This window comes from Elephas maximus, chromosome 27, assembly GCF_024166365.1.
Source record: "Elephas maximus indicus isolate mEleMax1 chromosome 27, mEleMax1 primary haplotype, whole genome shotgun sequence".
Classification (NCBI taxonomy): domain Eukaryota; kingdom Metazoa; phylum Chordata; class Mammalia; order Proboscidea; family Elephantidae; genus Elephas; species Elephas maximus.
Genome location: NC_064845.1, coordinates 31,022,067 through 31,094,155, shown reverse-complemented (window position 1 = coordinate 31,094,155; position 72,089 = coordinate 31,022,067). Strand labels below are relative to the sequence as shown.

Genomic DNA, 72,089 nt, shown 5'->3' with positions numbered 1-72,089 from the left:
GAATAGCTGTTGCTCTGTCGACGTCCTGTGTTGGAGCAGGAGCCGGATCGATGTCAGCTCGTGGTCCAGGATCCGGTTCTGGAGGTGGCTCACGATGGGAATCCACCTCTCCATCGGACTCTCCATCTGATGCTGCTGATGGACCTGGGGGAAGACCTAGGCTACGTTAAGCTCCAGTGTTGAAACAGGAGCAGAAGCAGGATTGACATCAGCCAGTGGTCTGGGAACTGGTTCTGGAGGTGGCCTAGTATACGAATCTGAGCCTCCATCTGGCTCTTCATCAGGTTCCACTGCAGGAGCTGGTGATGGAAGCAGTGGTGCTCTGTGGAGCTCTGGTTTTGGTGCAGGAGCAGGATCAACCTCACCAGCTGGTACAGGGGCCGGTTCAGGAGGTGGCCCAGGATAAGAATCCCACCCTTCCGGCAGCTCTGGGTCTGGTGGCAGCAATGGAGCTGGCGATGGAATAGCTGGTGCTGTCTGCAGCTCTGGTGTTGGAGCAGCAGAAGGAGCAGGATTAACATCAGCTTGTGGTCCGGGAGCCATATCTGGAGGTGGCCCAGGAGAGGGGTCCGCCCCTCCTGCCAGCTCTCCATCTGGTGCCAGTGCTGCAGCCGATGACATAATAGGTGGTGCACTATGGCAATTTGGTGCTGCTACAGGAACCGAATGTACCCCAGGAGATTGTCCAGGCACCGGTTCTTGGGGCGAAGATAGCTCTCGAGCTCCTTTTACCATTGGCGCTGGCCCCGGCTCTGGAGCTGCAAAAGGAGACAGGTTCACCAACATGACTGCCTCTCCTCATGCCTTGCCAATGATGGAAAACACCCACTGCCACAAAGAGAAGCCCATTCCCAAGATTTTCCACCCCGGAAAGTCTTCCCAGACTGTGGTCCACCAGAGGAGGGTCTGAAGTTACTCTGAGCTCTGGCTCAACCCCAACCCCTGGGGTTCTTCTGTCGTGCCCCTCCCAAGCTCACATGCAGTCATGCCCAGTCGTCCTCACTCTCTGGCTGTGCCTCAGTGACCTCCATTTGATCCAGCTGTGCCAAGAGAAGTTGGGCACAGCGCTCCAGATGTGAGCCTGGCATGTTCACCTGCACATACTCCAGCACAAGCTTTAGGCAGGGGAAGTCTGGGGGCTGATTGAAATCCTCCGAGTATTCCTTCAGCCATGTGCCCAGGATAAAAGAGATGGCGCTAGGGATGGGTGGTGAAGAGCAGGGTCAGAGGCCTTCCAAAGGTCAGGGCCACCCTGTATTACACACTCTGGTTATCCTGGCAGTGGCAGCCTGGTTACTGCCAGGGGGCTAGCACAGAGCCCTATCCGAGGGAGCTCCCCATCCATGGTCTGACCAACTCTCCCTCCTTGGGGAGCCTGAATTACATACATTTCTGTCCCCTGGCCCTCTCCTCACTGGACAGTAACCCTCTAAGGGCACAGAAATATGTGTCTGGATGTTTATCTCACAACCCGGCACACAGTAGTGCTTCAGGATTATCTGATGCTGGGTGACACACAGGGTCCGTCCCCTGACTCAGGTGTCCAGGCCATGATGCCCCTCCTCTGGAGCGTGTGCACCAGCATGCTCCCTGGTTGTCTGCACGTGTGTGAGGGTCCCTTGTCCCATGGACACTGTTCTCCCCTCAGACAGGGGCCCCACATGCAGCTGAGCACCCATGACTGGGGACGGGGATTTGGGAGCAATTTTCTCCACTCCCCACCCCCCCCTTCCTGTTTTGGGCCCAAAATTCAGAAGGGGGCAACCTGTGATGTGAAGGAATTTTGGGAGGATGAATTGTCTCAGGAGCCTCTCTGAGCCCCCAGCCTCCCCTCTGCTCCCCAGGACACCCAGGTTCCACTCCCATCTCTCTATGATTGCTTACATCCTGCAGGGGCCGCCCCTAAACTCATCCCTCTAGTGGAATCTAGATGAATGTGGCCCAGGGTCTGCCAACCCCAATCCAGACACAGGTCCCCTGAAACCTCCGCCCTTCTGTAGAGATAGAGCCCCTCCTTCTCCACACAAAGTCCACTCACCCTTTCAGCTGTTCCTGGGGTTCAGCTGCTCCTGGGGTGCCGCAGAATAGGGGTGGTTACATCCATACCTAGAGGTGGTGTGAGGGTGTCACATCTAATGCACTGTGGACACTACTTGCTTAAGATGTCTAGTGTTCCTGTCTGACTCTCGGACTGGAACGGAGGCCCAGGAGGGCAGGGATTCCTATCTGCTTTGTTCACTGAACAATGCTAAATACCCAGAACATTGTCTGCAACAGTAGGGGTTTCACGGATCATTGGTGAATGAGTGAACCCACCCAGTACCTTCCCGGGTATCTTAGAGTCCTGTAGCCTCTCTTCCAGCCTCCAGGGATCTCTTTTCTGGCTATACCAAGGACAAGCCAAAACCAAAAACCAAATCCAGTGCCGTTGATACCAAGGACAAGGACACAGTAAATGGAATCTCAACATCCCCTTTACAAATGGGAGGTAGGTTTGCTGAAGGGCACGTAGTCAGTGAGGAGGGAGGCATACAGCTTCTTCGTGATGGAGAACATGTGAAGATCCCAGCCCCTCCAGCACCCTTTACCATAGAGCTGGGCTCCGGGTATACACTTTCTGTGGCTTATCCCATGTGGTCCTGACAGTAATTCTAGCTGATTGGACCTTTATCAGCCCACTTCTCAGGGGAGAAAACTGAGGCTCTGAGTGGTGAAGTGGCATTCTCCAGATTCACAGCTGGTAGGGAGTAGAGGCCCCATTGGGCTTTGGAGGGCAGGGCAGTCACCTTTGGAGCAGCTGGTGTAGGACTTGCTGGGTGGTGGCGTAGGTTCTATAGGTTCGCAGAAAGATGTCGATGTAGGAGAAGTCACCCTTTAGGAAAGCGGGCACCAGGAGCTCCACCAGCTTCTCCAGTGAGCCTGCCTTGAAGGTTTTCATCACCCAGGCCTCATCCAGGTCCTCGTTTGAACCACAGACACACTGAGGTGGGACAGAGGAGGAACATATTGTCAGAGGCAACCCCATAAACCACCAGGAGCGTTGGGGGCCCAGAGCTTAGACCAGGCACTCCCTGTCCCTCAGTGACCTGTGGCAGGAGGTGGGACATGAGTGCCTTCAGCAGCAAACAGGACTTGGATTTCCAAGCAGAATTGGAGGTGGGGGCTGATTACAAAGATTAGGAACCTGAAGGATTTCGTTAACTAAGTAACCATTGTTATCTCCCTGAAGGAAGAGCAGTATCCCAGTGAGTCTTCACAAAACACCCCATTGAGAAAACAGAGGCTTGGTGATATCCAGTGTCTTCCCGAGTTCACCTGGTCAGAGCCCAGAACTGTCTGACATTAGTGTTCCATGATGTTCCCTCTGTGCAACATGAAGCCTGCTCTGCTCCTGACTCGGAGGGGAAGGTCTGGTGCAAGCTCACTCCCTCCCAGGTGGAGACAGTGCACACAGCAGACACACCCATGAGATAGGCAAGGCATGGATTTTTCTTTCTGTGCATTAAAGGGGGTTTTGAGAACATGAAGCTATGGAGCACCCAGATGCATACAAGGTTGAAAACCTAGAGACCCTGGGGTGGGAGAAAGACCCCCGCAAAACTGAGGATCTGAACAGGTGGCCCAGGGAGTGCAAATGTGAATGATAGGTAAAAGACTGAGAGGCGGTTCAGCTTCTTAGGGCCAACAGGTGCCTCGGAGCCACCCTGCAGTTCTGTTGGCCACCCTGACAGCAGACTGGCAAAACAGAAAGGAACCATAATACCTGGAACAGGCTCAATGCAGAGATGTGGCCAGCATCACAAACTGCTGGGCCACAGCACTGTGACCGCTGTTTTCGGAAGGAGTCTGGCTCTAGTGATCCTAACTTGAAATGTGTACATCCTCCCCCCAAGCATGCCACTCCTGGGAGTCTGTCCTGGGTGGGTGAGTGTGTGAGGACACACGTAAGCATTCCTGCAGCCCTGCAGAAGGCATCAGTCCAGGACCAGCAGCAGAGAGAGGCTCAGTCACTGTGGGGACAGGCCTCCCTTCTGGAACATTCTGCAGCGAGTCAGGCTAGAGTCCCTGACCTGAAGGGGTCACGTGATGTGTTCCGTGAGATTACAGGTTGTAGAAAAAGATGTGTCATAGCCTAAGCCCTCGTTTTAGGATAAAAGAAGCCTGCCAAGTGTGATGATGTGTGAAGCTGGGAGAAGTTGTGCGAGGACCCAGCCGACTGCTGCCTGAGACCCTGGTGTTGAAAGTTAAACACAAACAGCAGCAACAGGCAAAATATGCATGGGCTTATGTGAAAAGAAGAAAAAAAAATTTTTTTTTTTTTTTTGTGAAGTGAAGACAGTATAAAAACCTCATTTCTGATATTCCTACAAATATGGGAAGAGTGACTTTTTAGCTGGCCAGGGCAGGGAGAACAGTGCGGAGGGGGGGAGATCATTTTCTTGCGAGGGGACTGGGGACCCTCGAGAGGGAAAGCCCTGGGAGTGACCTGAGGTCCACAGGGTGGTGTCTTGGTCACCTTGGGTCCCTGGGTAGGGACGTCACTCCCCTCCCCCTGCACTCACCCAGAACCTGCGGCAGCCCTTCATCGCCCGTTTCTTGGGGTAAACCGAGGAGACGATGCCATTCTCCTTTTCCTTGGGGATCTCCCGCGGGGAGTTCTGCAGAGACAGTGCCAGCAGCAGCCAGGGAGGCGTCAAGAGCCCCTCTGAGCTGCCTCCTTCTCTTTCTGCCCCTCAAGCCCTTGTGCCTCCGAGGAGCTCCCAGTTGTCCCATGCTGGATGGGTCGGCCTGTGGGCTGTACCATCTAGCCCTGACCATGTCCCCAGATAGAGGAATCAACCTCTAATTACTGCAGCAGGATCTGGCAGAAGCTGGGCTGGCACAGGGTCAGCAGTGGCCCAGGCAATGCCAGCAGCCAGAGCTGCACATTGACTGCCACACTCAGGGTGAGCTGGATCTCAGAGAATGTCCAGGTGAGAGTGCTGACTTAGCCTGTGACCCCGACAGTCCCTCCTTAAGGCCTCGTCTGAACTGAAACCCCTGGGTAGACTTACATCCCTGCGTTTTGTGTGATCAGTGGGGTCAGGGCAGGGAAGTGAAAGAGGCCTCCCCATTTGCCACCCCAGCCCCCAGCCTCCCCAAGGCACCCAACCTGATGGACTAGGCCCAGCCACGGTCAGACTCAGCCCCATGAACCCAGTGTGGTGAGAGGCTGTGGGGATGGAGCTTGGGGTTGCCCTCAATGTGTGCTATTCCTGAAGCAGCAGCCCAATTTTCATTATCCTCATTATTACTCCTCACCTCCCAGATCTCCCCAGGTCACATGGCTCCTCCTTCCCTGACCCCCACCACCTCTCTCCCAAATGGACCCTGCCTCATCCAACAACTTTCTGCCTCATCAGTTCTGTCCACATTTCCTCCCAGCCCCCATTACCAGGGACCCCATGAGGACAAGGGCTGGCATGGCCTGGGGGGTGGTATGACCTTGGGGAGGGGTGTGGGGCCACCCAAGTGGGGTCACCATGGTGGCTCTCTTTTATCCTCTCTCTCTGTTTCTCTCTCAGTCATCCCGTGTCTGTCATTTATTTTTCTCTCTCCCTCCAGGCAGCAGCTGTGATGTATGACCTGCCCATGGAGAGACTCATGTGACAAAGACCTGAGGGAGGGTCCTGATCAACAGACAGACAGGAGTGAGGCCCCCCAGTCCAAAAGCTCATGGAGTCCTCCTGATAACACGGAAGTGAGTAGGGAACAGATCGTCCCCAGTCAAGACTCAGTTGAGACCACAACCAGAGGCTCCTGAGAACTTGGAGAAGTCACCAGGTAAGCCATGCCTGGGTTCCTGGCCCAGAGAGACTGTGTGCTGTTGTGTGTTGTGAGTCATTAGTTTTGGGGGTGTTGTTATCACAGAGCAAGAAAGAACTCCACCAGCCCACCAGGTCATGGGTCCTGGACCTGTTCTCCTCCTCCCTGCCTCCTCTCCTCCTCAGCTCCCTCTAGCTCTACTGGCTGCATTTCAACCACTTCTCTGGACAAACTCACGTCTGTGTCCCAGTCTCCACAACAGCTCTATCTTCTCCCTGGCACGCTGTCCCCAGACTCGCGCAGGGCTGGTGCCTCCTGTCTTTCTGGTCAGACATAAATGTCACCTTAGTGAGACCTCCTGGACCACACCCCAACTTTATCTCACAGCACCCTGCTTTATTTTCTCTGTAAAATATGCTTTTTTCTTTGCATGTGTTTGTTTTCATGCTTTTATCCATCTTCATGTCTCCCCTACAGATTGTGAGTTCCAGCGGACAGGGACCACATGGGTCATTTTCAGAACCAGCTCCTGGACAACCTGCTGATGTTGATCCTGCTCCTGCACTAACACTGGAGCTCCATAGTGCACCAACTCTTCCGTCACCACCTCCATCACCAGCGTCAGATGGACAGTCAGCTGGAGGCGTAGAGTTCAATCGTAGCCACCTCCTGAATGGCTTCCAGACCACCTGCTGATGTTGATCCGGCTCCTGCTCAACATAAGAGCTCTATAGAACACCAGGTCCTCCATCTCCAGCTCTGCCTCGGTCTCCAGAGGTTGAGCCATTTGCTGCAAGTCCTCCACAGCCACCCCTCGTTCACAGCTAGGGAACATTAGCTCCAGAAACACACCCTTTCTTCAACTCACCTGAGCGGGAATTTCTTTGGTTTTGTGGTAATATTTTTCCAGATCACTTTATACTTCATAGTTTATTCTATTTTAACTGGTAGATTTCTCATAAAATTTGTTTTAATAATTTTTAAGTGTGTAGTATACTGGCTTTATGTACTTTTACAATCTTATTCAACCATCATCAGTACCTACTTCAGAACATTTTCATCACCACTGTGATGGTTAATGTTATGTGTCAGTTTGGTTAGGTGATGATTCCCAGGGTTTGGCAGACGTTATGTAATTAGCCTCCATTTTATGATCTGATGTGAGCAGCCAATCCGTTGGAAGAGGAGTTTCCTTGGAGGAGTGAACTGCAAATTAACACATCTCCTGGTACCTGGTATGCAGCCGTTGATCTGGCCAATGCCTTTTTCTTCATCCTTCTTTTGAAGGACAGGCCCTTCTTGGTGAATCACTACGCAGATCTGCAGGATTTTGGAGCAAAGCCCTGCCATCCTCTGCAGATAACTACTTTCCTTTTTTTTAAAAAATAATTTTTATGGTGCTTTAAGTGAAAGTTTACAAATCAAGTCAGTCTGTCACATATAAGCTTATATACACCTTACTCCATACTCCCACTAACTCTCCCCCAGTGAGTCAGCCCGCGCCCTCCTTCCAGTCTCTCCTTTCGTGACAATTTTGCCAGTTTCTAACCCTCTCTATCCTCCCATCTCCCCTCCAGACAGGAGACGCCAACACAGTCTCAAGTGTCTACCTGATACAAGTAGCTCACTCTTCATCAGCATCTCTCTCCTTCCCATTGTTCAGTCCCTTCCATGTCTGATGAGTTGTCTTCGGGAATGGTTCCTGCCCTGGGCCAACAGAAGGTTTGGGGACCATGACCGCTGAGATTCTTCTAGTCTCAGTCAGACCATTAAGTCTGGTCTTTTTATGAGAATTTGGGGTCTGCATCCCATTGATCTCCTGTTCCCTCAGAGGTTCTCTGTTGTGCTCCCTGTCAGGGCAGTCATGGGTTGTGGCCGGGCACCAACTAGTTCTTCTGGTCTCAGGATGATGTAAGTCTCTGGTTCATGTGGCCCTTTCTGTCTCTTGGGCTCATAGTTATTGTGTGACCTTGGTGTTCTTCATTCACCTTTCATCGAGATGGGTTGAGAACGACTGATGCATCTTAGATGGCCGTTTGTTAGCATTTAAGACCCCAGACGCCACGCTTCAAAGTGGGATGCAGAATGTTTTCATAATAGAATTATTTTGCCAGTGGACTTAGAAGTCCCCTTAAGCCATAGTCCCCAAACCCCCACCCTTGCTCCGCTGACCTTCAAAGCATTCAGTTTATCCCGGAAACTTCTTTGCTTTTGGTCCAGTCCAGTTGAACTGACCTTCCCTGTATTGAGTATTGTCCTTCCCTTCACCTAAAGTAGTTCTTATCTACTAACTAATCAGCAAATAACCCTCTCCTACCCTCCCTCCCTCCCCCCTCTCGTAACCACAAAAGTATGTGTTCTTCTCAGTTTGTACTATTTCTCAAGATCTTACAATAGTGGTCTTATACAATATTTGTCCTTTTACCTCTGACTAATTTCACTCAGTATAATGCCTTCCAGGTTCCTCCATGTTATGAAATGTTTCACGGATTCGTCGCTGTTCTTTATTGATGCGTAGTATTCCATTTTGTGAATATACCGTAATTTATTTAACTATTCATCCGTTGATGGACACCTTGGTTGCTTCCAGCTTTTGGCTGTTGTAAACAGTGCTGGAATAAACATGGGTGTGCATATATCTGTTCGTGTAAAGGCTCTTATTTCTCTAGGTTATATTCTGAGGAGTGGGATTTCTGGGTTGTATGGTAGTTCTATTTCTAACCTTTTAAGAAAACGCCAGATAGATTTCCAAAGTGATTGTACCATTTTACATTCCCAGCAGTAGTGTATAAGAGTTCCAATCTCTCCGCAGCCTCTCCAAGATTTATTATTTTGTGTTTTTTGGATGAATGCCAGCCTTGTTGGAGTGACATGGAACCTCATCGTAGTTCTACTTTGCATTCTCTAGTGGCTAATGATCGAGAGCATTTTTCTCATGTATCTGTTAGCTGCCTGAATATCTTCTTTTGTGAAGAGCGTGTTCATATCCTTTGCCCACTTTTTGATTGGGTTGTTTGTCTTTTTGTGGTTGAGTTTTAACAGAATCATATAGATTTTAGAGATCAGGTGCTGGTCGGAGATGTCACAGCTGAAAATTTCTTCCCAATCCGTAGGTGGTCTTTTTACTCTTTTGGTGAAGTCTTTAGATGAGCATAGGTGTTTGATTTTTAGGAGCTCCCAGTTACCTGGTTTCTCTTTGTCATTTTTAGTAATGTTTTGTATTCCATTTATGCCTTTAATTAGGGCTCCTAACATTGTCCCTATTTTTTCTTCCATGATCTTTATCGTTTTAGTCTTTATGTTTAGGTGTTTGATCCACTTGGATTCAGTTTTTGTGCATGGTGTGAGGTATGGGTCCTGTTTCATTTTTTTGCAAATGGATATCCAGTTATGCCAGCACCATTTGTTAAAAAGACTCTCTTTTCCCCAGTTAACTGACACTGGGCCTTTGTCAAATATCAGCTGCTCATATGTGGATGGATTTATATCTGGGTTCTCAATTCTGTTCCATTGGTCTATGTGCCTGTTCTTGTACCAGTACCAGACTGTTTTGACTACTGTGGCTTTATTATATATTCTGAAATCATGTAGAGTGAGGCCTCCCACTTTCTTCTTCTTTTTCAGTAATGCTTTACTTATCCGGGGCTTCTTTCCCTTCCAAATGAAGCTGGTGATTTGTTTCTCCATCACGTTAAAAAAGGTCATTGGAATTCGGATCGGAAGTGCGTTGTATGTATAGATGGCTTTTGGTAGAACAGGCATTTTTACTATGTTAAGTCTTCCTATCCAGGAGCAAGGTATGTTTTTCCACTTATGTAGGTGCCTTTTTGTTTCTTGCACTAGTACTTTGTAGTTTTGTTTGTATAGGTCTTTTACATCTTTGGTAAGATTTATTCCTAAGTATTTTATCTTCTTGGGGGCTACTGTGAATGGTATTGATTTGGTGATTTCCTCTTCGTTGTTCTTTTTGTTGGTGTAGAGGAATCCAAGTGATTTTTGTATGATTATCTCATAACCTGAGACTCTGCCAAACTCTTCTATTAGTTTCAGTAGTTTTCTGGAGGATTCCTAAGGGTTTTCTGTGTATAAGATCATGTCATCTGCAAATAGAGATAATTTTACTTCTTCCTTGCCTATCTGGAAGCCCATTATTTCTTTGTCTAGCCTAATTGCTCTAGCTCGGACCTCTAGCACAATGTTGAATAAGGGCGGTGATAAACGGCATCCTTGTCTGCTTCCCGTTCTCAAGGGAAATGCTTTCAGGCTCTCTCCATTTAGAGTGATATTCGCTGTTGGCTTTGTATTAAAAAAAAAAAAAAATTTTTTTTTTTTTTTTTTTTTTTTTTGTATAGGTGCCCTTTGTTATGTTGAGGAATTTTCCTTCAATTCCTATTTTGCTGAAAGTTTTTATCATGAATGGGTGTGGGACTTTGTCAAATGCCTTTTCTGCATCAATTGATAAGATCATGTGGTTTTTGTTTTTTGTTTTATTTATATGGTGGATTACATTAATGGTTTTTCAAATATTAAACCAACCTTGCATACCTGGTATAAATCCCACTTGGTTATGGTGGATTATTTTTTTGATACGTTGTTGAATTCTCTTGGCTAGAATTTTGTTGAGGATTTTTGCGTCTATGTTCATGAGGGATATAGGTCTGTAATTTTCTTTTTTTGTGGTGTCTTTACCTGGTTTTGGTATCAGGGATATGGTGGCTTCATAGAATGAGTTAGGTAGTATTCCATCATTTTCTATGCTTTGAAATACCTTTAGTAGTAGTGGTGTTAAGTCTTCTCTGAATGTTTGGTAGAACTCTTCAGGGAAGCCGTGCGGGCCAGGGCTTTTTTTGTTGGGAGTTCTTTGATTACCTTTTCAATCTCTGTTTTTGTTATGGGTCTATTTAGTTGTTCTACTTCTGATTGTGTTAGTTTAGGTAGGTAGTGTTTTTCTAGGAATTCATCCATTTCTTCTAGGTTTGCAAATTTGTTAGGGTACAATTTTTGGTAATAATCTCATATGACTCTTTTAATTTCAGTTGGGTCTGTTGTGATATGGCCCATCTTGTTTCTTATTTGGCTTATTTGTTTCCTTTCCTGTATTTCTTTAGTCCGTCTGGCTAATGGTTTATCAATTTTGTTAATTTTTTCAAAGAATGAGCTTTTGACTTTGTTAATCCTTTCAATTGTTCTTCTGTTCTCTATTTCATTTAGTTCAGCTCTAGTTTTTATTATTTGTTTTCTTCTGGTGCCTGATGGGTTCTTTTGTTGCTCGCTTTCTATTTGTTCAAGTTGTAGGGACAGTTCTCTGATTTTGGCTGTTTTTTCTTTATGTATGTGTGCATTTATCGATATAAACTGACCTCTGAGCCCTGCTTTTGCTGTGTCCCAGAGGTTTTGATAGGAAGTGTTTTCATTCTCATTGCATTCTATGAATTTCTTTCTTCCCTGCTTAATGTCTTCTATAAGCCAGTCTTTGTTGAGCAGGGTATTGTTCATTTTCCAAGTATTTGATTTCTTTTCCCTGATTTTTCTGTTATTGATTTCCACTTTTATGGCCTTGTGGTCTGAGAAGATGCTTTGTAATATTTCGATGTTTTGGATTCTGCAAAGGTTTGTTTTATGAGCTAATATGTGATCTATTCTAGAGAAAGTTCCATGTGCCCTAGAAAAAAAAGTATACTTTGCAGCTAGCTGGGTGGCGTGTTCTGTATAAGTCTATGAGGTCAAGTTGGTTGATTGTAGCGATTAGGTTTTCCGTGTCTCTATTGAGCTTCTTACTGGAAGTCCTGTCTTTCTCCGAAAGTGGTGTGTTGAAGTCTCCTACTATAATTGTGGATGTGTCCATCTCACTTTTCAGTCCTGTTAATGTTTGTTTTATGTATCTTGCAGCCCTGTCATTGGGTGCATAAATATTTAACATGGTTATATCTTCCTGGTCAATTGTCCCTTTAATCATTATGTAGTGTCCTTCTTTATCCTTTGTGGCGGATTTAACTTTAAAGTCTATTTTGTCAGAAATTAATATTGCTACTCCTGCTCTTTTTTGCTTGTTGTTTGTTTGATTTATTTTTTTCCATCCCTTGAGTTTTAGTTTGTTTGTGTCTCTAAGTATAAAGTGTGTCTTTTGTAGGCAGCATTTACACGGATTGTGTTTCTTTATCCAGTCTGAGACTCTGTCTTTATTGCTGCATTTAGTCCACTTACATTCAGTGTAATTATAGATTAGTGCTGTCCTTTTGATGCCTTTTTGTGTGTGTTGTTGACAATTTCACTTTTCCACTTACTTTTTTGTGCTGAGACGTTTTTCATTGTAAATTGTGTGTTCCTCATTTTCATAGTAGTTGAATTTATGTTGGTTGAGTTGTTATGTTTTTCTTGGTTTTTATTTTGAGTTATGGAATTGTTATACCTCTTTGTGGTTACCTTAATATCCACTCCTATTTTTCTAAGTAAAAACCTAACTTGTATTGTCCTATATCGCCTTGTTTTCCTCTCCATATGGCAGTTCTATGCCTCCTGTATTTAGTCCCTCTTTTTGATTATTGTGATCTTTTACATAATGACTTCAATGATTCCCTGTTTTGAGCATTTTTTTCTTTTTAAAATTAATCTTCATTTGTGTTTGTGATTTCCCTATTTGACCTGATATCAGGATGTTCTGTTCTGTGACCTTGTGTTGTGTTGGTATCTGATATTACTGATTTTGTGACCAATTTCCTTTAATATTTCTTCTAGCTGTGGTTTGGATTTTGCAAATTCTCTAAGCTTGTGTTTATCTGTAAATGTCTTAATTTCGCCTTCATATTTGAGAGAGAGTTTTGCTGAATATATGATCCTTGGCTGGCAGTTTTTCTCCTTCAGTGCTCTATATATGTCATCCCATTGCCTTCTTGCCTGTATGGTTTCTGCTGAGTAGTCTGAACTTATTCTTATTGATTCTCCTTTGTAGGAGACCTTTCTTTTATCCCTGGCTGCTTTTAAAATTTTCTCTTTATCTTTGGTTTTGGCAAGTTTGATGATGATATGTCTTGGTGATTTTCTTTTTGGATCAATCTTAAATGGGGTTCAATGAGCATCTTGGATAGCTATTCTTTCATCTTTCTTGATGTTAGAGAAGTTTTCTGCCAACAGATCTTCAACTATTCTCTCTGTGTTTTCTGTTATTCCTCCCTGTTCTGGAACTCCAGTCACACGCAAGTTTTTCTTCCTGGTGGAGTCCCACATGATTCTTAGAGATTCTTCATTTTTTTTTAATTCTTTTTCTGATTTTTTTTCAGGTATATTGGTGTCAATTCCCTGGTCCTCCAGATCTCCCACTCTGCATTCCAATTGCTCGAGTCTGCTCCTTTGACTTCCTGTTTCGTTGTCTAAATCTGTAATTTTATTGTTAATCTTTTGGATTTCTGAATGCTGTCTCTCTATGGATTCTTGCAGCTTGTTAATGTTTCCACTATGTTCTTGAATAACCTTTTTGATTTCTTCAACTGTTTTATCAGTGTCTTCCTTGGCTTTTTCTGTGGATTGCCTTATTTCATTTATGACGTCACCCCTGATGTCTTGAAGCATTCTGTAAATTAGTTTTTTATATTCTGCATCTGGCAATTCCAGGATTGTATCTGCATTTGGGAAAGATTTTGATTCTTTAGTTTGGGGAGTTGTAGAAGCAATCATGGTCTGCTTCTTAATGTGGTTTGATGTCGACTGCTGTCTCTGAGCCATCTATAAGAAATTGTAATGATTTATTTTATATTTGCTCACTGAGTCTTGTTTTGTTTTCTTTCAATATACGTAGATGGGTTACTAGATTGCGCTGTCGTGATTATTGTAGCCCTTGAATCACTTATGTCCTATTACCAGCTGGTTTGGGCTCTTACCAGATATAGAAGCCTAAGAGTCCATTCACTATTCTTGAGTAGAATCTGATTTTGGGTCACCAAATGTGTGGTGCAGACTGTCACCTATCCACCTAGAGGAGTAGTAGTGGTCATCACTTGTTGCCTGTGAACATGGGCTCGGCTGTAGTCATAAGTCCTCTGGTTGGGATCATTCTATGTGAAGAGGGGCTGAAAGAGTAAGTGTGTCTGTGTGTGTGCTGAGCTAAAAGAGAGAAGAAGGAGGGGAGAAAGATAATGTGGAAAAGAAAACTAAAGCAGTATTTGAGGCAGATGAAGGGACAGAGACTAAGGAATTTTCTTTCTTGGCTTAACTGAAACATGAAACAGAGCTGAGCTTTCAGCACCCAAAGGCCACTGTGTAAGGGAACCTCAGAGGAATAACTCAATGGTGATCAGGAAGCTAGAGCAACCCAGCCAGGGGATAGGGCAGAGTCCAGGAGGCTCCTGTGTTGGCCACTTTTTTCATCTCTAGGTTAGACCTGATGACTAGCATCTAACGTTTCGTGTTCCCTGACAAGCTGGAGATAGCCTGTTGTTTTTTAGTCTTTAAATATTGTCATCTGTACCCAAATCTTCTGCAAAAGACCTCTTTAAAGCATTAAAAAGTAAAGGTATCACTTTGAGGACTAAGGTGTACCTAACCCACACCATGATATTTTTAGTAGCCTCATATGCATGCCAAAGGTGGACAGTGAAGAAGGAAAATAGAAGGAATATCTCGACATGCCCCACACCACAGGACCCCTAGAAACTTCACTGAGGTGGAAGGTGCCTGAATTTTTGTGGGATAATTTCCCACCCTCTAGCATGCAGCTGTTTTACCAATAAGTCCAGAGTCACTGACACTTCTTCCTTACTAGGTCCAATCAGTTATGGACCCATGTGATGTCTTGTGGAAGGGGAAGGTGATAAAGTTCCCAGCAGTGTAAATTACGACCTATGGCTGGAGAGTTGATGTAGCCATGAGATAGGCAACTGAAAGTGTATTGCTCATGAAGCTGGAGAGACAGGAATGTCCCAAGTCCATGGGTCAGGAAAGAGGCTTCTGATTCACATAGCCACAGGAGCTATAAACTCAAGATCGGCAGGCCGGAGACCAGGGCTGTTGCTCACAGTCTGTGAAAATGGGCAAATCCCAAGATTGGCAGGAAGACCACAGCTAAGCTGCTAGATCAAGTCCCAAGAAGTAGAGGTCAGAAAAACAGAAGCCAGCTGCAGGACCCCGAATGAGTGAAAACCCCCGAGCCCTGCCCGAATGTCTGCCCACACTCAATGCAGGCTACATGCCCAAGGAAGCTCCCTTCAACTGCTTGGCTACTCACAGCAGATCCCATCATGGGGTGATCCTGTATCAAATCTCAACAGGGAAGTGATCACAACATTACAGGACTGCCAAAACGCTGAGAATCATGGCCCAGCCAAGTTAACACACAATCTTAACCATCACAGATCTTGATCTTCTTGCCCTTCCACGAGACCTCACACTGGTCTATTACATTCATGACATCATGCTGATTGAACTTAGTAAGAAAGAAGTATCAATGACTCTAGACTTATTGGTAAGACATTTGTATGCTAGATGGTGGGAAATTATTCCAACCATAATTCAGTTTCCCTGCACCTCAGTGAAATTTCTAGGGCTCCAGTGGTATGGGACATGTCAAGATATTCCTTGTAAAGTGAAGGAAAAGTCAATTTATCTGGCCCCTCCCACAACTAAAAAGGAGGCACAACACCTGTTGGGCCATTTTGGATTGTGGAGGTAACTTATCCCTCATTTTGGTGTGCTACTGTGCCTATTTATCAAGTGACTCAGAAAGCTGCTAGTTTTGAGTGGGGCCCAGAACAAGAGAAGGCCTTGCAGCAGGTGCAGGCTGATGGTGCAGGCTGCTCTGCCGCTTGGGTCATGTGATCTGGCAGATCCGATGCTTCTGGAAGTGTCCATGGCAGATAGAGATGCTGTGTGGAGTCTCCTATTAGTGAATCACAGTGCAGATCCTTAGGATTTTGAAAGAAAGCCCTGCCATCCCATAGCTAGGATTCATGGGTCCAGGAATCAAGGGATGGAAATGGAAGTGGCACCATTCACTATTACACCTAGAGATTCACTTGCAAAATTTTTGCTTCCTATCCTCAAGACTTTATGCTCTGCAGGCCTAGAGGCTTAGTTTCAAAGTGAGGGATGATCTAAGCAGGAGACAAAACACTGATTGAACTGGAAGTTAAGAATGCCACTAGCCGGGGGCCAAGATGGCGGACTAGATGGACGCTACCGCGGATCCCTCTTGCAACAAAGACTCGGAAAAACAAGTGAATCGATCACATACATAACAATCTACGAACTCTGAACAACAAGCACAGACTTAGAGATGGAAAACAAACAAATACGGGCAGACAGCGACTGTTTTCAGAACTAGGAGCCAGCGTACCAGGCAGGTGACCTTCGGAGCCCGATCTGGGGCAGAGCCCGGGGCGCAGACAGCACAAAGGGCCCAGCCGTACCCCCCCGAACCCATCCCGGGAGGGAGTCTAGCTGGTTGGCGCGGGCGGCGTAGCGGCACAGCCGGAGGGAGAAGCACCCGGGAGGCAGTGACTAATCTTGGAGCGGGGAGAGCAGCGTCCCAGCCGCGGAGCCGTCCCGCCAGGAGTTTGGCGGGAAGCGGGCGGGGCGCGAGCGGGGGGGGGTTCAGCTATATTTCCCTAAAGCGACCCCGGGGCGTGGCCCGCACGTTCGTGTGGGGGGACGCCCACCCAGTTTGCGCTAGCAGTGCCGAGCACCGGAGGGAGAAGTCCCCTGGAGAAAGTGACTGGTCTCGGAGCGGGGAAAGCAGCGTCCCAGCCGGGGACCTGTCCCGCCCGGATTTTGGCAGACGGGGGCGGAGCGTGAACACGGTGTTCAGCTCTATATTCTGTGGTGCTACACTCCTAGCTCTCTGATCCCTCCCCCACCCTCCCCAGGCAGTTCCATTAACATCCGAATACCCGGAGCCAGAGGGAGAATTCAGATAGGGATCTGACTGCATTTTTTTTTAGCTGATTACCTGGAAAATCTAGTTTCCCAGTGATGGCTCAGAGACAGCAGTCTATATCAAACCACATAAAGAAACAGACCATGACAGCTTCTCCAACCCCCCAAACAAAAGAATCAAAATCTTTCCCAAACGAAGATACAATCCTGGAATTATCAGATACAGAATATAAAAAACTAATTTACAGAATGCTTAAAGATATCACAAATGAAATGAGGATAACTGCAGAAAAAGCCAAGGAACACACTGATAAAACTGTTGAAGAACTCAAAAAGATTATTCAAGAACATAGTGGAAAAATTAATAAGTTGCAAGAATCCATAGATAGACAGCATGTAGAAATCCAAAAGATTAACAATAAAATTACAGAATTTGACAACACAATAGAAAGTCAGAGGAGCAGACTCGAGCAATTAGAATGTAGACTGGGACTTCTGGAGGACCAGGGAATCAACACCAACATAGCTGAAAAAAAATCAGATAAAAGAATTAAAAAAAATGAAGAAACCCTAAGAATCATGTGGGACTCTATCAAGAAGGATAACTTGCGAGTGATTGGAGTCCCAGAACAGGGAAGGGGGACAGAAAACACAGAGAAAATAGTTGAAGAACTCCTGACACAGAACTTCCCTGACATCATGAAAGACAAAAGGATATCTATCCAAGATGCTCATCGAACCCCATTTAAGATTGATCCAAAAAGAAAAACACCAAGACATATTATCATCAAACTTGCCAAAACCAAAGACAAACAGAAAATTTTAAAAGCAGCCAGGGAGAAAAGAAAGGTTTCCTTCAAGGGAGAATCAATAAGAATAAGTTCAGACTACTCGGAAGAAACCATGCAAGCAAGAAGGGAATGGGATGACGTATACAGAGCACTGAAGGAGAAAAAGTGCCAACTAAGGATCGTATATCCAGCAAAACTCTCTCTGAAATATGAAGGAGAAATTAAGATGTTTACAGATAAACACAAGTTTAGAGAATTTGCAAAAACTAAACCAAGACTGCAAGAAATGCTAAAGGAGATTGGCCTGATGACCAATAATATCAGGTACCAACACAATACAAGGTCACAAAACAGAATGTCCTAATATCAATGCAACTCAAATAGGGAAAGCACAAAAACAAACAAATTAAGACTAATTCTAAAAAATAAATAAATAAACAAAATAATACACATAACAGGAAATCATGGAAATCAATAAACGATCACAATAATCAAAAAGAGGGACTAAATATAGGAGGCATTGAACTGCCAGATGGAGAGTGATACAAGGCGATATAGAAGGATACAAGTTAGGTTTTTACTTAGAAAAATGGGGGTAAATAAGAAGGTAACCACAAAAAGGAATATCAATCCCATAACTCAAGAAAAAAGCCAAGAAAAAAGGTAACGACTCAACAAACACAAAGTTAAACATTATGAAAATGAGGATCTCACAAGCTACTAAGAAAAACGTCTCAGCACAAAAAAGCATGTGGAAAAATGAAATGGCCAACAACACACATGAAAAGGCATCAAAATGACAGCACTAAAAACTTATTTATCTATAATTACGCTGAATGTAAATGTACTAAATGCACCAATAAAGAGACAGAGAGTCATGCACTGGATAAAGAAACACGATCCATCTATATGCTGCCTACAAGAGACACACTTTAGACTTAGAGACACAAACAAACTAAAACTCAAAGGATGGAAAAAATATATCAAGCAAACAATAAGCAAAAAAGAAGAGGAGTAGCAATATTAATTTCTGACAAAATAGACTTTAGACTTAAATCTGCCACAAAGGATAAAGAAGGACACTATATAATGATAAAAGGGACAATTGATCAGGAAGACATAACCATATTAAATATTTACGCACCCAATGACAGGGCTGCAAGATACATAAATCAAATTTTAACAGAATTGAAAAGTGAGATAGACACCTCCACATTTATAGTAGGAGACTTCAACACACCACTTTCGGAGAAGGACAGGACATCCAGTAAGAAGCTCAATAGAGACACGGAAGACCTACTTAAAACAATGAACCAACTTGACCTCATTGACTTATACAGAACTCTCCACCCAACTGCTGCAAAATATACTTTTTTTTCTAGTGCACATGGAACATTCTCTAGAATAGACCACATATTAGGTCATAAAACAAATCTTTGCAGAATCCAAAACATCGAAATATTACAAAGCATCTTCTCAGACCACAAGGCAATGAAGCTAGAAATCAATAACAGAAAAACTAGGGAAAAGAAATCAAATACTTGGAAAATGAACAATACCCTCCTGAAAAAAGACTGGGTTATAGAAGATATCAAGGAGGGAATAAGGAAATTCTTAGAAAGCAACGAGAATGAAAATACTTCCTATCAAAACCTCTGGGACACAGCAAAAGCAGGGCTCAGAGGCCAATTTATATCAATAAATGCGCACATACAAAAAGAAAAAAGAGACAAAATCAGAGAACTGTCCCGACAACTTGAACAAATAGAAAGTGAGCAACAAAAGAACCCATCAGGCACCAGAAGAAAACAAATAATAAAAATGAGAGCTGAACTAAATGAAATAGAGAACAGAAAAACAATTGAAAGAATTGACAAAGCCAAAAGTTGGTTCTTTGAAAAAATTAACAAAATTGATAAACCATTGGCTAGAATGACTAAAGAAAAACAGGAAAGGAAACAAATAACCCGAATAAGAAACGAGAAGGACCACATCACAACAGAGCCAAATGAAATTAAAAGAATCATTTCAGATTACTACGTAAAATTGTACTCTAACAAATTTGAAAACCTAGAAGAAATAGATAAATTCTTGAAACAATACTACCTACCTAAACTTACACATTCAGAAGTAGAGCAACTAAATAGACCCATAACAAAAAAAGAGATTGAAACGGTAATCAAAAAACTTCCAACAAAAAAAAGCCCTGGCCCAGACGGCTTCACTGCAGAGTTCTACCAAACCTTCAGAGAAGACTTAACACCATTACTATTGAAGCTATTTCAAAGCATAGGAAGAGACGGAATACTACCCAACTCATTCTATGAAGCTACCATCTCCCTGATACCAAAACCAGGTAAAGACATTACAAAGAAAGAAAATTTTAGACCTATATCCCTCATGAACATAGATGCAAAAATCCTCAACAAAATTCTAGCCAATAGAATCCAACAACACATCAAAAAAATAATTCACCCTGATCAAGTGGGATTTATACCAGATATGCAAGGCTGGTTTAATATCAGAAAAACCATTAATGTAATCCATCACATAAATAAAACAAAAGATAAGAACCACATGATCTTATCAATAGATGCAGAAAAGGCATTTGACAAAGTTCCACACCCATTTATGATAAAAACTCTTACCAAAATAGGAATTGAAGGAAAATTCGTCAACATAATGAAGGGCATCTATGCAAAGCCAAGAGCCAATATCACTGTAAACAGAGAGAACCTGAAAGCATTTCCCTTGAGAACGGGAACCAGACAAGGATGCCCTTTATCACCGCTCTTATTCAACATCGTACTTGAAGTCCTAGCCAGGGCAATTAGGCTAGACAAAGAAATAAAGGGTATTTAGATTGGTAAGGAGAAAGTAAAGCTATCACTATTTGCAGATGACATGATCGTATACATGGAAAACCCTAAGGAATCCTCCAGAAAACTACTGAAACTAATAGAAGAGTTTGGAAGAGTCTCAAGTTATAAAATAAACATACAAGAATCACTTGGATTCCTCTACATCAACAAAAAGAACACCGAAGAGGAAATCACCAAATCAATACCATTCACAGTAGCCCCCAAGAAGATAAAATACTTAGGAATAAATCTTACCAAGGATATAAAAGACCTATACAAAGAAAACTATAAAACTCTGCTACAAGAAATTCAAAAGGACATACTTAAGTGGAAAAACATACCCTGCTCATGGATAGGAAGACTTAACATAGTAAAAATGTCTGTTCTACCAAAAGCCATCTATACGTATAACTCACTTCCAATCCAAATACCAATGTCATATTTTAAGGGCATAGAGAAACAAATCACTAATTTCATATGGAAGGGAAAGAACCCCCGGATAAGCAAAGCATTACTGAAAAAGAAGAGGAAAGTGGGAGGCCTCACTCTACCTGATTTCAGAACCTATTATACAGCTACAGTAGTCAGAACAGCCTGGTACTGGTACAACAACAGGCACATAGACCAATGGAACAGAATTGAGAACCCAGATATAAATCCATCCACGTATGAGCAGCTGATATTTGACAAAGGACCAGTGTCAGTCAATTGGGGAAATGATAGTCTTTTTAACAAATGGTGCTGGCATAACTGGATATCCATTTGCAAAAGAATGAAACAGGACCCATACCTCACACCATGCACAAAAACTAACTCCAAGTGGATCAAAGACCTAAACATAAAGACTAAAACAATAAAGATCATGGAAGAAAAAATAGGATCAACCCTAGGAGCCCTAATACAGGGCATAAACAGAATACAAAACATTACCAAAAATGATGAAGAGAAACCAGATAACTGGGAGCTCCTAAAAATCAAACACCTATGCTCATCTAAAGACTTCACCAAAAGAGTAAAAAGACCACCTACAGACTGGGAAAGAATATTCAGCTATGACATCTCAGACCAGCGCCTGATCTCTAAAATCTACATGATTCTGTCAAAACTCAACCACAAAAAGACAAACAACCCAATCAAGAAGTGGGCAAAGGATATGAACACACATTTCACTAAAGAAGATACTCAGGCAGCCAACAGATACATGAGAAAATGCTCCCCATCATTAGCCATTAGAGAAATGCAAATTAAAACTATGATGAGATTCCATCTCACACCAACTAGACTGGCATTAATCCAAAAAACACAAAATAATAAATGTTGGAGAGGCTGCAGAGAGATTGGAACTCTCATACACTGCTGGTGGGATTGTAAAATGGTACAACCACTTTGGAAATCCATCTGGCGTTATCTTAAACAGTTAGAAATAGAACTACCATACAACCCAGAAATCCCACTCCTCGGAATATACCCTAGAGATACAAGAGCCTTCACACAAACAGATATATGCACACCCATGTTTATTGCAGCTCTGTTTACAATAGCAAAAAGCTGGAAGCAACCAAGATGTCCGTCAACGGATGAATGGGTAAATAAATTGTGGTATATTCACACAATGAAATACTACGCGTCGATAAAGAACAGTGACGAATCTCTGAAACATTTCATAACGTGGAGGAATCTGGAAGGCATTATGCTGAGCGAAATGAGTCAGTTGCAAAAGGACAAATATTGTATAAGACCACTATTATAAGATCTTGAGAAATAGAAAAAACGGACAAGAACACATACTTTTGTGGTTACAAAGGGGGGAGGGAGGGAGGGAGGGAGAGGGCTTTTTATTGATCAATCTGCTTTGGGTGAAGGGAAAGACAACACTCAATATAAGGAAGGTCAGCCTAATTGGACTGGACTAAAAGCAAAGAGGTTTCCAGGATAAAATGAAAGCTTCAAAGGTCAGCGGAGCAGGGGCTGGGGTCTGGGGAACTTGGTTTGAGGGGACTTCTAAGTCAATTGGCAAAATAATTCTATTATGAAAACATTCTGCATCCCACTTTGAATTGTGGCGCCTGGGGTCCTAAATACCAACAAGCGGCCATCTAAGATACATCAATTGGTCTCAACCCACCTGGAGCAAAGGCAAAGGAAGAACACCAAGGTCACACGACAACTAAGAACCCAAGAGACAGAAAGGGCCACATGAGCCAGAGACCTACATTATCCTGAGACCAGAAGAACTAGTTGGTGCCCGGCCACAATCGATGTCTGCCCTGTCAGGGAGCACAACAAACAACTCCTGAGGGAGCAGGAGACCAATGGGATACAGGCCCCAAATTCTCATGAAAAGACCATACCTAATGGTATGACTGCGACTAGAGGAATCCCAGAGACAATGCTCCCCAGAACTTCTGATGGCACAGGACAGGAACCATCCCCGAAGACAAATCATCAGGCATGAAAAGGACTGGTCAGTGGGGGGGGAGAGAGATGCTGATGAAGAGTGAGCTAATTAAATCAGGTGGACACTGGAGAGTGTGTTGGTAACTCTTGACTGGAGGGGGGATGGGAAGATAGAGAGAGAGGGAAGATGGCAAAATTGGCACGAAACGAGAGACTGAAAGGGCTGACTCAATAGGGGGAGAGCAAGTGGGAGAAGGGAGTAAGATGTATGTAAACCTACATGTGACAGACTGATTGGAATGGTAAATGTTCACTTGAAGCTTAATAAAAATTAATTAAAAAAAAGAATGCCACTAGCCACTTTGGGCTCCTCGTGCCTCTGGATCAACAGGCAAAGAAAGGGGTTACCATATTGGCTCATGTGATTGATCCTGATTACCAAGGGGGAATCAGAGTGATATTGCGTGATAAAAGTAAAGAAGAGGATTTCTGGGACACAGAAGATCCCTGAGGACGTCTCGTAGTACTACCATGCCCTGTGATTAAAGGCAATGGAAAACTACAGGAACTCAATTCTGACATGATTGCTAATGGCCCAGAAGGTATGGGTCGCCCCACCAGGCAAAGAACCATGACAGTTGAGGTGCTTGCGGAGAGTAAAGGGAATGCAGAAGTGGTGGTAGAAGAAGGTAGTTTTAAATACCAGTTATGACCACGTGATCAGCTGAAGAGATGAGGACTATAATTGTTATGAGTATTTCTTCCCTGTATGTGTGCATCAAATATTTTTGTTTTCTTCACTTAAAAAATAGAAGATGTAAATGGTACTAGTGCAGTTAGGCCAAGAGGGGAACTGACTTTCCCAAGATCACACCACCAGAACCCAGCCCTGCTTGAAGGTGTCCACCATGCATGCTGCTTCCCACTCCTGCTTGAAATTCTTGAGCCTCTGAGTTTGTGCATTAGCTACAGGGGCAGATATTCCAAAAGGCAAGGTAAGCATTGTCAACACCACATTTTGATGTGGTGAAACCCATGCGAAATTGTTCACTACAGATTAGTAATTAAGCACAAGTAAACTTGTGCTTACCTTGCTTACTGGGTTATCTGCCCCCATCAGGGATTGTCAATTTGAAAAGAGGCTTTGATTCTGTAGGAAGGTGCTGTGGGGTTGAGAGAAACAGATGCCAGCCATACCTAGAAGCAGAGACTTTGATGTGGTGACAAAATATGAAAATGTTCACTATAGATGGCCTGGTAAGCAGGTAAGCCCTGTGCTTACCTTGCCTATTGGATAATCTGCCCCTAATTAGCTACATGCAACGTCAGCCAACAGGTTCTTATCTCACATACACTTGCTGACGTCCCTAAGAAGAAGATGCTAGAATGATCCTCACTGTAAGGGTGGGGGACCAGGGAGGCTCTGGGAAGCACAAAGACTTGTATAGGGTTGGAGACTGGTTAAGAGGGATGAGCTGTGTCTAAACCCAGCTGTTTGCTGCACCCAAGCCTTCCCCAGGTTCCGTGGGCTGAGGAGAGAGGGCTGTGTTGGTGTCACTGTGTACAGTTATGGAGATGGCATGGGGAGAGGTGAGCATTAGGCAGCCCAGAGGATACTTTTGGGAGGTCTCATCTGAGGTCGGGCCCAGGTAAGGGGACCCAGGACATGGCTTCACTTCCTTGACAACAGAGGACATAGAACTTGGAACCCTGGTAACCAGGCACCCACATGCAAAACAAGGCCCCCTACCCAGCTCACTTGAGTGGAGACACTCGAGCTGAGAACATGTTTTCTTGTTGTTTCTCATCCTCTTTTGTACCGAAGCTTGAGAAATCCAGGAGTTCGACCCTGTCCCAAAGGCTGAGACAAGGTCTCATATCCCACCCCCGACAACTCCGGCCACTTTCCAAAAGGAAACCGAAGGTAACACAGGGTGGCCAGAGCTGCCAATCCAAGCCAGTCCACCACTGTGATCCCACCTGGGTGGCCTCACATCCCACCCCAGGTTATACCAGCCCCCAGGCCATGTCGACCCTTGTCCTCATGGGGTCCCTGGTAACAGGGGCAGGGAGGAAATGAGGACAGAACCGCTGAGACAGAAAGTTGTTGGCTGAGGCAGGGTCCATTTGGGAGAAAGGTGGGTGGGAGTCAGAGAAGGAGGGCCATGTGATCTGGGGAGATTTGGGAGGGGAGAGGTGAGGATGAGGATGATGAAAATGGTGCTGTTGCTTGAGGGCAACCCCAAGCTCCAGGCCCACAGCCCCTCACCGTCACTGGGTTCATGGGGCGGGGTCTGACCTGGAATGGGGTGGTGGCCGGGCCTAGTCCATCAGGTTGGGTGCCTTGGAGACTGGGAGCTGGAGCACCAAGGCAGAGACCTCCTTTACGTCCCTGCCCCAACCCCACTGATCACATAGAACTCTGCAACCAAAGTCTGCCCAGAGGTCCCAGTTCAGACCAGGGCTTTAGGGAGGGACTGTCGGGGTCACAGTCTGAGTCAGCACTCTCACCTGGGCCTTCTCTGAGATACGGCTCGCCTTGAGTGGGGCAATCAAATCGCAGTCCTAACTACTGGCATTGCCTGGGCCAGTGCTGACCCTGTGCCAGCCCAGCTTCTGCCAGATCCTGCTGCAATACTCAGAGCTTTGATTTTTCTATCCGTGGGCTTGCCTGGGGCTGGGTGGTGCAGCCCCCAGGCCGACCCACTCATCACATGGTGACAGATGGGAAACTGGGAGCTCCTCTGAGGCCCAGGGTCACGAGGACCCAAAGGGGCAGAACGTGAAGGAGGTGGCACAGAGGGGCCCTTGATGCCTCCCGGGCCACTGCCAGCACTGTTGCTCCAGAGCCCGGCGAAGAAGATCCCCAAGGAAAAGGAGAATGGCATCATCCACTCGGGGTCCAGGAAGGGCTGGTGTAGGCTCAGGGTAAGTGCAGGTGAGGGGAGTAGGTCCCCGGGTGGGACCCTAGATGACCAGGGGGCGCCCGGGGCCCAGACACCGTCCTGGAGACCACCAGTTCCCTCCCAGGACTTTCCCTCTCGAGGGCCCCCGGTCCCCTCTCAATGAAATTGACCACCAACCTTTCCTGTCCCCCCAAGCCCCTGCCACTGCCCTCCCTGCCCTGGCCAGCTACAAAGCCTCTTTTCCCATATTTGTAGGAATATCAGAAAGGGCTTTTTCATAGTGTTGTCGCTTCACATCAGCCCATGCGTCTTTTTGCGTGTTGCTGCTGTTTTAGTGTTTAACTTCCAATCCCAGGGCCCTGGGCAGCAGTCGGCTGGACTGTCCTTCCACACCTTCTCCCAGCCTCACACATCGTCACGCTTAGCAGGCTTCTTTTACCCTGAAGCGCAGGGCTCAGGCTATGAAACATCTTTTTCTGCCACCTGCAAGCTCGAGGAACACATCACGTGACCCCTCCAGTTCACAAACTGTGTCCTCACTCACTGCAGAATGTTCCAGAAGGGGGGCCTGTCCCCACAGTGACTGAGCCTCTCACTGCTGCTGGCCCTGGACTGATTTCCTTCTGCCGCCCTTTCAGCAGGGCTGCAGGAATGCTTATGTGTGTCCTCACACAGTGACCCACCAAGGACAGACTCCTAGGAGTGGCATGCTAGGGGAAGGATGTGCACATTTCAAGTTAGGATCACTAGAGCCAGGCTCCTTCCCAAGACAGCGTTCGCAGTCCTGTGGCCCAGTATCCTATGGCAATGGCCGTGTCCCTGCATCGAGCCAGTTCTGGGTATTAGAGTTCTTTTCCATTTTGCCAATCTGCTGTCAGGGTGGCCAATGGAACTGCAGGGTGGCTTTGAGGTGTTTGTTGGCCCTGGGAAGCGGAGCCCCCCTCACTCCTTTACTGGCCATTCGGATTCACTCTTCCTGAGTCATTTGTTCAGACCCTCAGTTCTGTGGAGGTCTTTCTCCCACCCCAGGATCTCCAAGCTCTCACCCGTGGCTGGATCTGGGTGCTCCACAGCTTCAGGTTCTCAAAGCCCCCTTTAATGTACAGAAAGAAAAATCCATGTCTTGCTTATCTCATGGGCGTGTCTGCTCTGTGCACTGTCTCCAGCTGGGAAAGGGTGAGCTTGCACCAGACATTCCCCTCTAAGTCAGGAGCAGAACAGGCCTCATGTAGCGCAAAGGGAACATCACAGAGCCCTAGCATCGGACGGTTCAGGGCACTGACTAGGTGACTTCGAGCAGACGCTAGACGTCACCAAGCCTCTGTTTTCTCATCTGTGGAATGGGGTGTTTTGTGAGGACTCACTGGGATACTGCTCTTCCTCCAGGGAGATGCCATTGTTACTTAGTTAACAAAATCCCTTCAGGTTCCTAATGTCTGTAATCATCCCCCACCTCCAATCCTGCTTGGAAAGCCGAGGCCTGTTTGCTGCTGAAGGCACTCCTGTCCCTCCTCCTGCCACAGGTCACTGAAGGAGAGGGAGTGCCTGGGCTGAGCTCCAGGCCCCAACCCTCCTGGTGGTTCATGGGGCTGCCTCTGACACTATGTCCCTCCTCTGTCCCCCCCCCCAGTGTGTCTGTGGTTCTGAAGAGGACCTGGATGAGGCCTGGGTGACGAAAACTTTCAAGGCAGGCTCACTGGAGAAGCTGGTGGAGAACTTGGTGCCCGCCTTCCTAAAGGGTGACTTCTCCTACATCGAAATCTTCCTTGGAACCTACAGAACCTATGCCACCACCGCGCAAGTCCTAGACCAGCTGCTCCAAAGGTGAGCGCCTGCCTTCCACAGGCCAGTGGAGACTCTGCCCCCTACCAGCTGTGAGTCTGGAGAATGTCACTTCACCACTCAGAGCCTGTTTGCTCCACTGACAAATGGGGTGGTAAAGGACAAATCAGCTAGAATTACTATCAGGACCCTGTGGGACAAGCCATGGGAAGTGTGTATCAGAGGCCAGCTCTTTGGTAAAGGGTGTTGGAAGGGCTGGGATGTTCACATTCATTATTTTCTTCTCACCCATGAAGAAGCTGTCTGGCTCAGCCCTCAGTGACCGTGTGCCCTTGAGCAAACCTATTTCCCATTTGTAAAGGGGGGTTGAGATTCTTTTTAGTGGGTCCTTGACCTTGGTATAGCCAGAATAGGGATCCCTGGAGGCTAGTAGAGGGGTCCTAAGACTCTCAGATACCTGGGAAGGTGCTGATTGGGTTCACTCCTTCACCAGTTAGCCATGAAGCCCCTACTGTTGCAGACACTGTTCTAGGCACTTAGCATCGTTCAGTAGATGGAGCACATAGGAAGCCCTGCCCTCCTGGGCCTCCATTCTAGTCGGGCAGTCAGACAGGAACACCAGATACCTTAAGCAGATAGTGTCCACAGTGCATTAGATGTGACACCCTCACGCCACCTCTAGGTATGGATGTAATCACCCCTCTTCTGCCCAGGACGGTGAACCCCAGGAGCAGCTGAAAGGGTGAGTGGACTTTGGGCGGAGAAAGAGGGGCTCCTGTCTATACAGAAGGGTGGAGGCTGTATGGGGCCTGTGTCTGGATTGGGGCTGGGCAGACACTGCACCCCATACATCTAGATTCCACTAGAGGAATGAGTTTAGGAGCGCCCCCTGCAAGACATAAGCAGTCATACAGAGCTGAGGGTGGAACCTGGGCGTGCTGGGGAGCAGAGGGGAGGCTGGGGGCTCAGAGAGGCCTCTGAGAGAACCCATCCCCCCACAGTCCCCTCACATTTCCACTTGCCCCCTCCCCTATTGGGGGCCCAAAATAGGAGGTGTGGGGTGGGAGGGAGAGAAATGTGCTCCTGAATCTCACTCCCCAGTCGTGGGTGCTCAGCTGCATGTGGGGCCCCTGTCCCAGGGGAGAATAGCGTCCATGGGAGAAAAGACCATCATATGCATGCAGAGAATCAGGCAGCATGCTGGTGCACAATCTCCAGAGGAGGGGCCCTATGGCCTGGGCAGCTGGGGCAGGGGACAGCCTCCATATGTTGCCCAGCATCAGATAATCCTAGAGCACTACTGTGTGCCAGGCTGTGAGATGAACATGCAGACACACATCTCTGTGCCCTTAGAGGGTTACTGTCCAGTGGGGAGAGGGCCAGAGGAGAGAAAGAGATGTAATTCAGGCTTTCCGAGGAGGGAGAGTTGTTCAGACCATTGATGGGGAGCTCCCTGGGATGGAGGCTGTGTGCTAGCCCTCTGCTCAGTGACCAGGCCTGCTACTGCCAGGATAGCCAGAGGGTGTGATGCAGGGTGATGCTGACCTTTGGAAGGATGGGCAGACACAGGGCTCTTTGCAGGGGAACCCTGGGAGGGAAGTGTGGCAGGAAAGCAAGGCTTCTGACCCTGCTCTTCACCACCCACCCCCAGCGCCATCTCTTTTATCCTGGACACATGGCTGAAGGAATACTTGGAGGATTTCGATCAGCCTCCATACTTCCCCTGCCTAAAGCTCGTGGTGGAGTATGTGCAGGTGAACATGCCAGGCTCACATCTGGAGCGCCATGCCCAGCTTCTCTTGGCCCAGCTGGATCAAATGGAGGTCACTGAGCCACAGCCAGAGGGTGAGGAGGACTGGGCATGCTTGCATGTGAGCTTGTGAGGGGGACACGGGAAGACCCCCAGAGGCTGGGGTTGACCTATAGCGCAGAGTAACCTCAGACCCTCCTCTGGTGGACCATGGTCTGGGAAGACTTTCTGGGGTGGAAATCTTGGGAATGGGCTTCTCTTGATGGCCGTGAGATGTTTTTCATCATCGGAAAGGCATGAGGAAAAGCAGTCATATTGGTGAACATTTCTCTTCTTGCAGCTCCAGAGCCAAGGCCAGGGCCAGTTGTAAAAGTAGCTCAAGATCCATCTTTGCCCCAGGAACTGGCTCCTGCACCATGTTCTGGGGTATATTCTGCTCCTGTATTGGCACCGGAGCTCCACAGCACACCACCTATTATATCGCCAGCTCCAGCACCGGCACCAGATAGAGAGCCAGCTGGAGGGGTGGATTCCCAGCCAGGGTCACCTCCAGAACTGGCTCCTGGATCACTGGCTGATGTCAGTCCTGCTTCTGATGCAACATCGGAGCTCCATACCACACCAGGTATTTCATCACCAGCACCTGCACTGGCACCAGATGGAGGGCCAGCTGGAGGGTCAGAGTCTTATCCTGGGCCACCTTCAGAGCTGGCTCCTGGACCACTGGCTACTGTCAATCCTGCTCCTGCTCCAATACCAGAGCTCGATGTAGCCCAGGCCCTCCTCCAGCTCCATCACCAGCATCCGATGGACAACTGGATGGAAAGGTGGATTCCCATCCTGGGCTTCTTCCAGAACCGGAACCTGTACCACCAACTCATGTCGATCCTGCTCCTCCTCCAACACAGGAACTCCGTAGAGCAACAGCTGTTCCATGACCAGCTTCAGCTGTGGCAGCAGAGGAATAGCCCGATGGACGTTCGGATTCTTAACCTGGACCACCTAGAGAGTGAGACACTGGACAACCTGGTGATGGAGATCCTGGTCCTGAACCGACACTGAAGCTCAATAGAGCATCACCAGCTCCAGCACTGCCAAGAGATGGAGAGCTGGATTTTTACGCCGGGCGACTTCCAGAACAGAATCCAGGACCAATTCCTGCGTTATATTCTGTCCTTGCAGCAACGTTGGAGCCGGGTACAACAACAGGTCCTCCATCACCAAGTTGAGCAGGCAGAGAGCTTGCTGGAAGATCGGATTCTCTTCCTCGGCCAACACCATAATGGGCTCCTGGACCACCTGGTGGAGTTGATCATGCTCCTGGACTAACACTGGACCTCCATAGAGCGCCATCACCAGCTGCATCACTGGTACCAGATGGACAGCTGGCTGGAAGTTCTGATTCTTATCCTGGGCTACATCCAGAACTGCCTCCTGGACCACCGGCTGATGTCATCCCTACTCCTGCTGCTACAACAACACCAGAGCTCGCTGTAGCCCACCACCCTTCATCTCCAGGTCTGGCCTGGGCACCAGGAGAACAGCTGGCTGGATGAGCTGGATTCCAACCCTGCACAACCTCCAGAAATGATTCCTCTATCACCTGCTGATGTTGATCCCGTTCCTGCACCAACACTGGAGCTACTCAGAGCTCCAGCAGTGGCACTAGACAAAGAGCCAGCTGGAGCATTGGCTTCGTATCCTTGGCCACCTGCAGAACCAGCTTCCATACCACCGGCTGATGTCCATTCTGATCCTGCACCAACACTGGAACTTGTTGGAGCCACAGGTCTTCCTTCTCCAGCTTCATCACCAACAGCAGATGAAGGGCCAGCTGGAGGGGTGGATTTCCATCCTGGGCCACTTCCGACTGCCTCCCAGATGAACAGCTAATATTGATCCAGCTTCTGTTCCAACACTGGAGCCCCATCTCCAGCTCAGTCTGGGGCACCAGAGGCTGAGCTAGTTGCCACACCTCCTCCACAGCAGCTCCTTATTGACAGCCAGGGAACATCTACTCCAGAAGCCGACCCTTACTTCTCCTCACCTCAGTAGGTACTATTTAGTTTTTAGTATTTTTCCAGCTGAATTTATTCTGTATAGTTTATAGTATTTTAACTGGTAGATTTCTCATTAAATAAAGTTTTGTTTTAATAGCCTGTGAGTGTGTAATACAGTGGCTTTATGTACTTTCACAATCCTATTCACCGTCACCAGCGTCTACTTCAGAACATTTTCATCACCACTGTGTTGATTAATATTATGTGTCAACTTGGGTAGGCCATGATTCTCAGGGTTTTGGCAGACATTATGTAAGCATACTCCATTTTATGATCTGATATGAGCAATCAGTTGGAAGAGGCGTTTCCTTGGGAATGTGGCCTGCAAATTAATACATTTCCTGGGGTATGCAGCCATTAATCTGGCCAATGTGTTTTTCTCCATCCCTGTTTTGAAGGACCACCAGAAGCAGTTTGCCTTCAGCTGGCAAGGTCAGCAGTACACCTTCACTGTCTTATCTCAGAGGCATGTCAACTCTCTAGCCCTGTGTCATAATTTAATTCACAGTGACCTTAATCGCCCTTTCCTTCCACAATATGTCATGCTGGCCCATCACATTGATGACATTCTGCTGAATGGACTTAGTAAGAAAGACATATCAATGACTCTACAGTTATTGGTACAATATTGCTACAGGGTGGGAATTATTCCAAAAAAATTCAGATGTCTTCCACCTCAGTAAACTTTCTAGGGCTCCAGTGGTGTGGTCATGTCAATATGTTCCTTGTAAAGTCAAGGATAAGTTGATGTATCTGGCCCCTTCTACAACTGAAAAGGAGGCACAACCCCTGCTGTACGTCTTTGTATTTTGGAAGCAACGTACCCCTCATTTGGGTGTGGTACCCCAGCCTATTGATGGATGTTTGCAGCTGTTTCTTCTCATTTTGAGTCGTGCCACATCAGCAAATGAAGGCCGCAAAAGCTTTACTCCATCCACATCATTAAGGTCAAATCTACTTTGAGGAGTCAGATCTTCCCCAGTTATCTTTTGACTGGGGGGGGGGGGCTCATTTTCCAGCACTATATCAGACAATGTTCTGCTGCTATTCATAAGGGGGGGCTCATTTTCCAGCACTGTATCAATGTTCTGCTGCTATTCATAAGGTTTTCACTGGCTAATGCTTTTCAGAAGTAGACTGCCGGATCCTTCTTCCTACTCCGTCTTAGTCTGGAAGCTCAGCTGAAACCTGTCCTCTGTGGGTGACCTTGCTGGTACCTGAATACTGGTAGCATAGTTTCCAGTATCACAGCAACACACAAGCCCCCACAGTACGACAAATTGAAACACATGTGGGGAAAACATCCATTAATAATTGGAACCTGGAATGTATGAAGTACGAATCTAGGAAAATTGGAAATCGTCAAAAATGAAATGGAACGCACAAACATCAATATACTAGGCATTAGTGAGCTGAAATGGACTGGTATTGGCCATTTTGAACCAGACAATCATATAGTCTATGCTGGGAATGACAACTCGAAGAGGAATAGTGTTTCATTCTTCGTCAAAAAGAACATTTCGAGATCTATCCTGAAGTACAACGCTGTCAGTGATAGGATAATATCCATATGCCTACAAGGAAGACCAGTTAATACGACTATTATTCAAATTTACGCACCAACCACTAGGGCCAAAGACGAAGAAATAGAAGATTTTTATCAGCTGCTGCAGTCTGAAATTGATCGAACATGAAATCAAGATGCATTATTACTGGCGATTGGAATGCGAAAGTTGGAAACAAGGAAGAAGGATCAGTTTTTGGAAAATATGGCCTTGGTGATAGAAACAATGCCGGAGATCAAATGATAGAATTTTGTAAGACCAACGGCCTCTTCATTCCAAATACCTTCTTTCACCAACATAAACGGTGACTATACACATGGACCTCACCAGATGAAACACACAGAAATCAAATTGACTACATCTGCGGAAAGAGAAGATGGAAAAGCTCAATACCTTCAGTCAGAACAAGGCCAGGGGACGACTGTGAAACAGACCATCGATTGCTCATATGTAAGTTCAAGCTTAAACTGAAGAAAATCAGAGCAAGTGCACGAGAGCTAAAATATAACCTTGAGTATATCCCACCTGAAATGAGAGACCATCTCAAGAATAGATTTGATGCATTGAAGACTAGTGACCAAAGACCAGACGAGTTGTGGAACGACATCAAGGACATCAACCATGGAGAAAGCAAGAGGTCACTGAGAAAACAGAAAAGAAAGAAAAGGCCAAGGTGGATGTCAGAGGAGACTCTGAAACTCACTCTTGAGCGTCGAGCAGCTAAAGCAAAAGGAAGAATTGATGAAGTAAAAGAACTGAACAGAAGATTTCAAAGGGGCTCTTGAGAAGACAAAGTAAAGTATTATAAGAACATGTGCAAAGAGCTGGAGATGGAAAACCAAAAGGGAAGAACACGCTCGGCCTTTCTCAAGCTGAAAGAACTGAAGAAAAAATTCAAGCCTTGAGTTGCAACAGTGAAGGATTCCATGGGGAAAATATTAAACGACGCAGGAAGCATCAAAGGAAGATGGAAGGAACACACAGAGTCATTATACCAAAAAGAATTAGGCGATATTCAACTATTTCAAGAGGTGGCATATATCAGGAACCGATGGTACTGAAGGAAGAAGTCCAAGCTGCTCTGAAGTGATTGGCGAAAAACAAGGCTCCAGGAATTGATGGAATATCAATTGAGATGTTTCAACAAACAGATGTAGCGCTGGAGGTGCTCACTCGTCTATGCCAAGAAATATGGAAGACAGCTTCCTGGCCAACTGATTGGAAGAGATCCATATTTATGCCTATTCCCAAGAAAGGTGATCCAACCGAATGTGGAAATTATAGAACAATATCATTAATATCACACACAAGCATAATTTTGCTGAAGATCATTCAAAAACAGCTGCAACAGTACATCAACAGGGAACTGCCAGAAATTCCGGCCGGTTTCAGAAAAGGACGTAGAACCAGGAATATCATTGCTGATGGCAGATGGATCCTGGCTGAAAGCAGAGAATACAAGAAGGATGTTTACCTGTGTTTTATTGACTATGCAAAGGCATTCGACTGTGTGGATCATAACAAATTATGGATAACATTGCGAAGAATGGGAATTCCCAAGCACTTAATTGTGCTCATGAGGAATCTTTACATAGATCAAGAGGCAGTTGTTCAGACAGAACAAGTGGATACTGATTGGTTTAAAGTCAGGAAAGGTGTGTGTCAGGGTTGTATTCTTTCATCATGCCTATTCAATCTGTACACTGCGCAAATAATACTAGAACGTGGACTATATGAAGATGAACAGGGCATCAGGATTGGAGGAAGGCTCATTGACAACCTGCGTAATGCAGATGACACAACCTGGTTTGCTGAAAGTGAAGAGGACTTGAAGCACTTACTAATGAAGATCAAAGACCACAGCCTTCAGTATGGATTGCACCTCAACATAAAGAAAAACAATCCTAAGAACTGGTCCAATGAGCAATATCATGATAAACAGAGAAAAGATTGAAGTTGTCAAGGATTTCATTTTACTTGGATCCACAATCAAAAGCCATGGAAGCAGCGGTCAGGAAATCAAAAGACGCGTTGAATTGGGTAAATCTGCTGCAAGGGATGTCTTTCAATTGTTCAAAACCAAAGGTCTCACCTTGAAGACTAAGGTGCGCCTGACCCAAGCCATGGTATTTTCAATCGCATCATATGCATGTGAAAGCTGGACAAAGAATAAGGAAGACCGAAGTAGAATTGATGCCTTCGAATTGTGGCATTGGTGAAGAATATTGAATATACCGCAGACTGCCAAAAGAATGAACAAATCTGTCTTGGAAGACGTACAGCCAGAATGCTCCTTAGAAGCAAGGATGGCGAGACTGCATCTTACATACTTTGGACATGTTGTCAGGAGGGATCAGTCCCTGGAGAAGGGCCTCATGCTTGGCAGAGTACAGTGTCAGCAGAAAAGAGGAAGACCCTCAACAAGGTGGATTGGCACAGTGGCTGCAACAATGAGCTCAAGCATAACAATGATTGTTAAGGATGCTTAGGACCAGGCAGTGTTTCGTTCTGTTGTGCATAGGGTTGGTATGAGTTGGAACTGACTCGACAGTGCCTAAGTACAACAACTGCAACAAGGAAGATCAGTTAATGGAACTATTATTCAAATTTACACACCAACCACTAATGACAGAGATGAAGAAATTGAAGATTTTTACCAATTCTGCAGCCTGAAATTGATCAAATATGCAATCAAGATGCATTGGTAATTACTGGTGATTGGAAGGAGAAAGTTGGAAACACACATGAAGGATTAAAAAAAAAAAATTTGGATTAGTAGTTGAAAAATATGGCCTTGGTGATAGAAACTATGTGGGAGATTGCATGGTAGAATTTTGCAAGACCAGTAAACTATTCATTGCAAATACCTTTTCTCAGCAACATAAATGATGACTACACACGTAGACCTTGTCAGATAGAATACAAAGGAATAAAATCGACATATCTGCAATCTACATATGTGGAGACAACTGAGACATTCAGTATCGTCAGTCAGAACAAGGTTGGGGCTGACTGCAGAGCAGGCCATCAATTACTCATATGCAAGTTCAAGTTGAAGGTGAAGAAAATTAAAACAAGTCCACAAGAGCCAAAGTACAACCTTGAGTATATCCAAACTGAATTTAGAGACCATCTCCAGAACAGATTTGATGCACTGAACACTAATGAATGAAGAGCTGATAAGTTGTAGGATCATGCATAAAGCACATCATACATGAACACAGCAAAAGGTCCTTAAAAAGACAAAAAAAAAAAAAAAGACCAAAATGGATGTCAGAAGAGACTCTGAAACTTACTCATGAACATCGTGTAGCTAAAGCAAATGGAAGAAATGATGAGTAAAAGAGCTGAACAGAAGATTTCAAATGGCATCCAAGGAGACATAAAGTTTCTAATGAAATGTGCAAGACCTGGAGTTAGAAAACCAAAAGGGAAGAATAAGCTCAGCACTTCTCAAGGTGAAAGAATTGAAGAAAAAATTGAAGCCTCAAGGTGCAATATTGAAGCATTCTACAGGTGAAAAACTGAACAAGCAGGTAGCATCGAAAGATGATGGAAGGAATACACAGAGTCGCTGTGCCAAAATAACTGTCAAAATTCAACCATTTCAGGAGGTAGCATATGAGAAGGAAGATGTCCAAGCTGCACCGAAGGCATTGGTGAAAAACAAGGCTCCAGGAGTTGTGGGGAAATCAATAGAAATGTTTCAACAAGCAGATACAATGCTGGAAGCACCCACTCATTTCTACCAAGAAATTTGGCAACAGCTACCTGGCCAACCGACTGGAAGAGATCCATATTCATGCCCATTCCAAAGAAAGGTGATCCAACAGAATGCAGAAATTATTGAACAATATCATCAATAGTGTAATAAGTAAAATTTTCCTGAAGATACCTCAAAAATGGTTGCAGCTCTCCATTGCCAGGGAGCTGCCAGAAATTCAAACTGGATTCAGAAGGGGATGTGGAATGATGTCAGATGGATCTTGGCTGAAAGCAGAAAATACTAGAACAACATTTACCTGTATTTTATTGACTATGCAAAGGCATTAGACTGTGTGGATCACAACAATTTATGGATAACATTGCCAAGAGTGGGCATTCCAGAACACTTAATCGTGCTCATGAGAAACCTGTACATAAAGCAAGAGGCAGTCTTTAGAACAGTACAAGTGGATACTGCATGATTAAAAATCAAGAAAGGTGTGTGTCAGGGTTGTATCCTTTCACCATATTTATTTAATCTGTATGCTAAGTAAATAATCTGAGAAGCGGGACTATACGAAGAAGAACAGGGAATCAGTACTGGAGGAAGACTCCTTAACATCCTGTCATATACAGATGACACAACGTTGCTTGCTGAAAGTGAGAGGACTTGAAGCACTTACTGATGAAGACCACAGCCTTTAATATGATTTATACCTCAACAGGAAGAAAACAAAAATCCTCACAAGTGGACCAATAAGCAACATCACGATAAAGGAAGAGAAGACTGAAGTTGTCAAGGATTTCATTTTACTTGGATCCAGAATCAACGTCTACCGAAGCAGCAGTCAAAAAATCAAAAGATGCATTGCACTGGGAAAATCTGCTGCAAGAGATCTCTTTAAAGTGTTAAAAAGCAAAGATGTCACTTTAAAGTCCTTAAGGACTAGTGTATGCCTGACCCAAGCCATGGTGTTTCCAATCGCTTCATATGTGAAAGCTGGACAATGAATAAGAAAGACCGAAGGAGAATTGATGCCTTTGAATTATGGTGTTGGCGAGGAATATTGAATATACCACAGGCTGCCAGAAGAAGGAATAAATCTGCCTTGGAAGAAATACAGCCAGAACGCTCCGTAGAAGCAAGGATGGCGAGACTTTGTCTCGCTTATTTTGGACATGTTATCAGGAGGGACCAGTCCCTGGAGGACATCATGCTTGGTAAAGTAGAATATCAGGGAGAAAGAGGAAGCCCCTCAATGAGATGGATTGACACAGTGGCTGCAACAGTGGGCTCAAGCATAAGGATTGTGAGGGTGACACAGGACTGAGCAATGTTCTTTCTGTTGTACCTAGGGTCACTATGAGTCATAATTGACTTGATAGCACCTAACCAAAACACCACCACCTTTTAATCATCATTTCACCCTCTTCCCCTCTCATACCTATTTAAACTATTTTCTCTTCCGCAGTGTTCCATGCTTTCGTGCTTTTTATATGGCCTGTTCCCCAGGCCTGGAATACCCTTGGCTGGCAAACTCTTACTAGTTCTTTGGAATTCAGTTAAGGCATTACTTCTTGTAAAAATTCTTCCCTGATTCCATCAATCAGAAGTGGTGGTCCTATTTGCTTTCTTGCCATGCTGTGTGCCTCACTTGCAATACAACACTTTTTAATCTTGAATTGTGATGGCTTACTTCTCTTCCAAAATGAGCTGAAAGACAGGGCTCATGGAGTGTGTTTGTTGAATGAATGAGATCTGATCCCTCACCTTATGTCTGCTCCTAATTACCTGTGCTGCCCTCCAAAGGTGACCTGCTTTCCAGCTCCAAATCTGTAACTGTAAAACACAAGGGTTGGTTGGACCACGTGGAAACTCCAGCTCTGTTATCATGCTCTTATACCAGTTTGGAATTTCCAAACATTTGGTTCAGTAAGAACTTTGTCCATTTATATTTTGTTTATTACATGTATACAACATGATGTTTCCTTACATAAGCCATTCTCTTTCCTTTGTGGCTAAGCTTGCTTATTGTGAACTCTCCTTCTAAAAAATAAACTTCTTGGGAGTGGTTCAAGGAGTTTTGACTGTATTTATAACGTTTTCTTTCATGAGTTGAAGGCGGGGGGGCTATAGAAGGCTATATCGTATATTACCTACACATTCCTTAAGTCTGAAATATTTTTTTAAAAAGTAACAACCTATAGAGACCATGAAGAAAATCATTTTATCTAAGCTGTGCCTTGTGTGTTAGATTAAATCTAAATCTGTACGGGATTACACTGGATGACAAAAAAAAGAAAAAAAAGCAACAGTTATTAAAACACAACTAAAACTCTTTGGTGTCAAGTTGATTCTGACTCATAGAAACCCTACAGGATAGAGCAGAACTGCCCTATAGAGTTTCCAAGGAGCTCCTGGTGGATTTGAACTGCAGACCTTTTGGTCAGCGGTCATAGCACTTAACCTCTATGCCACCAGCATTTCCAAAAGACAGACACATAGGTATAAAATGTTACATAGGGTAAATTTTGGGATAACCTGTGAGTCTTTGTGAATGAAATCAATTGCATTTAGAGAAGCTGTTTATTGCTAGAGAGATAAAAGTGTAATTAGCAATTATAAAGGAGTCTACAGAGGTTTTGCTCACAACAGACCAATGGGCGGATTTCTGGGGACTTGGCAAATTGGTGGGGTGCTTATATCTTATCTCTTTCTTTTCTTTTCAAATATACCCCAATCTCTTGTTCAGCAATTTCTGGGGGGGAAGAAAAGTGCTTGCGATCACTCGGGATTTATATCACATCCTAACATAGCCATTTCCTGAGCTAGAATACTCCAGTTATGTATGTGAGGCAAGTAGACCGAAAAACAGAAAATGAATGAGGGCCTGGATGTCTTTTTACAAATTCATATCCTCAGGTAAGCATCTCGTTGCTTCCTGTTGCCTCTCTTTATAATGTTGACACTGATAAAGAGAAAAACAATTTTTTTTCCTAGTTAAAAGTTCACATTATTCATGCTAGTTAAATATCAGTGAAACCTGTCCTTATTTTACCCAGTAGATAGAGCTACAAGTTTACAAGGCAAAAAACATTCTTCCCCCATTTGGATGCTGTGAAATATATTTTTTAAAGCGTCAGAGCTAGAAAGAAGCTAGTCTGAAGGCTCACGCATTGGGCTTCCTTATTTTTGGTGTCACAAATAAAGTCACTTTAGAAAAAGATGGCTGTTGTTAGCAGAGCGTTCTGAGGGGACCTCACTAATTGAGTTAAATACTGAGTCAAGCTCCACTGCATTACACATCATTCCACAGAAAAACTCTGGGCAACAACAGCATCCGGATGCCTGATTAAAAATAATAATAATAATAATGACAGAACTTCATACAATCCCAGTAAAGAGAACTGAGAATCTCCTGGAGTTTTATAAAATGGAATGGCCCTCCTTTATTTAGCCAGCATGGCAAACTAATAGCATAGGTCTTTTACTTGAGGGCTTGCCTATGTGTGGATGCTTTCTATCAGGAGGTCCAGTTTGGACTCCCATTTAACCAATACTGACTTCAGGATCGTTACATGAGAGAGGTAACAAGAGGCTCTGGGGTGGGTCCTGGGAATCTGCATTTTAACAAGTACCCCTGGTGACTCTGTTACACACTTTGGGAAAAGCCTCAGAGAATAACTGTTACTGATATTCAACCAGGAATTTGCTTTTGGTAAGAGGGGCGTAGAAGAAGTGAAGATATCACTAGAGAGCTGGTCAGCTTGGCATGCTTAACAAAGATAACAGGTTCTTTTTGAAATATTTAGCTAATCAACTGGAATGAAACTGAGTTATGGACCTGGCGTTTCAATTTGTACCGCTGAATTGTCCTTGGTGTATTTATTTCCTATGAGTTATTTTTGGCCTTTCTTATCTATTCTCACATATTGTGTGCAAAATGCCCTGTTTTCACAGTCTTAATGTCATTAGTGTTCTGTGTTGCAGAGCTGACTTTTCCTTGTGAAAGAATGACTCCATTGATCTAGGAACTTATGCAGGTGTTCTCACACATGCTGGATAGCAAATCACCTGCGGAGCTTTTTAAACCTATAGCTACACAGGTTCCACGCCTCACCCCAATCAGAATCTCTGGGCACAGGGGCCCAAAATCTATACCCTTAAAAACCTTTACTGTACAGCCACGCTTGAGAACCACTGATGTAATGATAAACCCCAGATCAAACCCACTGCCATTGAGTTGATTGTGACTGATAGCGATCCTATACTACAGAGTAGAACTGCCCCATAGGGTTCCCAAGGTTGTAACCTTCACAGAAGCAGGTCACCACATCTTTCTCCCATGAAACGGCTGGTGGATATAAACCACTAACCTTTTGGTTAACAGCTGACCACTTTACCACTGAGCCACCAGGACTCCTCCAGTTTAATGCTAAAACCAACCCAAACCAAACGCATTGCCATCAAGTTGATTCCGACTCATAGCGACCTTAGAAGAGAGCAAAGGAGATTTTCGTTGAGACTTCAAATGTGTTTTTCTTGCTTGGACATCTGTTTATTCCTGCTATAACCAGAACCGGTGCTATACTTGATTTAATGTGCTCCCAGAAACTCTGAATTTTGTGGTATGCGTGCCCTGATACTGAGCAATGTGATGAACAATGTCCAAGTTTACTCACTGGGCTTCACTTCTAGCACTAAGACACACTGACAAGGATGAAGTTCTCTCTAAGTGGCAGTTTAGTCCCCTTGATGAATAGTGAGAGAGAACTGCTTGAAGCAATGTGGTGGAATATCACACCACCTGGTCTGAAGGCTTTAGAGAATTTAGCACTTAGACTCTTGAGCCACATCAGTACAACACTGGGTAATAAGAGCTTGGCTATGCTGAACCACAAAGCTTCTAGATGGCCACTCTGTACACTAAGTTCAGGTCAAGTTTGAGAGATGTTAGAGGCAATGGGCTTCTTGATGTCCTGACTCTGGAATTACAGAAGAGCATGTGGGAAAATTTTTAAGACTTCTAAGGCAGGTTTGCTATGGCTGCTAACCAAAAGGCCAGCAGTTCGAATCCACCAGGTGCTCCTTGGAAACTCCACAGGGCAGTCCTACCCTGTCCTATAGGGTCGCTATGAATCGGAATGGACTCGACGGCAGTGGGTTTTAAGGCAGGTTAGTGTACAACCACTCTAGCTTACACTGCAAGCATCAGGTCCCTGCATGTTTTTCCTATACTCCAAGTGCCCTTCCTGAACTTGCCGTTGTAGTTGTAGGACACACTGTAAATTACATAAAGTAGGGGGGACTTTATGCCAGAGTCTGGCCCAGCTGCCACTCAGAAACACATGCCCAATATTTCAGAACACAGTCCTGTTATTTCCAAGGATCATACAGTGTCCATTTCTACTTTCCATACCCCAACCCCAAGTTGGCATAGGTTGTTGTCCCTTAGTCTAAGAGTGGGTGGTGTGGGAATTAAACAGAGCGCAGTGGTGAAAGGTCAGGGGTTCCAATCCACCAGCTGCTCCTGGGACAAAGCAGTCCCTCAAGATTTACAACCTTGGAAACCCTATGGGGCAGTTCTACTCTGTCCTGTAGGGTCCTATGAGTCTAAATCGAGACCACAGCAGTGGGTTTGGTTAGCGGGTTTTTTCCCTCAGCAGGTGCCCAAACCATGAGCGTCACCAGGACACCCCGTGCTTAGTCAGTCACTGGAATGCTCTGCATCACTGGAGGAAGAGGTCTCAAAACTTGAAAATAACATGGGGCAGGTGTAAAACCGACGCTTTCTGACAGATTTCCTTAAAATGTTGCTCCTCGAGGGTGGTCCTCGGACCAGGCGCATCATCACCACAACCTGGGAGCTAGTTAGAAAGGTGGACTCTCAGGTCCCTACCCCAAACTTACTGCATCGGAATCCGCATTTTAACAAGGTACCCAGGTGATGACTATTATTAGGATTTTAGAAACTAAAAGATGTAGCAAATGATCAATCAATCAGTCCCCGAACACGGATCCTCAGTCTTTTGCGCACGTCTCACACCCTCTCTGCACCTTAGCAGCTGAGCCCCCAGGGACTTGGGAGCAGGCGGTCGAGGGCTATTTTGTGATTGGCTGCTGTGGCCACGTGACTGCCGCTGGGCCTCCCGTGCGAGCGGATTGGCTCTCGCGGCCGCTGACCGACAGGGCCGGGGCGGGCCAGAGCCTGGTCGGAGGGTATGGCGCGTGGACCGGAGGGGCGAAGGCGCGAGAGCCTAGTGCGCCTGCGGGAGCGGCAGGTTTTTTTTTTTTTTTTTTTCCCCAGAGCCGTCGGAGGAAGCCCGAGCGTTTCTTCCGAGGTGAGCGACGCCGCGGGGCTGCCAGTCGCATCGCACGTTCGCCGGGTGGGGGCGAGCGGGATGGGCGGGGCGGGGCGGGGGTTCACACGCCCCTCCCCCACCCCGGGATCCCCGATTCTGAGGTGGACGCAGACCCTCTTCCCTGGTGCGGGCGGGGTGGGGGCGGCGTGACCCGGAGACCGAGCCCGAGTGCCGCCTGGAGAAGCTTCTCTGGCCCCTCGACCTGCAGGCGAGCCCTCGGCCCAGGTTCCCCGCAGTTGGGCGCTCTGAGTGGGCTGCAGGGCCCAGGTTCCCCTCATTTGGGCGCTCTGAGTGGGCTGCAGGGCCCAGGTTCCCCTCAGTTGGGCGCTCTGAGTGGGATGAAGGGCCCATGTTCACCGCAGTTGGGCGCTCTGAGTGGCCTGAAGGGCCCACGTTCCCCGCAGCTGGGCGCTCTGAGTGGGCTGCAGGGCCCACGTTCCCCGCAGCTGGGTGCTCTGAGTGGGCTGAAGGGCCCCGGTTCCCCGCAGTTGGGCGCTCTGAGTGGGCTGAAGGGCCCAGGTTCACCGCAGTTGGGCGCTCTGAGTGGGCTGAAGGGCCCCCGTTCCCCGCAGCTGGGTGCTCTGAGTGGGCTGAAGGGCCCTGGTTCCCCGCAGTTGGGCGCTCTGAGTGGGCTGCAGGGCCCAGGTTCACTGCAGTTGGGCGCTCTGAGTGGGCTGAAGGGCCCAGGTTCACCGCACTTGGGCGCTCTGAGTGGGCTGAAGGGCCCCCGTTCCCCGCAGCTGGGTGCTCTGAGTGGGCTGAAGGGCCCCCGTTCCCCGCAGCTGGGCGCTCTGAGTGGGCTGAAGGGCCCAGGTTCACTGCAGTTGGGCGCTCTGAGTGGGCTGAAGGGCCCACGTTCCCCGCAGCTGGGCGCTCTGAGTGGGCTGCAGGGCCCACGTTCCCCGCAGCTGGGTGCTCTGAGTGGGCTGAAGGGCCCCGGTTCCCCGCAGTTGGGCGCTCTGAGTGGGCTGAAGGGCCCAGGTTCACCGCAGTTGGGCGCTCTGAGTGGGCTGAAGGGCCCCCGTTCCCCGCAGCTGGGTGATCTGAGTGGGCTGAAGGGCCCTGGTTCCCCGCAGTTGGGCGCTCTGAGTGGGCTGCAGGGCCCAGGTTCACTGCAGTTGGGCGCTCTGAGTGGGCTGAAGGGCCCAGGTTCACCGCACTTGGGCGCTCTGAGTGGGCTGAAGGGCCCCCGTTCCCCGCAGCTGGGTGCTCTGAGTGGGCTGAAGGGCCCCCGTTCCCCGCAGCTGGGCGCTCTGAGTGGGCTGAAGGGCCCAGGTTCACTGCAGTTGGGCGCTCTGAGTGGGCTGAAGGGCCCAGGTTCACCGCACTTGGGCGCTCTGAGTGGGCTGAAGGGCCCAGGTTCCCCGCAGCTGGGTGCTCTGAGTGGGCTGAAGGGCCCAGGTTCCCTGCAGTTGGGCGCTCTGAGTGGGCTGAAGGGACCCAGAGATTCGTTACAAAGGTAAAAATGTTCTAAGCAGCTGGGCGCTGGTGGAGCAGATCTAAATGAGACGCTTAACTGCTGACTGGTAAATTGTGAGGAAGGAAATGCATGCAGTGAACTGCGGACTAGGTCAGCACACTGAGATTCTTGTTCAAGAAGACAGGATTTTGTGTGTGTGTGTGTGTGTGTGTGTGTGTGTGTGGGGTGGGGGGTCGCTGTGAACTGAGGCTTTTCTGGGGCTGTTCAAGAGGGAAATTAGTTATTTTCTGCATGTTACTGGGCTGTAGGGGGAAGGCAAGGTCTAAATTAAGCCTCTTCGACCTCCTCAGTTCTTTGAAAAGTGTGTGTTTGAAGAAGACCATTTGGCTGGCAGAAGAGGGATGTGTGGGGAGGGAATATCTCCTGTAAACCACGCTTTGAAAAGGGGAGGTGCCTGCAGGAGTTTAAGAGCAGATTAAAACTGCAGGGTATCCCCCACCTCTCTTCTCCATTTCCACAGACCTGCAATAGAAAGGGCATAGTGTACATCCTTACAGTGAAACATAAAAAGTCCCTTCAGTTTTCCAGTGGTTAACTAGTGTTAATTTTACTGTATTCTGGCGTTTGAATGTAATTCACTTAGAATTTATTCTGGCATGAGATTGACAAAGATTTATATTTACCTGATTCCTTGGAGACACCCTGATACCTTTTCCAAGCCCTTTTATTCCTCTTCTCCTTACAAATTTGTTTCTTTAGGAAACACTGATTTTCAGACATGTAAGTCATACTCCAGAGATGGTTTATCCAATAAGCAAGGTACACACGGGTTTACTTGTGCCTACCTACTAATCTGTAGTCAAAATTTTCCCTGTTTTTCACCACATCAAAGGTGTGATGAAACCCCCGTGAAATTGTTCACTACTGATTAGTGAGTAAACACAATTAACCCTGTTGTACACCTTGCTTACTGGCTAATCCACCCTTGCATACTGGCAAAATGTCTATACTTGATAGGCAATCAGTTAGCTTGGCAAGTTAAAAAAAAAAATTGAAGAGGGAGCACTTGGATCTGTTAGAGAGATGAGAACTCTGAGGTGAATGGAAGTAAAAGAAGTTGCAGCGAAGCTCAAGCTCGCTGGGAACAACTGTCCCTAGTAAAGTGAAATATAGGTTGTCGGCTAATACTTTGGAACACAAAGCAAATTATTGGTAATAACTTAAAATTTTGTCTAAAATTTTTAAGTTGGTGATGGTGAGGGAAGGAATTCTGAAGGTTGAGAGAGGTGGTATAACTTGAAAAAGTATATGCTTTTAGATCTAAAAAAAAAAAAAATGTCATTTTTGTCATGCAGGGAGTCCCCGGATTAAGAAGGAGCTCCGTTCCTAAATCTGTCTTTAAGTTGAATTTGTACATAAGCCGGAACAGTTAGGTACAGTTTGTATCTAATGTTAGTTAACCAGATGTTTGTCTTAGCACGTAGTGTTCCTTTTGTAGACATAAAAAGCATTATAGAATCATTTCCAGATACACTCAAATATCTTTAACATGATAATATGGTGATAATAAGAGTGTTTTAATGCTCTTTGCAAAGTAGCACCTGTTTATTATTACGAGCCATTGTATATACCTCAAATTTTCAATATAAATAGGCTTTATGGGGATTGGTTTGTAACTACAGGTTGCATGTTAGTGGGACGTTTGTAACTGGGGACTGCCTGTGAAAACTACACAAAGGGCGTGCAGTTCTTACGTTCACCTGTGGAAGGGGCTGTGAAAAGGTTGAAAAACACTGATCAGGTTAAGCAAGGGAAACCAGGAAGATTGGCAGGCTGAGTGCATCTTGAGGGACGCAGCATGTATTAGTGACCTATAGCACAAGAGTTTACTCTCTGAATCAATGAAAGCTCAGTAGTGTTACTTTCAAAACAATAACAAAATCATTTCCTTCCTGTCCTTTCTGTCCCTTGGGTTAGGCACGGGGAGGATGGAGAGTGAATGAAAAATTAGAGTCTGACTTGCATGCCTAAGCAGTAGTATCCCTTGAGAAGGATCTGTGTCACATTGTGTACATGTAAGAGCCTTCACATTGGGAGGGGTCTGAGCACCTTCCTTAGGATGTAAGGTAGAGCTAGATAGCATAGCTACAGGTGGGGGCTGGGAGTGCTGTTATCTGATACTGAAGCAGTGGGGGAAAAGGAGAGCCAGGAAATGTTGAATTCAGTGAGGCTCTTGCATTTGCAGCATTGAGGAGGCATTTCCAGGCAGAAGTGCCTCATTGTTGGCCAGCCTGGCTTTGCTTTACATGGCTTCCAGACGACCTGCCAGTCACAGTGGAGGCTCCTGTGGAGGTTACAGATCTCAGATGGTAGCTTATGCTTATGATGTGCTCTAGAAAAGAAAGGCTCCCAAGGACAGAAATCTAGGCTGCCATTCCTGTCACCCATGGGCTTCCAGAAAGCAGATTGTGCCTTCCCTACCAGCAGGTGGCACTGCTGTCTCTGGGAATTCCTGGAGGAGGTGAAATAATGGAGCTGGCAAACCAGCAGTGTGTAGCCTCTAGTCTACAGGATCTTGAGAGGCTTTGTGAGATCTCAGTCAAAGAGAAGCTCAAAGAAAATAGTTGTGAAAGCCAAATTGTTTACGTAAGGTTGAAATAATGTGTTTTGTGGAGACTGAGGGATGGTTGCGGTTATTTTGCTAGGGGTGTGTGTGTGTGTGTGTTTTTGCGTGTGTAGTGGGGGAGAAGGTGGGATGTAACCTAACAATTAAGCATCATAATACAGGTTTTGAATTTTGGGTTGCATAAATTGGGTAATTGAACCTGAAGTTGAAATCATGATTCAATTAAAATTCCCCATAACTTCATAGTTTCTAATTCGTTGCATGTAAACCTAGCCTACACACATGGGTGGGATTCTGGAAACATACATGTGACTTTTAAACCTGATCAATATCCAGTAATTATAAACCTTGAAGGTAGGCGTGAGAGTACTAGTAAAAATAATGTTGGTTAATTAGTGAGTATACTTCAGGGCTGGCACAGAAGGCAGGTCAAAGTTATTCTGAAATCAGGTTCTTCTAGAACTTGGAAGTTTCTAATAAGTATGGATTTTCTTAAATTCTGTCCCTTTGAGATTGTATTCACAACCCAATACTTGAACATTGGTTTTTTTGACCTCACGAGCCAGGGTTCATTCATCCATTCTCTTTTCTGAAATAACTAGATGGCTGTTCTTTGAGGTGAATTTTGTAGACATGATTTTTGAGGGAGATGGGTGCTGTTTCCAGTGAAGGGGAGGTTACAGTGTATAATGAGGACCTCAGCTTTGACCCTGACCCAGGTAGAGTACACTGCCTTTGGTGCCAGTACGCCAGTCACCTGCTTCCTCTTTCAGTTCGTATTCTATGTTCAGCTTATTGGAGGTTTATTTCTGTCTCTCTTCAAATGAACTGATGAGCTTGTTTTACTACCGATGACGAATCCTAAAATTCTGTTGGTGCTACCTCAACATTGTTAGTCATTAAAAAAAAAAAAATTTAGGGAGATGCAAATCAAAACCAGAAAGACATACCACCTCACCCCCACTAGAATGGCTATAATAAAAAAAAAGGAAAATACAGGTGTTTGCAAGGATGTGGAGAAATTGGAACCTCTTTCATTACTGGTGGGAATGCAAAATGCCATAGTCGCTGTGGAAAACAGTTTGGTGGTTCCTCAAAAAAGTTCAACGTAGAGCTATCATATGAGCCAGCAGTTCGAATCCTAAGCATATGGCTCAAAGAATTGAAAGCAGGGATGCAAACAGTACCTAACAACAATAACAGCAATGACCCTCAGAGGAAGGCAGGGTATTTTACAGATGGGGAAATCAAGACTCAGAGTTGTTAAGTAACTAAGGCAAGGTTACTGTGCTTGTGTCTTATCCCAAATTTCTTGCTCTAAACCTAATGCAGCCAGAATGCTCATTAGAAGTGAGGATAGCAAAACTTCATCTCGCATGCTTTGGACATATGATCAGGAGGGTCGAGCCCCTGAAGAACATCATGCTTGGGAAAATAGAAGGTCACCAAAAAAGAGGAAAGCCCTCAATGAGATGGATTGACACAGTGACTGAAACAGTGGGCTCAAACACAGCAATGATTGTGAGGATGGCACAGGACCAGGCAGTGTTTCATTCTGTTGTACACAGGGTCTCTGTGAGTCAGAATTGACGGCACCTAACAACAACAACAACAAACGTAATGCTGTGTTCCTGGTTGGGCTGGAGTCAGCCTTGTACAACAGAGATTCCTGGCTGCGGAGCAGTCCGTGTGGATAGCTCTAGCCCGCATAATGTGAGTGGAAGTGGGAGGTACTGAGATCCATTTCTAGGGAAGAGAGACAAACTTAACAAGATAACTCCCATGCAGCTCCTCCATTGTGTTTTCCACTCCTAGCTGGCTTGAAAGGAGTGAACTCCCCAGAGCAACCTTGGTCTTTGAGGGGAAGGGGAGATTGGTGTAGGCACAGGTATCTGGTTGCAGAAGGGGGTCACGCTCTGAACAAGGTAGGGGGCTGCCAGCCGTCCCCCCGAGTGTCTGTGAGGAAAGTGTGTCCCTGTTCCCTAGAACGCAGAGTTCGGTGGGTTCTGCAGCTGGACCACGGGCACCGAATGCTTTTGCTTGTAAGGACTGGTAGGAATGACTTACCCTTGGACCCCTGTCGTGGGTGGCTAGGTGACATGGGTGGAGCCACCAGTCCTCAGGCCCCTGATGTAGGTAGGTGAAGACCCTGTTTAAGAGGCAAAGAGTTGTCAAACATCAAAAACCCACCTCTCCACCACACAGCTGAGACTGTTAAAGTCAGATCTCAAGCAGTTGCACCGTTGCAGTCTACCAACAAGGGCCTGATCTGAAATGGGCCCACACAGCTCCATGCAGGGGTTAAAGGTATTCAAAGTTCACGGACCATTTGTGCCTGGACAGGAGCCGCTTCTGTCCTGAGCTCCCCAGCTTAGTGGAGCTGGCAGATTATCTTTTCCCCCAAGGCCGGGAGAATGGCTCAGGGTGTGCATCAGGACCTATCTCAGGCCCAGGGAAATCAATGGCCACTGAAGCTGGCTTGGGGGCTTGGGGGCACGGTAAAATAAACGAAAGTACTTAGCTTTTGCCGAGAGAGCTGTTGTTCTGTGGTTTGGGAGGTGTGAGTAGACTGTGCGGCTGGCTGTCTCTCCCTGAGGGAACCACGTCCTGAATGCCACCACCAGCCCTGCTGCAGTTGCTCTGGGGGATTGTGCCTGAGGGGCACTGGTTCCTGCCGAGTCAGGTCCAGCAACTCCTTGCAGCTTCTGACCCATCTCTCCGTCCCCCTGCCACTCAGTCTGACTTCTGAACTTTGCCTTTGATGTTCAGGGATCCTCCTTTGTCATATATATAACCATTTCACTAGTTTTTTCAGGTCTTTGTTGTAAGAGGGATCCTGGAAGCATCTGACTATTCCACCATCTTGGCCCCGCCTCACCCCAGAGCAACCTTAGAAATTGTTTCAGAGATGGCAAGACAGTTGTCAGCCTGGGTCCCTGGATCACTGCATTGAGGAGGCCCACCTCAGTGACAGACCTTTCACCTGTCCAGTATGTGTACAGGAGCTAGAAGTAAACTTTTATTTTGAGCTTGAGCCATTATCTGTGTTTGGGTCTATTTCTTCAGTCAACTTTAACAAATACACTCGAGCAGTGACTTAGTAATTGAAGTCGTGGGTCTGTTGGCCTAATGCATTCATTCCTTTTTTTGTCTCTGGCAGTTGGTGATTGATTGATCGTGGTCCAGCATGCAGAAGTGAGTGAGTGGTGAAAAGCAGCAGAGCTGATGGATTGTGAAGATGTGTTTGAAGGCTGTCACACTCTCTACTTCAGGGTAAGGCAAAGGCAGTGGCTGCCACTGTTAGTCTGACTTTGCCAGGTCATAGGGACTCTTGTCTCTCCAGCCTCTTGGAGTTAGTGCAATGGGATACCCTGCCTGTGAAAGGTTCCCAAAGCCTCTGTTGATTCAACTCATAGACACCATGCCAGTGAATAATTGTGAAGAGAAAACCATTAGGTTTTGGGTGATAGGATGGAATTCATTATGTGGGTGGAAATATCTCAGGCATCATTAGGAATTTATTGACATGAGACATGATTTTCCTAGAACCAGGGAAGGGTTGTTGGGCCTTCCTGAGGTGTGTTGTCGAGAATGGAACCAGGTCTGATGGCCCTTTTTCTGTACCATATCAGGTTGTTAGCTCTGCCAACTCACATTCCCTCAACCACCATCCTCCTTCTCCGTGGATCACTTTCCTTAGCTGTTCTTTTGTTAATTACTTTTTCTAGAAAGGAAACAGCTTGCCAAAGAGTTGAGGATTCCAGGTTTGGTGGATAATAGCATTAGCAAAGCACATGGTTCTGCCAGTTCCACTTTATCCTTCATCAGTGGCAGTCACATGTCCATTTACTCATCTATTTACAGTTCTTTTTTTTTTTTTTAGTGAATCAGGCAAGGAGCCCTGGTGGCGCAAAGGCTAAGCACTTCGCTGCTAACCGTAAGACTGACAGTTCAAACCCACCCAGCGGCTAGAAGAAAGACCTGGGAATCTGAAGGCAGCTAACAACAGTGAATCGGGTATTGGCATTGGGAGCATTATGACCAAGGCTGGCTTTGAGCTCTCATTTGTGCTGACGATTTTTGAGGCCAGAAGGAGAAAGTCAGTGTTTCGTGTACCCTTCTGAGAGTCCAGGTGGAAGTCTTGGAGGAAGGAGTAGAAAAGATACCACATCTCTTTTTGAGCTCTCCAGCTTCTGCAGCTTGAACTCAAAGCAGACTCCTTGAAGAGAAAATTACAACTAATAGAAATCTAAGCAGAGCCAAGGATGGTTAGGAAAGAGGGACAGGGAGTGAAAAATTAAAAAAGAAAAATTGTATTCAGCTTAAAAACTGGTTGGAGTGTTGTTTTCAGCTTACGATAGTAATTTGGAGCCCTTACTAGATAATGTCCCATTGCCCAGCCTCAGACAGAGGGCAGCCAGAAAGGCTGATGTCCTTAGGTGCCTCACATGGCTTGGTAATGAATGTAATTTACTGAGCAAAAGAGACAACTAGGGGCTGTAGATCTCTGGAGATTCCCATCAATGTACATCATTACTGCTGTGGAGTGATGCATGTGTGTGGGGATGAGCAAAGCAGAGAAAAGGCAGCTGCAAGAGCATGTCAGCAGCTGAAGACTCCAGGTGAGCAGCCAGGCACAGGCAGACCACAGCTCAGGGGATGGAGGTTGCTAAGGAAAGGAGCTGGTCTTTTCCAGGTTTTCTCAATAAAGGAAAAGAGTTGGGCTTTGTGAGCTCTACTCATGTTCCTCTATGGCTCCCTATATCGTGTGTTTTAAAAAAATATATATATATATTTTAAGAGTAACTAAAAAGTATTTTTTTTTTTTAAGTATAACATGTTGGAAATAGCACTTGACTGCCATGTGTAAATGCTGTACAATGATAAAACTGTAGAGTAAGCCATTCTTTAACTATCAATTAGGGGCCAAAGAACGTAGTCCTAGAGATTAGGTCAATGCAGTTGACATTTTGATCCAGACAGTTCTTGTTTGTTGCGGGGGCGGGGGGAAGGGGGAGTTGTTGTAGGACGTTTAGCAGCATCACTGGCCTCTGCTCTCTGGATGCCAGTAGCACTGCCCCCCTCCCGAATTATGACAATCAAAAATGTCTCCAGACATGGCAGATGTCTGCATGAGGGGGGAGGGGCACCAAAAGAGCCCCAGGTGAGAGTGACTACAGTGGGAGATAGGAATTTAATCTTGCTCTGAGTTTTTCTGGGATTGTATTTTAATGATTTAACCTCATCGTGCCTCAGTTTCACTACCTGTAGACACAGTGTAAGGAAGTAATGTACATAGAACTGCGTGGCAACTAGGGGGTTGTGTAAGTGCTCAGAAACAATACCTGTCTCCCCACATTTCCAAGACCCAAAGATCACTCTTAATCTTTGTGATGGCAGTAAGTGAAGGGCAGTGGAGATTTGGAGAAGGGTAAAGGCTTAGTGGTGTGGGAAATGGTGAACAGCAGTGGCATCTGAGTTTATTTGAAGGCATCCTGTGCTAGTTTATTGTGACAGTGTATTCTGGATGAAGGCTTTCTTTTGGAGAGGAAAGAAAGGGGAGGGTGAAGGAGGCAGGAAGGAGGCTGCTCAGAAGAGCAGTCAGGAAAGTGCACTTTGTGGGGCTATCTCGTAACGTGAAAGTGACTCATGTATAATTGGACCAGAGGACACAGAGAAGTAACCCCCAAAATCAAAGTGTCTTTTCAAATGACTGCTGATCCAGAAGGGTTGTTGCAGGTGATTAATGAAGACCAGAAACTTTTTGGAAAAGTCTCTTTGTTCTAGAGCCTTAGGTTTCTGTCTCCTCTCTTTTGGAATATGGGAAAACGTTGTCTTCACATAGGCTTTTCATAAATGCTTTACTATGATCCGTGTGTTCTTTTATTACTCTTCAGAACTGTGTGTTGAAAAGGTGAAAAAGGCTGTAATCCTGATCTAGATCCGAGTGATCTACGATATTTTGATAGAAAGCACCAACTTGACTCTAAGACGGGCAGTGCAGGTATTAGATGTGAACCATCCTGGAAGGCTAGCATTCACCCTTGCTGTGTTTTTGGTCTCTGTAGTGTTAGACACACTTGCAAAGTTTATGACAAACGTGGACAAATCTTGGATCTAATACGTGGAGAAGCCGTCTTAGACAGGTAGCCTTGTTTTTTCATCTTCTGTCTGCCCTGCATTTATAGTACTAGGTGTTAAGTTTTTTTTTTTTTAATAATTTTTATTGTGCTTTAAGTGAAAGTTTACAAATCGAGTCAGTCTGTCACACATAAACCTATATACACCTTACTACATACTCCCATTTACTCTCCCCCTAATGAGTCAGCCCGCTCCCTCCCTCCAGTCTTGCCTTTCGTGACTTTTTTGCCAGTTTCTAACCCTCTCTACCCTCCCATCTCCCCTCCAGACAGGAGATGACAACACAGTCTGAAGTTTCCACCTGATACAAGTAGCTCACTCTTCATCAGCATCTCTCTCCAATCCATTGTCCAGTCCCTTCCATGTCTGATGAGTTGTCTTCGGGAATGGTTCGTGCCCTGGGCCAATAGAAGGTTTGGGGACCATGACTGCCGAGATTCTTCTAGTCTCAGTCAGACCATTAAGTCTGGTCCTTTTATGAGAATTTGGGGTCTGCATCCCACTGTTCTCCTGCTCCCACATGGGTTCCCTGTTGTGCTCCCTGTCAGGGCAGTCACTGGTTGGCCAGGCACCATCCAGTTCTTCTGGTCTCAGGATGATCAAAGTCTCTAGTTCATGTGGCCTTTTCTGTCTCTTGGGCTCATAGTTATCGTGTCACCTTGGTGTTTTTCGTTCTCCTTTGATCCACGTGGGTTGAGACCAATTGATGCATCTTGGATGGCCGCTTGTTAGCATTTAAGACCCCAGACGCCACACTTCAAAGTGGGATGCAGAATGTTTTCATAATAGCATTATTTTGCCAATTGACTTAGAAGTCCCCTTAAGCCGTAGTCCCCAAACCCCCGCCTTTGCTCCACTGACCTTCGAAGCATTCAGTTTATCCCGGAAACTTCTTTGCTTTTGGTCCAGTCCAGTTGAGCTGACCTTCCCTGTATTGAGTATTGTTCTTCCGTTCACCTAAAGTAGTTCTTATCTACTAACTAATCAGTAAATAACCCTGTCCCACGCTCCCTCCCTCCCTGCTCTTGTAACCAGAAAAGAATGTGTTCTTCTCAGTTTATACTATTTCTCAAGATCTTAGAATAGTGGTCTTATACAATATTTGTCCTTTTGCATCTGACTCATTTCACTCAGCATAATGCCTTCCAGATTCCTCCATGTTATGAAATGTTTCACAGATTCGTCACTGTTCTTTATCGATGCATAGTATCCCATTGTGTGAATATACCATAATTTATTTAACCTTTCATCTGTTGATGGACACCTTGGTTGCTTCCAGCTTTTTGCTATTGTAAACAGAGCTACAATAAACATGGGTGTGCATATATCTGTTCGTGTAAAAGCTCTTATTTCCCTCTTCTGAGGAGTGGGATTTCTGGGTTGTATGGTAGTTCTATTTCTAACTTTTTAAGAAAATGCCAGATAGATTTCCAGAGTGGTTGTACCAATTTACATTCCCACCAGCACTGTATAAGAGTTCCAATCTCCCTGTAGCCCCTCCAACATTTATCATTTTGTGTTTTTTGGATTAATGCCAGACTTGTTGGAGTAAGATGGAATCTCATTATAGTTTTAATTTGCATTTTTCTAATGGCTAATGATCGAGAGCATTTTTCTCATGTATCTATTAGCTGCCTGAATACCTTCTTTAGTGAAGTGCGTGTTCATATCCTTTGCCCACTTTTTGATTGGGTTGTTTTTCTTTTTGTGGTTGAGTTTTAACAGAATCATACAGATTTTAGAGATCAGGCGCTGGTCGGAGATGTCATAGCTTTAAATTCTTTCCTAATCTGTAGGTAGTCTTTTTACTCTTTTGGTGAAGTCTTTAGATGAGCATAGGTGTTTGATTTTTAGGAGCTCCCAGTTATCTGGTTTCTCTTCGTCGTTTTTGGTAATGTTTTGTATTCTGTTTATGCCTTGCATTAGGGCTCCTAAGGTTGTCCCTATTTTTTCTTCCATGATCTTTATCGTTTTAGTCTTTATGTTTAGGTCTTTGATCCACTTGGAGTTAGTTTTTGTGCTTGGTGTGAGGTGTGGGTCCTGTTTCATTTTTTTGCAAATGGATATCCAGTTATGCCAGCACCGTTTGTTAAAAAGACTCTCTTTTCCCCAATTAACTGATACTGGGCCTTTGTCAAATATCAGCTGCTCATATGTGGATGGATTTATATCTGGATTTATATCTGGGTTCTCAATTCTGTTCCATTGGTCTATGTGCCTGTTGTTGTACCAATACCAGGCTGTTTTGACTACTGTGGCTGTATAATAGGTTCTAAAATCAGATAGAGTGAGGCCTCCCACTTTCTTCTTCTTTTTCAGTAATGATTTACTTATCCGAGGCTTGTTTCCCTTCCATATGAAGTTGGTGATTTGTTTCTCTATTACATTAAAAAAGGTCATTTGAATTTGGATCGGAAGTATAGATGGCTTTTGGTAGAATAGACATTTTTACTGTGTTAAGTCTTCCTATCCATGAGCAAGGTATGTTTTTCCAGTTAAGTAGGTCCTTTTTAGTTTCTTGCAGTAGTACTTTGTAGTTTTCTTTGTATAGGTCTTTTACATCTTTGGTAAGATTTATTCCTAAGTCTCTTATCTTCTTGGGGGCTACTGTGAATGGTATTGATTTGGTGATTTCCCCTTCGATGTTCTTTTTGTTGATGTAGAGGAATCCAAGTGATTTTTGTATGTTTATGTTATAACCTGAGACTCTGCCAAACTCTTCTGTTAGTTTCAGTAGTTTTCTGGAGGATTCCTTAGGGTTTTCTGTGTATAAGATCATGTCATCTGCAAATAGAGGTAATTTTACTTCCTCCTTGCCAATCCGGATGCCCTTTATTTCTTTGTCTAGCCTAATAGCTCTGGGTAGGACCTCTAGCACAATATTGAATAAGAGCTGTGATAAAGGGCATCCTTGTCTGGTTCCCGTTCTCAACGGAAATGCTTTCAGGCTCTCTCCATTTAGAGTGATGTTGGCTGTTGACTTTGCATAGATGCCCTTTATTATGTTGAGGAATTTTCCTTCAATTCCTGTTTTGCTGTGAGTTTTTATCACGAACGGGTGTTGGACTTTGTCAAATGCCTTTTCTGCATCAATTGATAAGATCATGTGGTTTTTGTCTTTTGTTTTATTTATATGGTGGATTACATTAATGGTTTTTCTAATATTAAACCAGCCTTGCATACCTGGTATAAATCCCACTTGGTTGTGGTGTTATTTTTTTAATATGTTGTTGAATTCCATTGGCTAGAATTTTGTTGAGGATTTTTGCGTCTGTGTTCATTAGGGATATAGGTTTGTAATTTTCTTTTTTTGTGATGTCTTTACCTGGTTTTGGTATCAGGAATATTGTGGCTTCATAGAATGAGTTAGGCAGTATTCCATCATTTTCTATGCTTTGAAATACCTTTAGTAGTAGTGGTGTTAACTCTTCTCTGAAAGTTTGGTAGAACTCTGCAGTAGAGCCATCCGGGCCAGGGCTTTTTTTTATTGGGAGTTTTTTGATTACCGTTTCAAACTCTTTTTTTTTATTATGCGTCTATTTAGTTGTTCTACTTCTGATTGTGTTTGTTTAAGGAAGTAGTGTTTTTCTAGGAATTCATCCATTTCTTCTAGGTTTGCAAATTTGTTAAAGTACAATTTTTCGTAATAATCTGATATGATTCTTTTAATTTCATTTGGGTGTGTTGTGATGTGGCCCATCTCGTTTCTTATTCGGATTTTTTGTTTCCTTTCCTGTATTTCCTTAGTTAGTCTGGCCAGTGGTTTATCAATTTTGTTAATTTTTTCAAAGAACCAGCTTTTGGCTTTGTTAATTCTTTGAATTGTTTTTCTGTTCTCTATTTCATTTAGTTCAGCTCTAATTTTTATTATTTGTTTTCTTCTTGTGCGTGATGGATTCTTTTGTTGCTCGCATTCTATTTGTTCAAGCTGTAGGGACAGTTCTCTGATTTTGGCTGTTTTTTCTTTATGTATGTGTGCATTTATCGATATAAACTGACCTCTGAGCCCTGCTTTTGCTGTGTCCCAGAGGTTTGGATAGGAAGTGTTTTAATTCTCGTTGCATTCTATGAATTTCTTTATTCCCTCCTTAATGTTTTCTATAAGCCAGTCTTTTTTGAGCAGAGTATTGTTCAGTTTCCAAGTATTTGATTTCTTTTCCCTGATTTTTCTGTTATTGATTTCCACTTTTATGACCTTGTAGTCTGAGAAGATGCTTTGTAATATTTCGATGTTTTGGATTCTGCAAAGGTTTGTTTTATGACCTAATATGTCATCTATTCTAGAGAGTGTTCCATGTGCACTAGAAAAAAAAGTATACTTTGCAGCTGTTGGATGGAGTGTTCTGTATAAGTCTATGAGGTCAAGTTGGTTGATTGTAGCAATTAGGTCTTCCGTGTATCTATTGAGCTTCTTACTGAAGGGCAGTCCTATCCTTCTTAGAAAGTGGTGTGTTGAAATCTCCTACTATAATTGTGGAGGTGTCTATCTGACTTTTCAGTTCTGTTAAAGTTTGTTTTATGCATCTTGCAGCTCTGTCATTGGGTACATAAATGTTTAATACGGTTCTATCTTCCTGGTCAGTTGTCCCTTTAATCATTATGTAGTGTCCTTTACCCTTTGTGGTAGATTTAACTTTAAAGTCTATTTTTTCAGAAATTAATATTGCTACTCCTGCTCTTTTTTGCTTGTTGTTTGCTTGATATATGTTTTTCCATCCTTTGAGTTTTAGTTTGTTTGTGTCTCAAAGTATAAAGTGTGTCTCTTGTAGGCAGCACATAGATGGATCGTGTTTCCTTATCCAGTCTGAGACTCTCGGTCTCTTCATTGGTGCATTTAGTCCATTTACATTCAGCATAATTATAGATAAGTATGTGTTTATTGCCGTCATTTTGATGCCTCTTTGTGTCTCTTGTTGACAATTTCACTTTTCCACTTACTTTTTTGTGCTGAGACGTTTTTCTTTGTAAAATGTGTGTTCCTCGTTATCATAGTAGTTGAATTTATGTTGGTTGAGTCATTATGTTTTTCTTGGTTTTTATTTTGAGTTATGGAATTGTTATACCTCTTTGTGGTTACCTTAACATTTACCCATATTTTTCTAAGTAAAAACCTAACTTGTATCGTCCTATATCACCTTTTTTTCCTCTCCTTATGGCAGTTCTATGCCTCCTGTATTTAGTCCCTCTTCTTGATTATTGTGATCTTTTACATAATGACTTCAATGATTCCCTGTTTTGAGCATTTTTTTCTTTTTAAAATTAATCTTAATTTGTTTTTGTGATTTCCCTATTTGAGTTGATATCAGGATGTTCTGTTCTGTGACCTTGTGTTGTGTTGGTATCTGATATTATTGATTTTGTGGCCAATTTCCTTTAATACTTGGTTTTTGCAGATTCTCTAAGCTTGTGTTTATCTGTAAATGTTTTAATTTCACCTTCATATTTGAGAGAGAGTTTTGCTGAATATATGATCCTTGGCTGGCAGTTTTTCTCCTTCAGTGCTCTATATATGTCATCCCAATGCCTTCTTGCCTGTATGGTTTCTGCTGAGTAGTCTGAACTTATTCTTATTGATTCTCCTTTTTAGGAGACATTTCTTTTATCCCTGGCTGCTTTTAAAATTTTCCCTTTATCTTTGGTTTTGGCAGGTTTGATGATAATACGTCTTGGTGATTTTCTTTTTGGATCAATCTTAAATGGGGTTCGATGAGCATCTTGGATAGATATCCTTTCGTTTTTCATGATGTCAGGGAAGTTTTCTGGCAACAGATCTTCAACTATTCTCTCTGTATTTTCTGTTATCCCTCCCTGTTCTGGAACTCCAGTCACACGCAAGTTATTCTTCTTGATAGAGTCCCACATGATTCTTAGGGTTCCTTCATTTTTTTTTAATTCTTTTATGTGATTTTTCTTTATATTGGTGTGCATTGCCTTATCCTCCAGCTGCCCCACTCTGCATTCCAATTGCTCGATTCCGCTCCTCTAACTTCCTATTGAGTTGTCTAATTCTGTAATTCTACTGTTAGTCTTTTGGATTTCTGAATGCTCTCTCTCTATGGATTCTTGCAGCTTATTAATGTTTCCACTATGTTCTTGAATAATCTTTTTGATTTCTTCAACTGCTTTATCAGTGTGTTCCTTGACTTTTTGTGTAGATTGCCTTATTTCATTTTTGAGGTCACCCCTGATGTCTTGAAGCATTGTGTAAATCAGTTTTTTATATTCTGTATCTGGCAATTCCAGGATTGTATCTTCATTTGGGCAAGATTTTGATTCTTTTATTTGGGGAGTTGTAGAGGTAATCATGTGATTTGATATTGACTGCTGTGTCCGAGCCATCTATAAGATATTGTAATGATGTATTTTATATTTGCTCACTGAGTCTTATCTTGTTTTGTTTTCTTTCAGTATGCGTAGATGGGCTACTAGATTGTGCTGTCTTGATTGTTGTAGCCTTTGAATCACTTATGTCCTATTACCAGCTGGCTTGGGCTGTTACCAGGTAAATAAGCCTAAGAGTCCATTCACTATTCTTGGGTAGAATCTGATTTTTGGTCACCAAGTGTGTGGTGTAGACTGTCACCTATTCAATGGAGGAGTAGTGGTGATAGTTGTGTGCACCAGATTCTAATAGCAGCAGGGGGTCACAGTCCAGTGGGGGCAGGATGCTGACAGGGTTCCCCCAGGTGCCAGTGAGGTAGGTGTGCTCTATTCCTAAAGTACTTTGGTGGATGGGCTCTGCAGCTATACCTTAGGCACCCAATGCATGTACCTCTACAGATTGGTAGGTGTCACTATCCTCAGACTCCTATGGCAGGAGGCTAGGTGGTTTGGGTGAAGCTTTAGCCCTCAGTTTTTGGTTATGGGTCAGTGAGGCCTCTGTTTAGTAGGTAGAGATATCAGACCTGGGAAATCTGTCTTTCCAGTAATCCGCTAAAACAATTACAGTCAGATCCCTATCAGAATTGCCTTTGCATTATAATAGCCACCTTGTGGCCTGTAGGGATGAAAGCCCAAGACTGTGGATCTCATATTCTTGGCTGGCGCTGGTTCTGTATTTTCAGTCCAATTTTGGGAAGTCAGGGAAGGATTTTTGGTCCCTGGGTTTTTTGTAACTGCTTCTTTCAGGCCAGGAGAATGGGTTAGGAAAAGACAGAAAACAAACAAACAAAGAAAAACCGCAGAGTACTTCACTCTCTGGCGCAGAAAATTCCAATATTAATGAAGCCGCCTGGGAAGGGGGGCAGGGATCAGATAGATAGGAGAGAGTAACACCCAGGAATATAGGCAACGTTACTTACCTTGCTTGGAGATGACTGTTTTTTCTGAGATTCCCGAAGAGCGTATAGCCTGTGTGCTCTGGCTGGGTCGAGATTGCCCCTGAGGGTCAGGCCCGTGTCCCGTGCTATTGCCGTCTCAGAAGCCATGGTCAGTTCCTCCGCTCCCAGTCCAAAGCCCAGCTCCAAGCTTCCGCAGCTGGGATGCTGCACTTCAGGCTCCAAAACCAGTCACTGCCTACTGGTGACTTCTGATCCTGTCAGCCGCAGTGCTGCTCTGCCTGCATGCACTAGCTGGGCTTCCCCCGAGGTCACTTCTGGGGGCTAGTGCTGTTTCCTGTGTTTGTTCCGTCTCAGGATGCCGTGCCTAGCTCCCCTGTGCCTAGTCCAAAGCCTGGCGCCAAGGTTTTCTGACTGTGATGCTGGCTCTAGGCTCCGAAAACAGTTGCTGCTTCCCTGTGATTGCTCGTTCTCTGGTTAGCTGCATCCGTGTGCAGCCTGCTTCCACTGGCTGAGTCTCTGTCACTCAGGTCAACTCTTTAGATTTGTGTTTGATGGTCAGGGTTTGTAGATTGTCACGTATGTGATCGATTCACTTGTTTTTCTGAGTTTTTGTTGCAAGAGGGATCCGAGGTAGCTTCTACCTAGTCAGCCATCTTGGTCCCGAGGTGTTAAGTGTTTACTAGAAGAAAGGGAGACTTCTGTGTAGCAGAAAGGGGACAGTGAGAGAAGCTGTTCTTGTAGATAGGTTGGTGTCTTAGTCGTCTAATGCTGCTGTAACAGAAATGCCACAAATGGATGGCTTTAACAAAGACAAATTTGTTCTCTCACAGTTTAGGAGGCTAGAAGTCCAAATTCATGATGCTAGCTCCAGGGGAAGGTTCTTTCTCTGTGTGAGCTCTGGGGGGAGGTCCTTGTCATCAGTCTTCCCATCCTAGAAGCTTCTCAGTGCCGGGGCCTTGGGTCCAAAGGAAGCGCTCCCCTCCTGGGTCTGTGTTCTTGGTGTTAGGAGGTCCTCGTGTTTCTGTCCTCACTTCTCTCTTTTACATCTTCAAAGAGATTGATTTAAAATAAAAACTAATTTTGTAGATTGACTCCTGCCTCATTAACATAACTGCCATCAAGCCCAGCTCATTAACATTCTAGAGGTAGGATTTACAATGCATAGGAAATTACATCAGATGACCAAGTGGTGGACAGTCATACAATACTGGGAATCCTGGCCTACCGTGTTGACTTACATTTTGGGGGACACACAATTCAATCTATGACAGTTGGTGTTTGAATGGTTGAAGTTTTTATTTTAGTACTACTCAGAGTGTGGTCCTAGCAGTATCAGCATTACCTGGGAACTTGTTAGAGATGTAAATGATAGGGGCTCAACCCAGACCTCCTGAATCAGAAACTTGGGGTTGGAGCTCAATAATCTGTGTTTTAACAAGCCCTCCATGATTCTTACGTGTGCTGAAATTTGAGAGTACTGGTCTAGTCATGCGTGATATGCTGAAATTTTATGCGTAGTGTCTACATGTGTATGGAGGGGAAGGGTTAAGGAACTGCTTTATGAGGTAGTCGGAGGATGAGTAAGACTGTTTTGTGATATACTTTGGGATCATTTTCCCAGGGCATGGTCTAAGCCTTTAACTATGCTATCCAGTAGAATAGCCACAGGCCACAGGTGGCTATTTATACTTAAATTAATTACAATTAAAAAAAAACTTAGTTATTCAGTTGGACTAGCCACCTTTCAAGTGCTTAGTAGCCACATGTGCTTAGTGCTGCCTTATTGGAGAGCACAGATGTAGAGCACGTTCATCATCACAGAAAGTTCTATTGGACAGCACTGTTTCAGCCTGTAATGACCCCTGTTTGACTCATACAGGCTGGAAACCCCCACTTGTAGTGATGGTGTGTTCTAGTTAAGTGAATACGTCAAGTCGTTGAAAACAGAATTGAGTTTTGGACTTCTGTACTCTGGGGAGACTTTCAGTCTGTAGTTGTATCCTGGTGAACTTTCTACCTTGTGTTGGCATCTGCCTGGTATAGAAAGTGCCATGGGTCTGTCTCCCACATAATTGAGTGCACTGCCTCTAAAATATTTGCTCTTTGATCTGCTAAGCTGTCTCTTTCCATTTGGTCTCCCCATGCCCTGAGCATTGGTGGTAAAGCTTGTTTGGGCAGATGTCTCTATCAACACTGCCTAGAGCTTTATAAAGAGTCTGGAAGAGACAGCAAGAGAATTTCACCCCTTCTGTTTCCCCAGCGTGGCTCAAAAAACTGTTTCCTAAAAGAGGATATTAATTCACAAACTTAATCTGTGAAGAGTTATCCTCTGAAGAATTAATTTCTAAGGTAAAATTTCAACAGACATATTACAGCACAGATTTAGTAATTAGTCCCTTTAGTAACGTGGAAAAAATTTCAGTTGTTACTTTATTGCTATTATCAAGGAGCTCTGATGATGCAGTGGTTAAGTGCTCAGCTGCTAACCGAAAGGTCGTGGTTCGAACCCAGCAGTTGCTCTGTGGGAGAAAGATGTGGCAGTCTGCTTGTCTAAAGATTACAGCTTTGGAAACCCTGTGGTGCAGTCTACTCTGTCCTGTAAGGCTGTTCTGAGTTGGAATTCACTTGATGGTAGAGTTTGGTTTTGGCGTCACTGTTATCAACAACAGCAATAATTATTCTTAGTTGCTAAGAAATTATTCTAATTAGAACAAATGAAAAAAGATGTGGAAATGCACAGTTTTTAAAAGATAAAACTGAAAGCTAACTGGGCCCATGGGAGGGGGTATGAGAGTAAGAACTTCTTTTGTCTTTAGCATTATTGCTGGACGTGAGGGAAGGAGGTGCATAGGGGCTCACATTGATTTTTGGACAGTCTTGACTTGAGTTGTTCACTTCTTACGGAGGATGTTGCTTATTCTCTTACTGCCGTCCTCTCTTTAACTTGCCTTTCTTACCCTCTTCTCTCTGCCCAGAATGTTGGAGGGGGCCCAGTGTTTCTCAAGGAGGGTGTTTTGGTGTGACTTATCATTGTATGGAACTGTCCTTGCCCATTTAGGAACATTTAGCATCCCTGGTCACTCGATGCCCGTGTTACTCCAACTTAACCAAGTCATCACGTCAAGCAAAGATATCCACCCCACCCACAATACACATTTCCAAATGCCTGTGATTGAGAATCACTGGTAGTTAAAGAGATGAGCTTGGTGTCTTTCTTGGGAGGGAGAAGTGATTAGAGTTGGTGAAGGTGCAGGTGCTCCGAGGGGCTGGCTCATTAATTTCTGACACAGCTGGCCCCAAACAGCCACTTCTTGCAGTGCTGGAACTGATGTTGGAAACTAATTTTATTCTATTAGACTAGAAGAATTGCATTCTGCTACTGTAAGACTTGGCCCCGGAGGCTGAAAGTCAACAGAGGCCTCTGTTACTGCCAGGGAGGGACCTAACTCACGAGCAGGAAGATAGTTCCTGGTCTGGTGCCACTCCAGGGTGTGTCTGCACTAACATTGGCTGCTCATTCGTATTCTACTTCTTGGCCATTAACATGACTCAGCATTTCCATTTTGGCTTCTCTTCTGGTGTCTTTCTGCTCCTGCTCTCCCTTCTTGCTCCCACAACCTAGCCGATGGTCTGTGTATGCACCAAACTCCAGGAAAAGAATGGACTGTGATAGGTTCTGTAGTAGCTATCATCCCTATTGGCGTAAGCTCTCATACCAGGCAATCCGATGGATGCTGATACCTTCTGCTGCTCTGTCTTAGTCATCTAGTGCTGGTATAACAGAAATACCACAAGTGGATGGCTTTAACGAAGAGAAATTTATTTTCTCACAATCTGGTAAGCTACAAGTCCAAATTCAGGGCATCAGTTCCAGGGGAAGGCTTTTTCTCTTTGTCGGCTTTGGAGGAAGGCCCTTGTCCTCAATCTTCCCCTGGTCGAGGAGCTTCTCAGGTGCAGGGACCCTGGGTCCAAAGGACGTGCTCTGCTCCTAGTGCTTCTTTCTTGGTGGTATGAAGTCCCCCTCTCTGCTAGCTTCCTTTTCCTTTTATGTCTTGTAAGATAAATGTGGTGCAGGCCACACCCAGGAAAACCCCCTTCACAATGAATCAGTGGTGTGACCTCAGTAAGGGTGTTACGATCCTACCTTATCCTCTTTAACATAAAATTACAATCATAAAATGGAGGAAACCGCACAATTGGAAATCATGGCCCAGCCAAATTGATACACACATTTTTTGCCAGGACATAATTCAATCCACGACATGGTCCAAACATTTGTGGCCTAGGGCTACTTGCTTCAGTTAGGACTGTGGTCCTGGCAGTTTCCCTAGAAGAGAGCAGTGATAGAATAGACTGATAGAACATGAGACCCCCTCCAGTGTAAACCAAAAAAACCAGTTGCCCTTGCATCATTTCTGACTCAAGGTGACCCCATATGTGCTGAGTAGACCTGTTCCATAGGGTTTTCAATGCCGTGAGCTTTCAGAAACAGGTCAGCAGGCCTTTCTTCCAGGGAGCCTCAGGGTGGCTTCGAACTACCACCCTTTTGGTTAGTAGTCAAGTACTTAACCGTTTGCACCATCCAGGGACTCCGTCTGCAGTGTGTTGCTGTTGTTGGTTGCCATCGAGTTGATTCTGACTCATAGCAAGAGCATGCGTGCAGAGTAGAGCTGCTCATAGGGTTTTCAACACTGTGACCTTTTAGAAGTAGATCACCAGGCCTGTCTTCCAAGGTGCCTCTGGATGGGTTCAAACTTCCAACCTTTCAGCTAGTAATCGAGTGCGTCAGTGTTTGCACCACTCAGGGACTTCTCTCTCTGACATAGGGACCCTGAGTTGTTAACTTCAGGAATCAGTATAAATAGCATTTGTGGGTTACATGTAGCATAGAGAATTGGAAGATCATTCACAAAACTTACATGTTCTCATGTTCGGGAGCATTTGGGGAAAAGCATGAACCCGTTCTTTTAATTGAGACTATGGGCTTCCTCTCAGTATAGAATAGTAGGGAAATTACTAGATTAGATGATTGGGACATGGGGAGTTGTATTTACCATATGGCTATCCTATTTTTTGCATCCGTCAAGTGTGATTCCCTCAGGCACTCATGTATCCCACGAGAATAATGGCTAGGTGACTGTCTAAATGTTGAAAGACGTTTTGACATCTGTGACAATTGCTGTTCAACAGCTGGGTTTGTAAGATTCCAGGTCGGACAAAAAAAATAACTTGGCGTATTAGTCTAAAAATAAATTCTGTGTAAATTGTGTAATTTCAGGGATTACTGTCTTAGAAAGCATAGTTAATATGTTGTTATAGTGGGTTTTGTTCATGTGAACCAACGATTGAGTGTGACTTTACAAGGGAATGCATTATAATATCACAGAGAGCTCTGTCCTTATTCCTGATTCTGTGTCAGGATAAGAACGACGGTCCAGGTTCCATTGGGACCAGCACAGCTGTGAGCAGGGTGATCTGTGGCAGCACAAAGAGCTCATGATGCCGACGAATTCATTTAAGGCTCTAACACTGAATTTTCTCACCGAGTAGCTGGATCCCGGTGGCACTAACAGAGAATCAATCAGCGCTTCCTTAGAGGGATGGAGCTTTGTCGATTGGGAGTCAGCAGAGAAGGGGTGCAGCAGAGCTTCTCCAGCTGGTGGGTGAGGAGAAAGTGTGGTTTGTTACCCAGGGGTGGCCTGGGTCAGCTTTCTCACCCAGCTGCTGACTACTGAAGTGAAAAGAACAGAGGGGAATCTTTTGCTCCAGTTGCTCGTCTTTCTCTTCTTGAAGATTCCTGCACCCTCTATGGAATTAAAAGAAAAAAAAAATGAGAAGAGAAAAAAGTACAGAATTATATATAGTTCATTTGGATTTATTCCTTTTGAATGGGAAGATTGATATATAGATGATCACGTGTTGCCAGAAGATTAAAACCTTTACTTTTAACTGAGCATTAATCTTGCAGGCTAAACTAGATAAAAATAAAGCAGCTCGAATCTGTACATACATAATTTTTTTTTTTTTTACAAAAATAAAACAAAATTATCATTGTTCCCGTAGGATCAGGAATTAACTTGCAGTAACCCTCAGTGAAGATTCTGTAGAAATGGTAAAGATATCTGCTCCCTCTAGGATATAAAGAGATCCTGAGAGATTCTGAAAGATGCCTGAGAGCCTAGAATCCTGGATCCATGAATCCTGTCCTGCCTCAGGCCACTCCCTGTGAGACCCCTGAGGGATAAATGTGCACCAGGGGAAGGACTGTGGTTGCAGATGCTTGATTGAGGACCTGTGACTGAGAACCCCCCACTTGGTGAGCCACCCCACCCTTCCTATGAGGACTAGGAAGGGGCAGTGCCTCTTGGTGCTCTCTCTCCTGAGCCCATCATTGGCTGTTGCCTTGGACTTCCAAACAAGTAAAGCTGTGGCTGATTTAATGTTTTTAAATGTGACCCATTCCTAGCACCCACCTCCTTCGAGGGGACATCAGAAACAAGGAAGAAAGTAGGCAAGGGGGAGAATGATTCTCCTAGCTATCAATAGCTTTCCCTGTTCCACGAGAAAGAACATTTATTGATCACTTTTATTTTTCCCTTCTCATTTTTTTTTTTTTTTGTGCTTTAGGTGAAATTTTTCAGCTGAAGGTAGTTTTTTGTACCAAAATTATACACATATTGTTATGTGACCCTAGGTGCTATCCCTAAAATGTGATCATACATTCCTCTTTTCCACCCCAGATTCCATGTGTCCATTCTACCAGTTCTGTCCCTTTCTGCCTTCTCATCCCACCTGGAGACAGGAATTTCTCATTTAGTCTCGTGTATCTACTTGAACTAAGAAGCACGCTCTTCACGAGTATCATTTTATGTCTTATAGTCCAGCCTGTTCTTTGTCTGAAGTGTTGGCTTTGGGAATGGTTTTAGTTCTAAGTTAACACAGAATCTGAGGGCCATGTCTTCTGGGGTTTCTCTAGTCTCAGTCAGACCATTAAGTCTGGCCTTTTTATGAGAATTTCAGATCTACACCCCACTTTTCTCCTCCTTCAGGGACTCTCCGTTTTGTTCCGTCAGGGCCGTCATTGGTGGCTGCAGGGCACCATTATCGATCACTTTTGAACTTTTAATTTTGGACAGTAATAAAATATTTGCCAAATATTAAAGGTCAGGACATTATTTAAAACCTGTTGCCGGGTCAGTTCCAACTCATGGCAACCCTATAGGACAGAGTAGAACTGCCCTATAGGGGTTCCAAGGAGCACCTAGTAGATTCAAACTGCCAAACTTTTGGTTAGTATCCGTAGCCTTAAACACTACACCATCAGGGTTTCCAGGAAATATTTAGAGACCCCAATTTAGAAAAGAGGCCCAAATCCCATTTTTACAGTCCTGGATTTTAACTTTTTCTCCCTTCTAGGGTATCTCCAAATACCCCTTTATCTTTTCTCTTCTTCCATGAATGCTGTTACCTTGTTTAGGTCCTTTAATCTTTTGCATTTTCTCTTATGTCAGTCCTTTATTTCCAGAGTTTTGTGGTTCGCAGTGGGCTGTAAGACAAAGTGCTTCTTAACTGGGTATAAAGGCTGTCCCCAGGCTGACTGCAGCCTCCCTTTCTTTCTGCTCTTTGTATGCACAACATGTCCATTTATCCAAACTGGCCTGTGCCCCCCTCTCTCTTTCCTGCATAGATGTCCCCCTCCTTTTTTTGTGTGAATATTTGACGGCCTTGATAAACCTTGGACTTAGTAGCTGAATGAATCTGTATTCCCATCCTGTCTCTATCAGTTTTTAGAAATGTGATTTTGAGCGAAGTATTTAATTTCACTCAGCCTTAGTTTTCTTTTTTATAAAATTTATTTTGTTGTAGTTGTTAAGAATATACACAGCAAAACACACACCAGTTTAACCGTTACTACATGTACAATTCAGTGGCACAGATTCCATTCTTTGAGTTGTGCACCCATTGTCACCCTCGTTTTCTGAGTTGTTCCTCCCTCATTGATGTAAACTCACTACCCTCTAAGGTTCCTATCTGTTCTTTTGAGTTGCTCTCGTCAATGTGATTCCGTATAGATAGATCTCCAAAGAGCATGATGCTCAGGCAGACCTTTTTTTACTAGTTAAGCTAAACTGTTGTTTGGTTTTCACAAGACTTCAGGGGATATCTTTGGTTTAGGTTTTAAAGATCATCTCAGGGCAATAGTTTGAGGGGTTCTTCCAGCTTCTATGGCTCCAGAAAGTCTGGATTCCATGAAAATTTGAAAATCTATTTTTCATTTTCCCGTTTTGATCAGGATTCTGTTATAAAATCTTTAATCAAAATATTCAGCAATGGTAGCTGGGCACCATCCAGTTCTTCTGGTCTCATGGCAAAGGAGACAGTTGTTCACGGAGCCAATTAGCCACACATTCCATATCCTCCTCCTATTCCTGTCTGTCCTTCTTTGTCTGTTGCTCCAGGCGAAGAGAGACCATCTGTTGTGCTTTGGATGGCCACTTGAAAGACCCCAGGCACTGCTCAACAAACCAGGTGGCAGAAGAGAGACACTGTTACTGGTCAATTAATTGGGATATCCATGACCCTAAACCTCCAAAGCAGAGAAGCAAATCCTATGAGGTTTTTGGCTGTACATGAGCAGCCTCAGCAGCTACTCTTTTTTGTTGTTGTAAATATTATTTTCTTATTTGCAGGATGAGAATCATAATACCTACTTGATAGGTTGCTTGTGAACATAAAGTGAGGTGAAGCACTTAGCGTGGCCTTGGGGATACTCTCCCTCCCATGTCCTCTTTCTGCCTGTCTAGCACAGAGCTCTGAATATAAACTCATCACACGTGCTTGCTGATTAACTTATTGATGATCGGAATTTCAGGGCTGGTCGACATCTCAGTTCTTGATTAGTTATGTTCTACCTGCCACTTTCACATCTTCTCTAACCACATCTTTCTGTGACAGGATCCTAGCACTCCTACCCTATCAGTATGCACCTAAAGGTCATTGCCCACCCCACCCCCAGTGATTATGGGAATTATGTTAGTGCCCACACATGGTGTCCTGCATGGCATATCTACCCGTATCAGCAACTGACAGCAATTTCACAGCCACTCTGCATCCTCGAGCACTGATTCGTTTGCTCAGCATTTGTTTCCTCTCAGGTGTAGTGAGATTTATCGTGAGTGTAGAATGCTAAGGTTATAGCTGTCATGACAAGGAATACTTCTTTAAAACAAAAGGTTTCTAAGGCCCAACCAATAAGCTTTTTATTCCAAACATCACTTAACAAAATGCAACGTGACATTCACGGGATAGCTTGGACAAGCCCAGAAAGTTCATTTCAGCAGACTGCCCCATACTGACTCTCAGCGATAACACGCTTAGCCTGAACAAGCCTGCCAGTGTTACCAAACAGTGATGCTCTCCTGGCAGCTCTGCCCTCCTCGGGCTGGTGCTGAGAGCACATCAGTGTTTCTTTTCATCCTTCTATTTAAAACATCATTTTCTACCTCTTTTTCAAATGATTGAAGCTGTATGTTACACCTGTAAATTTTGGTTTCTCAAAGCCTACCTTATTCTGCCTCTTTTCCTTCTTTCTTACTCTTCCTTTTTCTCTTTTCCTTGTTACTGTACCAAAATAAAACTTTTAAATTCTTTTCCATTCAAGTAACCATAACTTCGGAGTTTTGCTTGTATTGCTTCTCTAGTTTGATCTGTTGGCTTTCAGTTATTAGCTTGGCCTGGTTAGCTTATATATATGCGTGTTCTCATTGAATTAACTTCATCTCTCTGTTTTCCTCCTGAGTTTATTGCTGAGAGACACTGAACACGGCTTCTTGGACTCTTCTCCCTTCCTTGGTCATTCATGTGTATTGCTAATTGGATCCTTACCAGTTGTCAAAATATTGTAATTTCCTCTGTTTTTACCTCAGGCTCTGAGGGAAATATATAAAAGACCATAGGAATAACCGTGGTGTAATACATTACTCTTCCCAGATCCCTCTTTTGGAGGAGAGTTAAGATAGATTATTTTTTAGACTCATAATGACAAATATTATCCAGTGTAACTTCTTTGAATGGAGAGGTCTTATGGGCTGGCAACAGGAACCCTGATCTTTTCACTGTATAAGCACTGACAGAGGGGAGATTGCCTGTGTTTGAGTGAGTTTAGGGTTAAAGAAAAGGAAGAGTTGTAACAATAAACTATGGGCCTGAGTTGCCCTAAATTACTTGTTATTCTTTCTGAAGAAAAGGCATCAGGGCCTGACCCCTGTATCCTTCCACACTAGAAATATTCATAGTTGGAGGGAGCAATAAATGCAGCCTTTGAGCAAGATGAATTTTTTTAAACTATTGATTTTGAATTTTTAAAAAGTAATTAATATAGTGACTGACTGGGGTCCCAGTGGAGGATCCCAGACAGATCAGGAGAAAAATATAGAACAAAAAATAAAATTCACAGAAAAAGACCAGAACTGTTCTGACAGGGACTGGAACAACCTCTGAGATTGTGGCCCTAAGACCCCCTTCTGGCCTGGAGCTGAAGCCATTCCCAGAGACCACCTTCATCCAAACAGTAGACAAGCCCATAAAATAAACAATAACACCTGAAAGGAATGTGCTCCTTAGAATAATCAATTATATGAGATCAAAAGGGCAGTATTTGCCCAAAAGCAAGGATGAGAAGGCGGGAAGGGGTAGAAAACCGGAATAAAAGAAAACGGGGAACCCAGGGTGAAAATGGGGAGAGTGCTGACACACAAGGCCATGAAACACTTTATGTGCAGACTGTTGAATCGGCATCTGATTTGCTCTGTTAACTTTTCACCTAATGTACAATTAAAAAAAAAAAGCTATAAAGTATGAGAAACACCACTGCTGTTGAGTCGATTCCGACTCATAGCGACCCTATAGGACAGAGGAGAGGGGCCCCATGGAGTTTCCAAGGAGCGCCTGGCAGGTTTGAACTGCTGACCTTTTGGTTAGCAGCCATAGCACTTAACCACTACGCTACCAGGGTTTCCAAAGTATAAGAAAGAATAAGAGAAGTAAAAAAAAAAAAAGAATAAATGGAAAGAGAGATGTACAGGAGCTCAACTGTTACTGCTTCGCTGACTTGTGTTAGGGGTTAGGTAGCCTAATCCACCTTCATTTTTTAATAAACCTCTATTTCCTGCAGTGTGGGCTACTCAGAATCCCTCTCCCGCTCCTGGGAGCACTCTCCTGTTCTCTCCTAATTTAGGAAGAAGATCTGGCAGGACAGAGCAGGACTGGCTGGTTCTCTGAGGATTTGCTGCTGCGGGAAGATGAGAACTGGCTTGCAGCTCTCCTTTAGTCTAGGGCTGGAGCTCACCCCCAGCTCAACCACAGGAATCACTGCTGCCTGGCACTCTCCCTGCCACACTTTCCTGTCTGGAGTTCCCTTCCTGGCTTCTGTTGTTTTACTGGGAGGGCAGGCCACTTTGGCACCTACAAGCCCTCTTCTCTGGGGCAGGAGGAGTGGGTGAGGAGTGCTCCAGAGGGAGGAGAGACTGAAGGAAGAGACCAAGAGGTGCCAAGGACAAAGCCCTGATTGACAGTTCTGTTCCAGGCCTCTCTGTTTACCTCCTTTTGCTTCTTTGGGGCCACATCTTGGTTGGGAGCAGAGGCCTTTGTTACTTAATAGGGTGTTTTTTTCTCCATTACAGAGTTTGTCTCCACAGTAAGGCAATGAGGTCTCTACAAGGTAAGGGCCATGCCATGCGCTTCTCTGGCATCCTTTGTGTCCCCTGCTCTGTGTG

General features: G+C 44.8%; 1 long non-coding RNA gene across 3 annotated transcripts; it reads left to right on the top strand.

The window, feature by feature from the left end:
- The first annotated feature begins 42,607 nt into the window (after positions 1 to 42,607).
- On the top strand, positions 42,608 to 50,394 carry LOC126068365 (uncharacterized). 3 transcript variants are annotated; one of them, XR_007515646.1, is made up of 3 exons: positions 42,608 to 42,827; positions 49,710 to 49,884; positions 50,055 to 50,394. It is a non-coding gene; the product is annotated as an uncharacterized LOC126068365 (long non-coding RNA). The 3 variants fall into 3 exon arrangements; XR_007515647.1 differs by lacking the exon at positions 42,608 to 42,827 and adding an exon at positions 45,597 to 45,701; XR_007515648.1 differs by lacking the exon at positions 42,608 to 42,827 and adding an exon at positions 48,092 to 48,607.
- Positions 50,395 to 72,089: the final 21,695 nt, after the last annotated feature.